Source organism: Callithrix jacchus, chromosome 6, assembly GCF_049354715.1.
Source record: "Callithrix jacchus isolate 240 chromosome 6, calJac240_pri, whole genome shotgun sequence".
Classification (NCBI taxonomy): domain Eukaryota; kingdom Metazoa; phylum Chordata; class Mammalia; order Primates; family Cebidae; genus Callithrix; species Callithrix jacchus.
In genome coordinates this window covers 74416774-74488862 of record NC_133507.1, presented here as the reverse complement: position 1 = coordinate 74488862, position 72089 = coordinate 74416774, and the positions used below count along the sequence as shown (strand labels likewise).

The window sequence follows — 72089 nt, the reverse complement described above, 5'->3', positions numbered from 1 at the left end:
CCATTAAACCTCTTTTTCTTTATAAATTACCCAGTGTTGAGTATTTCTTCACAGCAGCATGAAAATGGAATAATATGCATAGTAAAATTAGAACACAAACATCTTCATGCAAACAAATAAGGACTATTCAGAATTCAACTTAAAAAATTTATCAAGTAATCTCATATTAATTGTAGAGTATGAGAATAAACATAATAACAATGAAAAAATCACTCATGCCAAGTAACCACAGTTATTTAAAAAATCTGTTTACTTTGGGATTTTTCTTTACACATTTATTTCAAACTGTGTACATTATTTTATAATGTGTTTCTTTTTCATGTTACAAATATTATTCATAAGCATAATTTTAACTGATTATAATCAGTTAAATTTATACACAATATTCCATTATAAGGATTTCCAGAACTTAAATGTATTTGTTTACTAGGCTATCATGAGTTGCTTTTATAGTAAAAGTTTGGACAATACTTAATTGTCTTCTATTTAGGTATAGAACAAGTTTTGATTTATTTTAACAATGAAATATTATACAGCCAGTATAAATGATAATGTGAGTGAATGTTTCTTTTCAAGAAAATGGATTTACCAATTACAGTGTATTTGTACTATTCTTACATGTAATTCACATAATTTCAAATAAAACATTATATGAAAACAAAATTGTAGTTTTGTTTACCCAGCTTCTAAATCTAAGCCATAAACGTAATCTAATGTTAAATTAAGAAAAATAATTTCATAGTAAAATAAATGCAGTTAAATATGTTTATATGTGGAATAGTAAATAGAAAACAATTTCGCATCTGCTAGGATTCTAAATGTAGGTAGAAAAAAATTGATTGAGAAACTTAAGCAGAAGCAAGCAGCAAAAGATTGGGTTGAAAAATGTTTAAGTAGACAGCATTGACACTGCTTCTTCACACACGTTAATTTTATGACTCTCTTTTCCTTCTACTTCTGAGATTGGAACCCGATATACAACTGAAATAACTGTTACTGATGTGTCTGGAGACTGAATGACTGCTACTACCACCAAAGTAGACTCCTGTGAGCTCTTTCTTCATATCACTAGTGTACCATTTGATTCTGAACTGGGAACAGTCTGGTAGTAATGATACTTCTACCAGACTGTTCAGCTATACCCAGAATGCATTGAACTTCCACTAGAAAAAAAAAAAAAAACAGTTTTACTGAAAATAAATTCATACTCAAAATTTAAACCACATGAAATGACAATCCACCATCAATACATAAAAACTGGGAAATTAGTACATACCAAAACTCTAGGTAGAAGAATATAAAAGAGCATATAATTTGTTTCATTTTAATTGATATAAAATAGAAAGCACAGTAAAAAGAAAGATACTGTGAAAAAAGAAGATACCTAAAAAATTAAGTCCATATGTGAAAAAGTCTTATAATAAAAATTAAAAAGTCAATGGGCATAAACATCTACACTGACTGGCCAAACATAGAATTAACAAATTGGAAAGTAACATGAAGAAAATCTTCAGCTAAACATCCAAAAAAAAGAAGAAAAGAAAAAGATATGAGGAAACATGAATGTAAAAAGACAGGGAATAAACAATCCAGCATAGACCTAAGAGCATTTCTGATAAAATAAAGAAGATTAAAAAGTGGAGTGAGATAGTAGCCAAAGATAATAAATTGGCGTTGATAAAGCTGCGAGTCTTCAGAGTTGGAAATATGAGACTTATGATAAATTTAGACTTTCAAAGTCTTTGCAGTAACACTGCAGAACATTGAGTGTAAAGAAAGAGGTCTTTAAAAATACCAGGAAAAAGTCCAAAGTACCTCTGTGGAGTAACAATCATAGTAGCAAGTGTCTTTATACAACAATAGATAACTTAAGATTATTTTGAAATTTAAGTAGTGAGTTTTTTATTTCTAGTTTAGCTTGGTCCTTTCTTTAAAGAACCAAGATGGATGTCATCTTTTAACCCTTGGATTGTTTTCCTGTTTTCCTTGGATTGGGTTTCCAACTTCTCTTGTATTTTGGTGAGTTTCCATGCATCCAGATTCTTAATTTTATGTTTGACATTTTAGTTGTTTAAATATGGGTAGAATTAATTGCAGGGGAACTAGCATGATTAGTTAGAGGTAAGAAGGCACTATGGGTTTTTGAGTTGTCAGAGTTCTTCTGTTGATCCTTTATCATCTGGGAGAAAAAGAATCTTTTCATCTTTTCCATCCTTTATCCTTTGATTTTTTGAACAGGGCTTTTTGTCTCTATCATTTTTATTGTCTATGGGGGTTTGACTGTGGCACAAGTCGGGTATAGTTGAATGAATGAAGACATTCATTCTTCATTCCTTGGTGCCTTCAGGGGTCAAGGATCAGCCTCACACTCCTATCTGTATGCTCTAAGCACAGGGAACTGAGTTCAAGTCCACAGCTTTGTCCTCTGGCTCCTCTAAGTCAAGCCCTAGTTGTGCTGGAAGGGGCTGAGGTGTTCCCAGATCACTGGCAATTGCACTCTGTAGGGGAAGGTAGTAGGGGCATGTGTGCAAGCGTTCTGGTGGGGAGAATGAATACCCCACGGGGGGAGACCCTCCAGTGGAGGGTATCACAAGCAGGAGTTGCTTCAATGGGGGCACTAAGGGCAAGAGTTGATATAGCAGGGGCAGCAGGGCCTTGGCAGATAGGAGCACTCCAGCAGTGTTGCTGCAGGCAAATGCTCTGGGGTAGAGGCACTGTGGGCATGGGACACTTTTGCATGGGAGCACATGGACTAAGCTAAGGGAAGAATCTGAGTTTCAAGAGTGCTTTAGAGACTCCTTTGAAGCAACATAGGAAAACAAAAATAAACATAACAGAATTTTAAATAATGAACAAAATCTCTGAGAAATATGGGATTATGTAGAGACCAAACTTTATTGGCATTTTAGAAAGAGAAGGAGACAGAGAAAGCAAGTTGGAAAACATACTTAAGAATATATGCCAGGGGAGGACTCAAGATGGTGCTGTGAGAACAACCCAGGATTGGAGCTCTCGTTGAATCCACAAAGAGGTGAGTCGGAGCAGCATTTCCAGACTGATCTTTGTTGCCCACAGAACGGGGAAACTCCCAAGTATAAAAAAGACACAGGACGCCAGGCAGTACGTCTGCTTGGCGAAGCCGGCAGCCGGGGCGGCGGCGGCCGGCCCTACCCAGCAATCCCCACAGGGCACGCTTGTCCGGGTGCCCTGTTGAACCGGCAACCTGAGACTTGAGAGGGCTGGACTTGAGACTGAACGAGACTTGGACAGTAGGCCAGCCCAGGGGATTGCAGGGACAGAGCGTTCGGGGTACCCAGTGGGACGAACAAAACCGCGATTTCAAACTATCCCGAGCAGATGGTCCGAGACGCTCTGTGGGGGAGGGGCGTCCACCACTACCAAGGCAACCTGCCCCAACTGAGATACACGCCCACTGCTGACTCAGCCAGCCATTACCGAGGCAACCTGTCCCTACTGAGATACACGCCCACTGCTGACGCAGCCTGCCGTTGCTGAGGCAACACGCTACAATGAAGAGACTCCACCGCAGGGCATGGGGAAGACCACAGCAGAGCCTGCAGGAACAGGGCAAATCACACAACAGCAGGGCGGAGCCTCGGCAGGCAAACAGTGGCTAGTCTGCCTCCTAGCTGGGCAGGACACCTCAACGGACATCGAAAAATAAAGCCCAAACGCCCCAACACAGAGCATTTGAGAAAAAAAGGGTTTTTTTAATGAGCTCTGTTGCAGCAGAATCAAACATAGCAGCCTAACCGCCCTGAATGAACAACAGAGCTCACAGCTCAGCAACTGAACTCCCAAAAAGTACAGACTGTCTCCTCAAGCAGCTCCCTGACCCCTCTATATCCGAAAGACTGACATTTGGCAGGCATCATCCTGGGACAAAGATAGCAGAAAAAGAAACGGGTAGCATCCCTCACTGTGCCACAGCTGCTAGAGGTACACCCCAGACAAGCAGGGCCTGGAGTGGACCTCAGCAGTCGTACAGCAAAGGGGCTAGGCTGGTAGAAGGAAAACCAAGTAACAGAAATACTTCATCATCAACAATCTGGGTATCCACTCAGAGACCCAATCGAAAAGTCAGCAACTACGCAGACGACAAGTGGATAAACCCACAAAGATGGGAAGAAACCAGCGAAAAAAGGAGGAAAACACCCGAAACCAGAACACCTCGCCTCCTAGAAAGGACCAAAACTCCTCACCAGCAAGGGAACAAAGCTGGACGGAGAATGACTGTGACGAAATGACGGAATTAGACTTCAGAAGGTGGATAATGAGAAACTTTTGTGAGCTAAAAGAACATGTATTAAATCAATGCAAAGAAACTAAGGAACTTAAAAAAAGATATGAGGAAATGATAACAAGAATGGATAACTTAGAGAGGAATATGAATGAATTAAAGGAGCTGAAGACCACAATACGAGAACTTCGCGAAGCATGCACAAGTTTCAATAGCCGAATTGACCAAGCAGAAGAAAGAATATCTGAAGTCGAAGACCAACTCAATGAAATAAAACGAGAAACCAAGATTAGAGAAAAAAGCGCAAAAAGGAATGAACAAAGTCTCCAAGAAATGTGGGACTATGTGAAAAGACCTAACCTACGTTTGATAGGTGTACCAGAAGGGGACGAAGAGAATGAATCCAAGCTGGAAAATACTCTTCAGGACATTATTCAGGAAAATTTCCCCCACCTAGCAAGACAGGCCAACACTCAAATGCAGGAAATACAGAGAACACCACAAAGATATTCTGCAAGAAGAGCAACCCCAAGACACATAATCGTCAGATTCAACAGGGTTGAAATAAAGGAGAGAATACTAAGGGCAGCCAGAGAGAAAGGTCGAGTTACCCACAAAGGGAAGCCCATCAGACTCACAGCAGATCTCTCGGCAGAAACACTACAAGCCAGAAGAGAGTGGGGGCCAATATTCAACATCCTTAAAGAAAAGAACTTTCAACCCAGAATTTCATATCCAGCCAAACTGAGCTTCAGAAGTGAAGAAAAAATAAAATCCTTTGTGAACAAGCAAGTACTCAGAGATTTTGTGTCCACCAGGCCTGCTTTACAAGAGCTCCTAAAAGAGGCACTAAACATAGAAAGGAACAACCAGTACCAGCCATTCCAAAATCACACTAAATGCTAAAGAGCATCAACATAATGAAGAATCTACAACAACTAACAGGAAAAACAGCCACTTAGCATCAAAATGGCAGTATCAACTTAACACATAACAATATCAACCCTAAATGTAAATGGACTAAATGCACCAATCAAAAGACACAGACTGGCAAATTGGATAAAAATCCAAAACCCAGCAGTGTGCTGTATCCAGGAAACCCATCTCACATGCAAGGATACACAAAGGCTCAAAATAAAGGGATGGAGGAAGATTTACCAAGCAAATGAAGAGCAAAAAAAAGCAGGAGTTGCAATACTTGTCTCTGATAAAATAGACTTTAAAGCAACAAAGATCAAAAGAGACAAAGAAGGCCATTATATAATGGTAAAAGGATCGATAAAACAAGAAGAGCTAACGATCCTAAACATATATGGACCCAATACAGGAGCACCAAGATACATAAGGCAAGTTCTTAATGACTTACAAAGAGACTTAGACTCCCACACAACAATTGTGGGAGACTTTAACACTCCACTGTCAATATTAGACAGATCAACCAGACAGAAAATCAACAAGGATATCCAGGGCTTGAACTCAGACCTGGAGCAAGCAAACCTGATAGACATTTACAGAACTCTCCACCCCAAATCCACAGAATATACATTCTTCTCAGCACCACATCACACCTACTCTAAAATTGACCACATAATTGGAAGTAAAGCACTGCTCAGCAAATGCAAAACAACTGAAATCATAACAAACAGCCTCTCAGACCATAGTGCAATCAAGTTAGAACCCAGAATTCAGAAACCGACCCAGAACCGCACAGCTTCATGGAAACTGAACAACTGGCTCTTGAATGTTGACTGGGTAAACAATGAAATGAAGTCAGAAATAATGAAGTTCTTCGAAACCAATGAGAACAAAGACACAACATGCCAGAACCTCTGGGACACATTTAAAGCAGTCTCTAGAGGAAAGTATATAGCAATAAGTGCCCATATGAGGAGAATGGAGAGATCCAAAATTGACACCCTATTGTCAAAATTGAAAGAGCTAGAGGAGCAAGATCAACAAAACTCAAAACCCAGCAGAAGACAAGAAATAATTAAGATCAGAGCTGAGCTGAAGGAGATTGAGACACGAAAAACCCTTCAAAAAATCAATAAATCCAAGAGCTGGTTTTTTGAAAATATCAACAAAATAGACAGACCACTAGCCAGATTGATTAAAAAGAAAAGAGAGAACAACCAAATAGATGTAATAAAAAATGATAAAGGGGAAATCACCACAGATTCCACAGAAATTCAAACCATCATCAGAGAATATTACAAACAACTCTATGCACATAAACTAGTAAACCTGGAAGAAATGGATAAATTCCTGGACTCCTGTGTCCTCCCAAGCCTAAACCAGGAGGAAGCTGAAACTATGAATAGACCAATAACAAGGTCAGAAGTCGAGGCAGCAATTAAGAGCCTACCACACAAAAAAAGCCCAGGTCCAGACGGGTTCACAGCCGAATTCTACCAGACACACAAAGAGGAGCTGGTACCATTCCTTCTAAAACTATTTCAAACAATCCAAAAAGAGGGAATACTTCCCAAATCATTTTATAAGACCAACATCATTCTGATACCAAAACCCGGCAGAGACCCAACAAGAAAAGAAAACTTCAGGCCAAGATCCATGATGAACATAGATGCAAAAATCTTCCATAAAATATTGGCAAGCAGAATGCAACGGCAAATCAAAAAACTTATTCACCATGATCAAGTAGGATTCATCCCGGGGATGCAAGGCTGGTTCAACATATGTAAGTCTATGAATGTAATTCACTACATAAACAGAACCAAAACCAAAAACCACATGATTATCTCAATTGATGCAGAGAAGGCATTTGACAAAATTCAACAGCCCTTTATGCTAAATACCCTCAATAAACTCGGTATCGATGGAACGTATCTCAAAGTAATAAAAGCTATTTATGACAAACCAACAGCCAATATCATACTGAATGGGCAAAAACTGGAAGCATTCCCTTTGAAATCTGGCACTAGACAAGGATGCCCTCTTTCACCACTCCTATTCAATATAGTTCTGGAAGTTCTAGCCAGAGCAATCAGGCAAGAAAAAGAAATAAAGGGTATTCAAATAGGAAAGGTGGAAGCCAAATTGTCTCTATTTGCAGACGACATGATAGTATACCTAGAAGACCCCATCACCTCAGCCCAAAAACTCCTGAAACTGATAAGCAACTTCAGCAAAGTCTCAGGATATAAAATCAATGTGCAAAAATCACAAGCATTCGTCTACACCAATAACAGACTTAAAGAAAGCCAAATCAAGAACGAACTGCCATTCACAATTGCTACAAAAAGAATAAAATACCTTGGAAAACAACTCACAAGGAACGTAAGGGACCTCTTCAAGGAGAACTACAAACCACTGCTCAACGAAATCAGAGAGGACACAAACAGATGGAGAAACATTCCATGTTCATGGTTAGGAAGAATTAATATCGTGAAAATGGCTATACTGCCCAAAGTAATTTTTAGAATCAACGCTATCCCCATCAAGCTACCATTGACTTTCTTCACAGAACTGGAAAAAACCACCATGAACTTCATATGGAACCAAAAGAGAGCCCACATAGCCAAGTCAATTCTAAGCAAAAAGAACACAGCAGGGGGCATCACACTACCAGATTTCAAACTATACTACAAGGCTACAGTAATCAAAACAGCATGGTACTGGTACCAAAACAGAGATATAGACCAATGGAACAAAACAGAGGCACCGGAGGCAACACAACATATCTACAACTATACAATCTTTGATAAACCTGACAAAAACAAGCAAGGGGGAAAGGATTCCCTGTTTAACAAATGGTGTTGGGAAAACTGGCTAGCCACATGCAGAAAGCAGAAACTGGACCCCTTCCTGACACCTTACACTAAAATTAACTCCAGATGGATTAAAGACTTTAACATAAGACCTGGCACCATAAAAACCCCAGAAGGAAATCTAGGCAAAACTATCAAGGACATAGGAGTAGGCAAGGACTTCATGAACAAAACACTAAAAGCATTGGCAACAAAAGCCAAAATAGACAAATGGGACCTAATGAAACTCCACAGCTTCTTCATGGCAAAAGAAACAGTCAGTAGAGTGTATCGGCAACCAACAGAATGGGAAAAAATTTTTGCAAGTTTACCCATCTGACAAAGGGCTGATATCCAGAATTTACAAAGAACACAAACGGATTTACAGGAAAAAAACAAACAAGCCCATTCAAAAGTGGGCAAAGGATATGAACAGACACTTTATGAAAGAAGACATATATGAGGCCAACAATCATATGAAAAAATGCTCATCGTCACTGGTCATCAGAGAGATGCAAATCAAAACCACATTGAGATACCATCTCATGCCAGTTAGAATGGCGATCATTAAAAAATCTGGAGACAACAGATGCTGGAGAGGATGTGGAGAAAAAGGAACACTTTTACACTGTTGGTGGGAGTGTAAATTAGTTCAACCATTGTGGAAGACAGTGTGGCGATTCCTCAAGGCCTTAGAAATAGAAATTCCATTTGATCCAGCAATCCTATTACTGGGTATATATCCAAAAGACTATAAATAGTTCTACTATAAGGACACATGTACACGAATGTTCATTGCAGCACTGTTTACAATAGCAAAGACCTGGAATCAACCCAAATGCCCATTGATAATAGACTGGATTGGAAAAATGTGGCACATATACACCATGGAATATTATGCAGCAATCAGAAATGATGAGTTTCTGTCGTTTGTAGGGACATGGATGAATCTGGGGAACGTCATCCTCAGCAAACTGACACAAGAACAGAAAATGAAACACCGCATATTCTCACTCATAGGCGGGTGATGAAAAATGAGAGCACATGGACAGAGAAAGGGAAGTACTAAACACTGGGGTCTATTGGGGGGAAAAGGGGAGGGCCAGTGGGAGGGGGAGGTGTGGAGGGATAGCCTGGGGAGAAATGCCAAACGTGGGTGAAGGGGAGAAGGAAAGAAAAGCACACTGCCATGTGTGTTCCTACGCAACTGTCTTGCATGCTCTGCTCATGTACCCCAAAACCTAAAATCCAATAAAAAATTAAAAAAAAAAAAAGAATATATGCCACAAAATTTACCCAATTTCTAAAAGTCAACATGCAAATTCAAGAAATTCAGAGATTCCCTGTGAGATACTATGTATTAAATAAAATGTCCATCCCCAAGACACAGATTCATCAGATTTCCCAAGGTCAACATGAAAGAAAAAAATCTTAGAGGCAGCTAGAGAGAAGCAGCAAGTCATCTATAAAGGGAACGACATCAGGTGAATATTCTAACTTTCAGCACAAACCTTACAGGCCAGAAGAGATATGAAGCCTGTTTTTACCAGCCTTATAGAAAAGTAATTCCAACCAAGAGTTTTATATCCTACCAAACTAAACCTCATAAGAGAAAGAAAAATTAAATTATTTTCAGACAAGCAAATGCTTAGCAAATTTATTTATTTATTTATTTATTTATTTATTTATTTATTTATTTATTTTGAGACGGAGTTTCGCTCTTGTTACCCAGGTTGGAGTGCAATGGCGCGATCTCGGCTCACGGCAACCTCCGCTTCCTGGGTTCAGGCAATTCTCCTGCCTCAGCCTCCCGAGTAGCTGGGATTACAGGCATGCGCCACCATGCCCAGCTAATTTTTTGTAATTTTAGTAGAGACGGGGTTTCACCATGTTGACCAGGATGGTCTCGATCTGTTGACCTCGTGATCCACCCGTCTCGGCCTCCCAAAGTGCTGGGATTACAAGCTTGAGCCACGGCGCCCGGCCAGAAATTTATTACCACTAAACCTGCCTTACAGAAGCACTAAAAGGAGTGCCAACTATGGAAATGAAAAACCAGTAACTGCTACCAGAAAATCCTATTTAGGCCTATATCCCACTGACACTATAAAGCAACTATACAATTAAGTTTACTTAACACCCAGCTAATAGCAAAACAATAGGATCAATGCCTCACATATCAATATTGACTCTGAATGTAAAAGGGCTACATGTGCCATTTAAAAGGCATAGAGTGGCCAGTTAAATAAAGAAGCAAGAACCTACAGTCTGGTGTCTGCAGGAGACCCATCTCACAACCAATAATACTCTTAGGCTCAAAGGACAGGTATAGAGAAAGATCTTTCAGTTAAAGGGAAAACGAAGAAGAGCAAGGGTATATCTTATATCAGATAAAACAGACTTTAAGTCAACAGTGATCAAAAAGGACAAAAAAGAACAATACATAATAGTAAATGACTCAATCCAATAAGACTTAACTATCTCAAATACATATGCACCCAGCATTGGAGCACCCAGACTCACAAAACTACTCTTTAGAGATCTATTAAGAGATTTAGACAACAATACAATAATACTGGGGGACTTCAACATCCTACTGAGAGTACTAGACAGATCACTGAGGCAGAAAACTAACAATGATATTCTGGATATAAATTTGGTACATAATAAATTAGACCTAATAGACAACTACAGAATATTTCACCTATCAATCACGTAATATACCTTCTTCTCATCTGCACACAGCATATGCTCTGAGATCAGACACATGCTTGGTCGTAAAGCAAGTCTTGACAAGTTAAAAACAAAGAAATCACGTCATTTACACTCTGAGAATATAGCACACACACAAAAATACTATATAAATCAATACTAAGAAGATCTATCTAAACCACACAGTTACATGGAAGTTAAACAGTCTGCTCCTAATGACTTTTGAGGAAATCATGAAATTAAGGCAGACATTTTAAAAATTATTTGAAAATAATGATACAGAGACACAACATAGCAGAATCTTTGGGGCAAAGCTAAAGCAATATTAAGAGGAAAGTTTACAGCCCTAAATGCCTACAATAAGAAATTAGGAAGATTGCAAATTAACAACCAACGTTTGCAACTGGAAGAACTAGAAAAACAAGAGTAAACTAACTTCTAACTTCAAACCTAGCAGAAGAAAAGAAATAACCAAGCTCAGACTGGAACTAAACAAAATTGAGATGGGAAAATTTCATACAAAAGATCAGTCAAACAAAAAGTTGGTTCTTCAAAAGGTTAAACAAGGGTAATAAACCACTAGTTAGATTAATAAAGAGAAAAATAGATGATCCAAATAAATCCAATCAGAAAACACAAGGATGACATTACAACCAACCCCACAACAACACAAAAAGCCCTCAGAAACAATTATGAATACCTCTAAGCACATAACCTAGAAATCCTAGAAGATATCGATAAATTCCTGGAAACACACAGCCTTTCAATATTGAACTAAGGAAAAACTAAAATCCTGAAAAACCAATAATGAGTTCCAAAATTGAATTGGTAATACATATTCTACCAACCAAAAAAAAAAAGAAAAAAAACAGGACCAGGTGGATTAACACCAGAATTCTACCAGATGTACAAAGTGCTGATACCATGCCTTCTGAAACTCTTCCAAAATTGAGGAGAGACTCCTTTGTAATTTGTTCTGTGAAGCCAGGATCTTTCTGATACCAAAGCCTGCCAGAGAAACAGCAAAAATTAAACTTCAGTTCAATAACCCTAATAAACATAGACACAAAATTCTTCAATAAAATATTAGGAAACTGAATCCAGCAGCATATCAAAAAGGTAATGCACCATGATCAAGTAGATTTTATATCTGGGATGCAAGGTTGGCTTACCATACTCAAATCAATAAATATAATTTGCCTTATAACCAGAATTAACAACAAAAGCCATATGAACATCTCAAAAGACACAGAAATGATCTTCAATAAAATTCAACACCTCTTCATGTTAAAAGCCCTCAAAAATTAGGAGTGAAGGAACATACCTCAAGATAATAAGAGCCATCTGTGATAAACCCACAGCCAACATCTTACCGAGTGAGCAAAATCTGGAAGCATTTCCTTTGAGAACTGGTACAAAACAAGGATACCTACTCTTACCACTGCTATTCAGCATAGTTCTGGAAGTCCTTGCCAAAATCAGGCAAGAGAAAAAAATAAAGAGCATCCAAATAGGAATAGAGACAGTCTAACTATCTTTATCCAACTTTCATATCATCAGATGATATGACCCTATACCTAGAAAACCTCATCGACTCTGTCAGGTGGCTTCTAGAGGTGATAAATAACTTCAGTAAAGATTCAAGATACAAAATCAATGTACAAAAATTAGCATTTCTATATGGCAACAATGTACAAGCTCAAAGCCAAATAAAAAATACAATATCATTTAGGATGGCCACAAAAAGAACAAAATATCTAGAAACACAGCTTGCCAAGAAGGTTAAAGATCTTTGCAAGAATTAAAAAAACACTGCTGAAAGAAATCAGAGATGACACAGACAAATGGAAAAACATTCCATGCTCAAGGATGGGAAGAATCAATATTGGTAAAACGGCCATACTGCCCAAAGTAATCTGCAGATTTAATGCTATTTCTAACACAATACCAAAGATACTCTTCAGAGAATTAGAAAAAAAACTATTTCAAAATTTCTATGTAAACAAAAAGGAGCCTGAATAGCCAACACAATCCAAAGTGAAAAGAATGAAGTCAGAGGAATCACATTATCCAACTTCCAACTATACTAAATCTTTAGTTTCCAAAATGGCATGGCAGGGGTACAAAAACAGACACATAGATCAGTGGAAAAAGATAGAGAAACAAGAAATAATGCCATCCACCTACAGCCACCTGATCATTGACAAAGTTAACAATAACAAGAAATGGAGAAAGAATTTCCCATTTAATAAATGATGCTGGGACAGCTGGCTAGCCATGTGCAGAAGACTGAAACTGGACTCCTTCTGTTCTCCATAGACAAAAATTAACTCAAGATCAGTTACAGACTTAAATGTAAGGCCAAAACCAATACAAACCCTAGAAGAAAACCTAAGAAATACTATTGTGAACCTTGGCTTTGGAAAGAATTTATGCCTCAGTCCCCAAAAGCAATTGCAACAAAAACGGAAATTAATAAGTAGGTACTAATTAATTTAAGGGCTTCTGCACAGCCAAAGAAACCATTAATAAAGTAAACAAGCAACCTACAAAATGGGAGGAATTAATTGCAAATGATGTATCTAACAAATGTTTAATATCCAGAATCTATAAGGAAATTTAAAAAAATAAATAAGAAAAAACCCTATCAAAAAATGAACATAAAACTTCTCAAAGAAGACATGCATGCAGCCAAAAAATATGAGTAAGTGCCCATCATCACTCATCGTTAGACAAATACATATCAAAGCCACAGTGAGATACCATATCACACTAGTCAGAATGCCTATTGCTAAAAAGTCAAATAACAATTGCTGGTGATGTTGTGGAGAAAAGAGAACATTAATACACTGCTGTTGGGAATGTACATTAATTCAGCCACTGTGGAAAGTGGCCCAGAGATTTCTCAAAGAACTTAAAATAGAGCTACCATTTGAACCAGCTATCTCATTATTGGGTATATAGCCAGAGCAAAATAAATAGTTCTACCAAAAAGACACACACACCTGTATGTGCATCACAGCACTATTCACAATAGTAAATACATGGAATCAACAAAGACACCCATTAATTGTGGACTGGACAAAGAAAATGTGGTACGTATACATCATGGAATACTATGTAGCCACAAAAAGAATGCAGTCATGTTCTTTGCAACAACATTGATGGAGCCGGAGGCCATTATCCTAAGTAAACTAATATAGGAACAGAAAACCAAATAAAACCAAATACTGCATGTCCTCACTTAGAAGTGGGAGCTAAACACTGAATATACATGGGCGCATAGATAGGAACAAGAGACACTGTGGTCTGCCTGAAGGGGGAGTCTGCAAGGGGACATGCATTGGAAGCTACCTATTGTTACTATGATAACCACCTTGGTGACAGGACCATTTATACACCAAGCCTTAGTGACATGCAGTTTAGTCATATAACAAACCTGCACATATACCCACAAACCTAAAATAAAAGTAGAAAAAAAAGAGAAATTGTTGTGCAATAACAATGTGCTAAGAAAAAAAAATGTGTCAGTCTAGAATTCTATACACTGATAAACTGCTGTTCAAAAGTGAGGGAAAAATGAGTATTTCAGAAAAAAATTGCTGAGAGTATTCTTCATCAAACCACATTAAATATACATACAAAGAATATTTTTAGGAAGAAAAAGTGAATTAAGAGGACAAAATGAGAGACAAGAAGCAACAGTAGATGGGAGGAGTTGGCAAATATTGTGAAGAGATGGGTATTTTAATAATTTGTTTCAATGTTGAAAGACATACACTGTATTCTTCAGTTCTTTCCCCATCCCCTCAATCCTCCATCCCTCGGTGAAAGAATACGCTACATGATTGATGAGTTTTGCGAATGCTGACAATCATGTTTGGTTTAGTATCCTTTCCCTGAGATTCTGCCTACCTGTAAAATACTGGCAGACTATAGTTTTTTCATGATTTAGGGAGTAAAAATGTTTAACAGAAAGTTTGTAGTTTTCTAGTACTGTCTCTAACTAGTGAGATAATTCTGTTTGGGAGAAAGCTACAAAGGCTATTTATTTGGCTTTCACAATAAGCTATGTTTTTCATATTCACATCATTAGCACTACATAAAATATGTTTGCCTCCATTTGCCTAATTTCATTTATTTAATTGCTTATTTGCAAAGGGCATATTATGCTGCAAAGATTAGGAATTTGGATAAATTGACCCAGAGACTCCTTTGGGAAGCAAAATACTTGCAGTTGAAACATAGTAAGGAAGATTTATTTGTTAAGATACTTTTGCATGAAATTTTTTTTTTTATTATGTTGGATTACTATGATGGGTCTATACACAGACTTTTTTTTTTAAAGTTAAAGCTGCAGACATAGGCCTTAGTGCGTGAGTGCTTGAATTACAGTCCTTGTAAATAGATGGTAGACCTTGACAACCTTAGCAAATATGGAACTGGCTTCGCAAGTGTCTAGCAATAAGAAACTTACTGTTTCTGATTACATAGGCAATAGTTGAATTATGTAAAATGAATCTTGATATGAATTATTTTTAGACATTAGAATATATTTTACCACTTTTGCTGGCTTTCTTGTTCATATTAGCTGTCAAAGAGGCTGGAGACTTTAAACTAAAAAGACAGTTTTGTTCCATGTTCATCGAAAAAAACCCATCAAATGTTGAGCTTTAAACTGTATTTGTCAGGTTGTTCCAGATGAACTGTTCCAATTTCATATTCTTTTAAATGTTTTCAACCACATTTGGGACTCAGAAAAAATTCTGAAAGAGACTAACCTTAAATTTTTTATAATCTGTCTATGTATACATGAAAGGAGAGAGAGGCTAATAGAAACTGGAATAAATTTAAAGACTTGTAAAATAATGAAGATAGCAAATGACTGTTATAAGTAAAAACATATTTACAAAAACAAAGACAAATACCAAGGATGATAATATGGTTGACAAAAGTTGACTGTGGAGGAAAGAAGTTACAAGCTAATTTCATTGTTATTCACAACATGTACCTAATATATATTGTCAAACAAAAGAGACAGTTTACATTACACACATATATATAAAGGTAATCACCAAAACAAATTTTAAAATAAAATAGTAACCAAGAAGCTAAATAGTGAAAACAAAATCATATACATTGATGTGTGTGTTTACATGTATGTGTGTGCAAATGTGTATGTGTAAACACCCACAAACATATATATATATATATATATATATATATATATATATATATATATGTATCAGAATTAAGACCAAACATATTTATCATAACAATACACGAAAATAAGCTTAGGTCACCTATTAAAGGAGTGTTATTCAAACTTGATTATAATTTTAACTGCATACTGTTCAGCAGAAGCATAGCAGAAAAGTGATAGAGAAATATTAAAATAAAATTGTGGACAATACATTCTAGGCAAATATAAAAAGAAAAAAATATATATATATATACTGTGATTTTGTTCTTCATTAAGCTGGAATGAAGAAAAGAAATGCATGTTATTAAATTAATGCCTGCTATTAAATTGGAATGCATAAGACATAGATATCTCTATATATATAAAAAACATGGAAGCTATTTTGATAAGGTAGAAATTAGAGGGCATATTAAAACAGGCTAGAAATAAAGAGACAGGGCTCTGCCATGTTGGCCAGGCTGGTCTTGAACTCCTTGCCTCAAGTGATCTGCCCACTTCGGCCTCCCAAAGTGTTGGGAATGCAGGCTTGAGCCACCTTCCCTGGCCTAACTGAGACAGTCTTCATCAGATTAATGAAATTTCCTTCTATTCAAAATTTGCTAAGAGATTTTTCTAATGAATGGATGTTGACTTTTCAAATATTTTATTCTATTAAAAAGATTATTTGTGTTCTCCCTTTCGGATATCATATTCATATTACATTAATATTCTATTTACTGATTTTCTTTTTTAAAAATTTATTTATTATACTTTAAGTTCCAGGGTACATGTGCAGATCATACAGGTTTGCTACATAGGTATACATGTGCCATGGTGGAGGTTTGCTGCATCCATCGTCCCGTCATCTACATTAGGTATTTTTCCTAAAGCTGATTTTCAAATATTAGACCGTTTTAGCTTCCTGGCATTAATCCAATTCAGTGATAAAATTTTCTCCATATTATGTAATAATAACAAAATCAAAACTTTAAAGTATATTTTCCATGAAAAGTATTGGCTTATAGAATTCTTTTATATTGAATGCCCATATCATGTTTTCAAATAGAGGTTATGCTGACCTAAAAAGAGATGAAAAGTGTTACTCCCTAACTTGTTTTTTTCGTTTACAATAAAATTTTGAACAAGAAAAAAAAAAAAACTTTTAATTCTGAAATGTTTGGAAAAATTTAATTATTAAGCTATTTGAATATGATTTACTTTCTTTATGCAAAGGTTTTTAATAAGTAATTTAGTTTCCTTAATAGATGCCAGATGTTCCAATATTCTATTTCTTTTTCCTTTATGTGGCAAGTTCCTTTCAAGGAATATGTCCATTTTCTGAAAAAATCCAGTTTATTGGTATTAAATATTTAGAATATATTATAATCTTTTAAAATTGTTATATCTATAATGACATTCCATGTTTTTTTCTGGATATTGGTGACTTGCATTTTTTCTCATTTTTTCTTAGTATTATGTTCACTAATTATATATCATATTTTTCATATTTTAATATATATTTCATAGTTTTCCTCTACATTGATCATATTTATTAATATCTATTTTTAACATTGAATTTTATTTCTTTAGGTTTGATTTACTTCTTTTTGAGTTTAGTTTTTGGTATTTTTTGTAGCTTTTCTGAATTGCATGTTTCAATTGTTTATTCATTTTTAGTATTTTTATGTATTACCTGCTGTGAATTTTTCTTGAACCTGTGCTTTCACTGTTTCATAAATGCTGTAATACTGTTTTCACTATTTTTATTTTTAAGAATCTGCAATTTCATTTGCTATTTTTCCTTACTATGAACTACTTAATGGTATTATTTCAAATTTAAAAATGGGAGGAAATTCGTGTTTTATTTCTTAACGTGGCTTGTTTATTTACATTTTCATTATAGAGGATCTTCTGTGCTATTTCTATTTTTACTAATATGAAATTGTATAGGAAAAATGATTCTTTATTAAATACTATTATGCAAACACATACACCTCTTTATGTAAATGAAATCAATATTATGGATTATGTACAATTATAATCTTCTAATTTTTCTTTCCCTGAATCTCTGTTGGAATGAAGTCATGTCTTGTCACAGACTACTCTGCTAGAATGCAGAAAACTACTGTTGTCATTGGTTTTCTTTTTATTTATCTTAGTTCTTTATGACCTTGCTGTAAAAGCTGTTTCTTTCTTATTAGGTATATAAATATTACTAGTAGATGGTGTATTTTGTTTAGCATTTTTTAAAAATTTATTTATTTATTTATTCATTTATTGCATTTTAGGTTTTGGGGTACATGTGCAGAACATGCAAGATAGTTGCATAGGTACACACGTGGCAGTGTGATTTGCTGCTTCCTCCCCTTCACCCACATCTGGCATTTCTCCCCATGCTATCCCTCCCCAGCTCCCCCCACACTGTCCCTCCCCATCACCCCAATAGACCCCAGTATGTAGTGCTCCCCTCCCTGTGTCCATGTGTTCTCATTGTTCATCACCTGCCTTTGAGTGAGACTGTGCGGTATTTCATTTTCTGTTCTTGTGTCAGTTTGCTGAGAATAATGTTCTCCAGATTCATCCATGTCACTACAAAGGACATGAACTCATCGTTTTTGATTGCTGCATAATATTCCATGGTGTATATATGCCACATTTTCCCAGGTCAGTCTATCATCGATGGGCATTTGGGTTGGTTCCAGGTCTTTACTATTGTAAACAGTGCTGCAATGAACATTCATGTGCATGTGTCCTTATAGTAGAACAATTTATAGTCCTTTGGATATATACCCAGTAATGGGATTGCTGGGTCAAATGGAATTTCTAGTTCTAGGTCCTTGAGGAATCGCCACACTGTCTTCCACAATGGTTGAACTAATTTATGTTTATGTTTAACATTCTGTCTTTTCTCTTGTTCTTGCCTCCCTCCCTCCCTTCCTTCCCTTACTCCTTCTCTCCCTCCCTCCCTCCCTCCCTCCCTGTCTCTCTCTCTCTCTTTCTTTCTTTCTTTCTTTCTTTCTTTCGTTCTTTCTTTCTTTCTTTCTTTCTTTCTTTCTTTCTTTCTTTCTTTCTTTCTCTTTCTCTTTCTTTCTCTCTTTCTTTCTTTCTCTTTTTTCCTTTGTCTTTCTCTTTTCTTTTCTTCTTTTGCCCCCTCCCCTCCTTCCTTTTCTCCCTCCCTTCCTCCTTCCCTTCCTTCTTTCCTGCCTGCTGGCCTGTCTTCCTTTTTCATCTGCACTCTACTTTTCTATGACAACATAGTGATTCTAGTACTGTTTCGTTTGCTTTCTTAGTATATCTTTGTTGATCCTTTTCTTTTTTATCATTCTGAATCTCCTTTGCATTGAATGCACCTTTGATATTCAGCAGAGTTGAGAGCTATTTTTAAGCCAATTTAAGATTAGATTTTTTAAATTGTGAAGACTGACCACTTACATTACTGAGTCATATAGTAGTCTTCATTTAGTCATAGTCCTAGACAGAAAATATAAATGAAAATATTTAATATATAAATTACATAATTAAGAAAATATAAAATAACTTTATCATATGTTTATTTTATAATATATTTTTTATATTTCAGAACACTTCTATTTTTTTCTAGTGGTACCATTTTATAATAACCTTAGAATTTCAACTTAGAAAAATATATTTTCTTTAATTCAATTCTGTCCTTCAAGAAAACCCTGAGGGAATAATAAAAAGTTATTTTTACAAGAATTATAATATATAAAACATTATGCATTTATATTATTATATTTAATCTTAACAAAAAAGAAAAAGCAATATATTATTATATTATTATAGTCCTATATAAATAATTTATATTTATTTTCTACTAAGATTAATACTTAGAGTTACTAATAGCCTCTCCTTCTCCTTCCTTACTTCTCCCCAGCATCAAATTTACTTTAAATTAATATACATGAGTAACTATCATAAAGGTTATTCTACTTTTTACATACCCTTATCTTCTATTTTCAGTCTTTTGCTAGTTGTATTCTATTTATTTTTTCATTACAGTGACATTTGCATAGTATTGTATCATGTTTATTTTATTTAGTGGTATTAAATATATTCTATACTTACCACAAAACTTAAACCAAAACTACTTTTATAATTTTTTGTTTGAAATATTTTGTTTGAAGATTCTCCAGGAAAAAATTGTCAGAGTTTGCTGTTACCTGAATTCCCAAATGTACATAACTTTGGCTTGAACTTATAGGTGACTTGATCTTTTTGCCCAATTGCTTATAAACTATTTCTTTATCTTTAAAATCCAGTAAAAATAGGTCTTGATGTTGACAGTTCTGAGTAAATTCTTTGTAGAACATGTACATAAATCCTTAAGAATTTTTAGAATGACCATTTTGATAGCTGTTGAATTACCTGAATTATTATTTACAGAATTTGCTTTATTCCATAGCTTAAGTTTTCTTTTTCACGGACCTCAATTATACACACTGTGAATTTTTTGCATTTTTCTTTTAATCTATATTTTTCTCAAATATTTATCTCTTTATTAACTATTATTTTACTTATTTATATTTTCTATATTCATTATAATATTTTCCTTGCTCTTGTTTTCATTGTAGTTTAGTCTAAATTTCTGATTTTTTCCCAAATTTTGTCCTAGCAGTCATCTTTTGGGTCACCTAATGTCTATATTCTTCATGTAATTTGTGGCCATATTTTTTTCGACTCGTTTTTCATTGTCACTACATTATTCAGTTTATTGTCTTCTTTTCTGCAATGATTTTTAAGGGATTGTCTATAATCATTTCATGTTGCTCATGTTTATATGTGATGAGATTTACCAAATTTTTTAAGACAAACTTTCTGAATGATGAAAGAAGATAGCAGATTTTCTAGTTTCACTGATCAAGAACGGCATCTTTTTGTTTTTGTTTTTTTTTAATTGTACTTTAGGTTCTGGAGTAAATGTGCAGATCATGCAAGATTGTTGCATAGGTACATTCATGGCAACGTGGTTTGCCACTTCCATTCCCCCATCACCTATACCTGACATTTCTCCCCATATTATCCCTCCCCATTCTCCCTCCCACTATCCCTCCCTTAGCCCCCACCAACAGACCCCAGTGTGTGATGCTCCGCTTCTCTGTGTTCACAAGTTCTCATTGTTCAACACCCGCCTATGAGTGAGAACATGCGGTGTTTGATTTTCTGTTTTTGTGTCAGTTCGCTAAGAACGATACATCCTCTTTTATTAATACGAATCATTTTTTAAAATTCCTTTCTTGTAACCACTTTTATTCTTCTGATATCTGATTCTTATGCAATCGTCTATCCAAGCCTCATGTCTGAATCATTTATTTACACTCAGTCTTTCTATTATGCCTTTTTTTTTTTTTAGACGGAGTTTCGCTCTTGTTACCCAGGCTGGAGTGCAACGGCACTATCTTGGCTCACCACAACCTCCGCCTCCTAGGTTCAGGCAATTCTCCTGCCTCAGCCTCCTGAGTATCTGGGATTACGGGCCTGCACCACCGTGCCCAGCTAATTTTTTTGTATTTTTAGTAGAGACGGGGTTTCACCATGTTGACCAGGATGGTCTCGATCTCTTGACCTCGTGATCCACCCGCCTCGGCCTCCCAAAGTGCTGGGATTACAGGCATGAGCCATTGCGCCCGGCCTATGCTTTTTTTAATTGCAGAATGTTTTCGTTCATAGTCTTAGTTCTTTGTCCTTTTGAATAAAACTTTTTGGAATACTTCTAATGTCCTTTATGTAGTGTAACCAACTATCCCAATATGTCTGGAACTATTTTAGTACTGAAAGTCTTGCATTCAGGCAAACCCCTAAACTCAGGGCTAATCTGGAAGGTTGGTCCCTCTACTTCTCTGTCTATTGTGTGATACTAGGGTATTACCCTAGCCAACTCTATATCTGTTTCACTGTGATAGCCTCACAGCTACTTAGTGGGTCTGTTCAGTCTTTTCTGCACTCCCAGGCAAATTAGAGTTTGTAGAGCTTCTTCTCACTTACTGTACTTTTTCTCATATCTCTTTGCTGAGGATTCTATTCTGACTGTGGTATTCTTCTTTTGGCTATAGCTATTTATGGATTATAACTGTGTTAGAGGATTCGCAAACTCCTCAATTCCCACTTATCTTACACAACTAACTATTCTGCAGTTCTTATTTGTTGTGATTGTGTTATATCCACTCATATTTTATACTTTCTAGATATACCTTATCATTTTGTTACATTTTTCTCGTTCTTACTGTTTTCTTCTATTTTATTTGCAGATTTTTGAATATTTTACAATATCATTAAAATAATTTTTTCTTACTCAAATTCCTAAGAGTTACAAATACGTGCTTCTAATGAGTATCTTTTTTGATAACTCTCCTACTTTTGTACAGCATAGACATTGCACCATTATTGTGACAATCAGCAATAAAATGAGTGGAAACAACTCTAGCATTGAAAGTTTACACCAATTGGTTATTTTATTTTATTTTGTTTTTGTACTTTATCTTTAAAGTAGTTATTTACCATTGGGATTGTGGGCGAAAAATAAAAGGCTAACTTACTAGATATATTTCCAGTGGATTCTGGAATATTTCCATAAACCTTCTTTGGATTCATTACAGATTCTCTGCTCCTGAATAATACGATGGTCTTGAGATGCACAAAACTGATCTTTGTATTCTACATTTTTGGCAAGCTGACTTATTTTTGCAGTACAAAATTATTCAAAATAAAGGATTTATCTGAAATTGTAGATCTATGAAATACAGTGTTAATAAAGTAGAACATTTAGAGTAAGAGTAACATATTAAGAAAGTATAAACCCAGGGATAATTTTCTTTGCTATTATAAATGCTTCTAATAAGAAGACATTCTTGAGCAATTAAGCCTTTGGAACAGATGATCCCCTTTCCCATTCCTGTTTTTCTCCAATTCTAGTATTGAACAATTAATTGTTCCCTCTGAATATATCAAAAGCTTCTGATTTTGCAACAGAGTTTTCCTTTTATAGCATATTAAACAATGCTTTAGATATATTGTTAGTGGTAAAAATAAATTTACAAGATTTTAGATAACCAAATAAAGAATATAGAAAATACACAAACCTAGAAAACTGATCTTTTATTTAATAAAAAGAATAAAAATTATTTATTTGCATAAAGATAATGTTCAAATCTAGAAAAATATTGAATATCTTCTTTCTTGATAGAGAGTAAAAAAGGATTAGATGGCATCAGGTCTAGAATATCATGTTGTTCAAGGTGAGAAAGATCAACAGTTGGATATTTCCCTGGAAAATGTAAATGTAACAGCTAGATTAAGAAAGACAATTGACTTCTTTATTTTCTGAGCAAAGAAAATAAAGTCAATAAAAAAAAGAGAATAGTCCATTTAAGACAGTAGGGTACAACAGGAATATTTTTAGAGGCAGACAAGCCATTTACACAGAAGTTGGAAGTTTAGGAATGCATTGTTTAATTCAGTGAGCTTTATGTGAAAACAAAGCATTAGTATGAAAGTAGTAAGCATATATTAAGCTCATGTTGAATAAACAAGACATTGAGTGTAAAATTCAAATTGCTAATAATTACTTGTTCTTTGGATACTTTCTGGTACCAAATTTTTCTTGGCCATGAATTACCTTCAATGTGATATTTTCAGTGACCACCAATATATCATTTTAATTTAGTTTTAGTAGCTACTCTTACGAGTATATGTGCCAAGGACACTGTCATAGTGAGAGTAGACAGCAACAGGTTCATGATAAAGAGTGAAAGAAGCCATTCACTTTTTAAAAAATTAGTTTAATTGGGGATTAAGTAGATTTTCAAATTTTAAAATGGTGTTTCTTTTTAGAAACTACAATTTTAACCGTTAAAGCAGCTGCTATTATTTCAGTCTCTATGACTATTTAAAAAGAACAGAACAGAACAGAACAGAAAAGAAAAAGGTGACATCCTATTCTTAATAAAAACTCACGTTTAATTTTAGTCCATTTAGATGCACGTTTTAAGACAACGTGAAATGAAATAATTACACAACCAATGTAAAACTCTCTGAAATATTACATAAACAAAAGTGGAAAAATATTTTATTTTATCATGTCCTATATAAGGATCTCATACCTTCCCATAACATAAGCTTTGGTTTTCCTCAAAGATGGTCAATGATTAGAATACAAAGCTATTTACTATTTGAATTGGGATTTAAAAATAAACTTCAGCTAATGTCACCAACATTGTTGTTATATTTGGACAAAATAATCAACACAGAAAGTCATCACGGTGGCTCTAATATCTTTCTCAGGCAGTACACACAATTTTGTACGTTCAGACCATCATTCTCACCATAAATAACACAGGATGATAATTCAGGCAGAAGAAAATAGAAGATGAAGTTAAAATAAATACTCCTCATCTACTATTCTTCCACTGTGGTACCATTTAACTTCTGCACAGACAGTAATGCCTATCATTGACATTTCAGAAGGGAACTGAAAACATTGTAAACCATTTTCTGAGGTAAGAAATTATGGTATTCAAACAATGCTTCAGTCTGAGAGGGAAAGGCTGACGACTTCAGCAAAAAATAAAGCTCATCATAAAACATGCTGTTACCTTCCTGTTACAGGACACATGGGAAAGTTTGCTAACAAGAAATTCAGCTTCTTTTTTCTGAGATCTTTAGATTTCTTTAGGCTGTTATTGTGGCCACAAAATGGAATGTAATTCAACAGGAAGGCAAATCAAGTGATAGTGTAATGGCCAAACTAAACATGCAGTAACTTTTAGAAAAATTTCCAGTTATATCTTTCGAGTCATATGTAACACTAACATTTTAAAATTCGATTTTAATTAAATACATTGTAATTTAAATAATAGAACTATAACAATCTTATGCTTAGTAGTTACATCATTAGGAAAATTAACAATGTGGCTAATTCTTGCTCTAGGTAATTGAGGAATATTTTGAGAGTACTGGGGATGATTCAAGAATACAAATAGTAACATAGGAATTTTACCCAGCTATTGATAATGCTAGTGAACACGTTAAAAACTCTTCAGGAATTGGATTTATATTCAAAGTGTGAGTGGCTGTGAATGTTTTCAGCTATTTTTGAAGATGGCAAATCTACACTCTGAGGGCTGTCAAATTTTCTATCCAATAGAGCTGTTAAAAAGTACATTTTCATAGTTCAATTTGCTACCCATGGCCAAAATCATGTGACACTTAAAGAGTGCTATGATAAATTTATTGATTTCTTCACATCACCCGGCACAAAGATGTTTCTTTATGTTTATGAAAGCAACATGAGGGACCTGGCGACTAATAGGATTGCAAAAGTATTCATCAGACTTTTCTTTAGCAATACATTTCTACAGAAAAAAGTATTTCTGAGTCTTTTACACATTACAAAATTATACAATTTTGTATAATTATCCCGTTTTTGACAGGGAATGCCTGAGGTATTTAGATATGGAAAACTATAGAATTTATCATGGATGGGAAATGATAGGGCAGTCTTACCATAGTCAATTTTTTAAAAACATTAAAATTCTCAGCTTATTTATTTGAATAGAAATTGTATTTAGTTTTTAAAAATTATTCTGCCAGAATTTTTTAATTCAAAATAACACCTGGGTTCTGTTTATAAATAATCTCTAATTATTCATAGACAGAAGAGTAATCTCTGATAAACTTTAGGAAATACTGTGCATCGGTTTTAGAATGAGTAACTCACGTTATTTGCAATTTATCAAGAGAAAGGTAATATTTAATATTTATTTATAATAAGATAAAAAAAAATTTTAAACTAGTCAAAATCCCCTTTTGCTGACAGGCTGCTGAGCTCTAACTGGCAGAGTGAGTACAGAAAGATTCAATGTGAAAAGTGGAAGATAATGTGCTCACACACTAATGGGCATTGAACTAGACATAGGCTCATTTTTCACATCATGTCATCTGTAAGGTTTGAATAAAAAGTAATGGCCAGAATGAGCCTGGCTCTATCTGAGACATTATCATTTGCCTCCTCAGTTTTATTTGTGTTGACTTGTACAGTCTAAAAAGATGACAGTCTCTGGGCCTCTGGATCACTCAGAGTGATAATACATAGCACATTACACTGTTGGTGACAGGTTCTGTTCTCCTGGATGGCATATGAAAGGAACGCATCCCTTTCCGTCATTTCAAATGCTATAAACTGACAGAATAAAGAATCTTGCGGAGGGGACATCACAAACCTTGTCTGTTATGATTTTATAAGATAAACTGGAGTTTCTAGAGTATCTTGTTCAGGAAATTAGTGTCAGTCAAACTTTAGTGTTTTTTTTTTTTTTTAAGAGATAAATAGCAGACTCTAGAAAAGTAGCCTAGCCTGATTTTATACAGCAAAACTGCCAATACCAAATTTCCAAGCATGAGAAAAACTATGGTTGTCCTCTCTTCAAAAAGACACTCCCAGGTTACTTAAAGTGTAATAACTATCCATGGCTTCAACAGGAAATCAGTGCCCAAATAGTGACAAGATCTTTAAATAAATCACTAGCCAAATTGTATGAAAGAATACAACACTACTTTTAAATAATTTGGAAGGCTCAGCTTTTGCTAAATTGCTAAGTTAATGTCCTACTGAACTATAAACATGTCAAGACTATAATGTTTTTTTCTTGGTACATTTATTCAAGGTTTTATATTCTTCTTCATTATTTCAGTAACTATTACTGAATTGATTTACAGTAGTTTGAATTTAACTGAAGATACCACAAAGATATCACTAAGGTAGATAATAATATGCAGAATTTTATTAATTTATCCTAAACTGAGTAGCATATGGATTCCCTACTCCTGCGTTTTTTAAAACATTATAGTGTCATAAAAACTTACAGGCACTTGAATCATAATCTGCCAATTGTCATAGCTTTTTTCCATGTAATTTCAAGTTCTTCTGTTATAATAAATGTTCCTCGCATGACTTAAGTTTAAGTGATTATTTAAGTTAGACTTGTTCATTGTACTTTTCTGTCCATTTCCATGTTGGAAACTTTTTTACTGTCACAATGAATAGAAATGAATGTCAAAGAATGTTTAAGACATACATTTATAAAAGTTCCTTTATTCAGATTTTTTATTATGAACCCATTAAAATTGATTTTGCTCTACAAATTGACCACATTGTTGTATTTTTAACTATAAGATACGGCTGATAATTCAGTTTGGCTTTACAGTAAGCCATAGGAAATATTTTAAAAATCAAAGATTGTTAAGTATAACAACACAAAATGCAGATTAAATAAGGAATGGAAATGAGGATAAAGAAGTGATGAGAATTTATTTCAAATTTGTTTTTCCAATTCTGTGGATGTCTTATCAATCAGTATTTATGCTTCATGCTGTTTTAAAATGTAAGTCTAGGTTCCTCTTTTAAAACAAAAAAAAGATAAGAAACCTTCAGTTACCAAAAATAAAAACCATTTCTTTCAATATTTTCACATAAAACATGCAAAAAGTATAGTTCATTATTCCAAAGGTGGACTTTTAAAATTTTCAGGGGCTTGGACATTAATTTAAAATTCACTGAATTGCAGGTGTGCTGAATTAAAGACACCCAGGAATTTACAGGTTCAGATGCTTCCTCACTTTCCACTAGGACATTTTTATTCACATAATCTCATATTGAGATCCAGACACCTGCCATGTACCTGCTGTATCTAACTCTAACTATATAGTTAAGTTGCTTTCTGGGGGACATGAAAAAATTTAAATGGAGGGATTAAAAAGGGCTTAATAGCATTAAGTTGTAGTGGGATTAGCTCAGATTTTTTCAAGAGTTGCTTAATTTTTGCACAATCAAGCATTTGCTATGAGATCTAGTATAAATTTGCAAATTATTCTCCAACCTTGTTCTCTTCCTCAAAGTAACTTTAAAACTTGAGCATTGATCATATTCATCTCCTTATGTTGTATCACGTAGCTTGATGCCTGTTTTATAAACTATTCCCTCCCTTATGTTCTTACCTGATTTGCCTTAGTATTTTATTTCGAAGGTGAACAAGTTCCTGATTTGTTCTTTCTCTCTCTCCCACTGTCCTTCTCCCTCTCCCTCTCCCTTTCTCATTTCCTTAGAGCAATGCTTCATGAATAGTGAACATACACTGAGAATTAATGACTTGAGTATGGTTAAATACTACTTCCTTAAGTGGAGCTAGACTAGTCCTTTTGGGATGAGTTTCATTGGATTTTGGCTCCTGTGGATGCATCTCAGCTTTGGAGTTATGCAGTCAACAAATAGTATTTAGAATCAAAAGTGTTACTTTCATGTAATCAATGCCATTAATCTGGTAAACAGCAATAGTTTAAAATTTCATAATAATCCGCAATACCACCCTTAATTTCTTGAAAAAGTACATGTCTGATAAACCTTACCGATCAGTGGAAAATAGAAATGACTGGGATTGTAAAGAACTAAATATCACCACTATTAACATATAGAATGTAGGACCACTTTGAGGGAATTGTTTTCTATTATATATAGAAAAATAGAAAAAATTGAAGCTCTTGAAAATCATTTATCTAGCCTCTACGACAAAAGATATATATAATAGAATTATGAAAAAATTTTTCAAAGTAAATATCTGTTCCTACAGAAAAAAGGAGGGGGTGGAGAATGAACTGTAGCCCCTAATAGAAGTCTGTAAATCCACAGCATTCAAAATCAGGCAGTATCATGGCTAATCACATGGTAGCATAAGAACCAGGAAAACACAGCCACTTGCTAAGGAGTGTAAAAGTCATTTTCGCTCTTGGAAACGGAAATTGCTGCCCAATCCCATTAGGTTTCCATCTCATGTTCTTAGACTTACTCCTGCCTTTCTTTGTTGAGGTCTTATCCCTTAGTGTCGACGTTGAACTCGCCTCCCAGAACAAGTAAGCCTCTTCCTTGTAGTCTGCCATGGAGTCGTCAGCTTAAGGGTGTATCTGCTCCATTTCTGATAAATGCCAGTTTTATCAGGCCCATTTCTTTTGTGTGCCTCTGAGTTAGATAGCAGGGTTAGGACATATAAAATCTTGTATTCTCCATGTCCCTTTTATTTTGGAAATCTTTTGAGAGCTTAACATTTCCCTGTTTCTTGTTGTTCAGACCGAACCATTCCCTTCTGAATCCGTTTACTAGTGGCCTCTTGCCTCCTACAGCAAATCCAGGCTTCCTCTTGTCATCTTCAAGGAACCCATCTCTATCTGGCCTTTCTGTCCTTGTACACACAGCCCTAGCTGTCGCTTTTATCTCTGGTCAATTTTAACCATGTAAACAGAGTAGATTCATTACAACATTTAGGCAGGAAGTCAACTGATATACTGGGACTAAAAAGAATGGAGTCCAAAATTTTCTATTCTAAAGGGCTAATAAATATTTACCAAGACTTTATTAATTTATTACAATATTAAAAACTCTCAACTTACCAGATATGCTTGCATGCAACCATTAATGCAAATATAATATATATACACACACCACTCATTATTATGTATGTGTGTATATATGTGAGCCTGTAATGTGTGCATACACGCACACACATATATATTGGTTGACTGTGTGTGTGTGTGTGTGTATATATATATACATATATATATTTACTTTGGTTGACTGTGTGTGTGTGTGTATATATATATATATATACACACACACCACTCATTAATATTATATGTGTGTATAGATATGTATGTATATAGTGTGTGTATACACACACACATATATATATACACACATATATTGGTTATGTGTGTGTGTGTGTTTGTGTGTGTGTATATACACACACACACAGTCAACCAATTGGCTTTAGCTTCTAGAGAATATTATATTTAAAGTTATGTATGAATTTAAAAGGACTGCTAAGGTAATATGTTCTAAATCCCTTTCTTTTCTTTCCATTCCTTAATAAATGATTTAACCTCTTTTACAGACTCTTCAAGCACTTTTCTCTTAAAAACTCATTCTGTTTTTGAGTAGGTAAGAAAAAAATGTTTTCCCTTAACTTGAATTAAAACCTGGCCCCCAGTAATCTTCAATTTTTGGATCTTCTTTCCTCTTCAATTATATAAATCATGGCAAAATACATTTTCATATACTGTCTTTCAAATATTTTAAGATACATATTGTATCTTGCTAGAGTACTCTACATTAAGTAATCTCAGTTACTTTAAAGTAAACATTATTTATTATATAATATATAATAAGCCTTTATATAAAAATATTAAATATTATATAATAAAATGTATATTATATAGTATTTTACTATATATTATTTTGTATTATTATATAGTATAATAGGTAATACTATATTATTATTATTATATTATATAATACATTTTCATGTTCCTGTTTTGTGTCCTCTACTCCTGCTTATCAAAATTCATCTCAAAATGTCGTTCTCACAACTGAGTGGGATGATTGCTCTGGCCACATGAAGCTAAAGTAATACTCCAATGTGACTTTTACATGGGTTAATCCTAGGTGTGTTTTCTTTATTCTATCCTTATAAACTTGGATTTTTCAGCCCTAAGAACATGATAACTTTACATTAACTGCTATAACATTTTAACCTTACAAGCTTATGATTCTACTTTTTACCTGTAGAGATTTTTTTCAGATATTGGTAATAGGTGAACATTTTCTATATTCCTTTTAACTTCATGCCATTCACAAATGTGATTTAAATGCTTTTCTGAGTGCTCATCAAAGTGCTTAATAAAAGAGTCTAGCAAAATTGAAAATTTTATTATTTTGCAAACCTAGAAATTCAATCAAGATAAAAGCTTCAATTAATCGGAAGAACTATGAAATATCAAAACTCTTGCTTTTAACTTTGATGATAATGAAACTTTGCTATAATATATATTTAGATCTTTTGAAACAGTACTCTTGTGCATTCAAGCAATTATTTAATTTTTTGTATCTTTTTTTATATTTACCATGATTGTAAAAGATGACAATGTTTTAAACATTATCTGACTTCTCTATCCAAATAAGTTATGTCCAAAAGTTTCCAAAGGATTCTGTTGAAATGGGTAATAATTCTAAATCTTCTTCTAAATAGCCTTTATGGTACAGAGAATACCAGTCCAATAAGCCAGAGTGACAACAAAAGTAGCCTCTTAAAAGGAATTAGTTCAATTATTGGTTCAATATTAAGATTTTTCCAAACAAAAACATCAGAAATTACAGTAGAAATGTGTGCTGTTTCAAGTGTTTCCTTCTCACCACTAATTGCTCTTTCAGAAAATATCTATCGATACCTCATTGAATTGTATCACATTTTCCCCTCAATACAAATATCAAAACCTCAGGTGAGAAGATGTAGCTCCAGGTAAACAAACAGACATTCCATTAAATATTCACCTGTGCCTCTGGTTAAGTCATTTCATCTCTGTCAAGATGCTTAACAATAAAGTAAACTAATAGTATGTTATCTCTTTCAAGGGATTTTTTTGAGTTAATGAGCATGCAGTGAGCAATTTAAGGATCAAACATACTGGGCAAAAGACTAAATTTTTATTATAGTGGATACTCGCAGCCTTATGTAATCTGCCAGTCTAAACCATGTGCTGCTTTGGCACATGCTTTACTGAAAATAGCAGACCAGTTTGTGAGCTGGCACAATTTCAACATAGCAGATGGACATGCAACGAAATAACTAGCAAAGAGACCTTGTTTCAACATCAAATATGTTTCCGTAGGGCCAGATTCTTGGGCAAATTTGTTTTAGTGATCTGGTTGCAACTAAGGTAAGATGGTATATTTCCTTTGCATTTAGTCTTCACTGTTTCTATATGTTTTGGGGAGTTATTTCAGATACTGAAGTATTCATTTTTGAAATCACAATAGCTTGGACTCTTTTAGTTTGAAATTTTGAAACACCAGCAAAAAATGAGGGTTAAAGAATTGTTGGATTGTTGCTTTATGAGAAACTACAATTATCCAGCTGGTCACTCAAGAAAATGGTAGATTTATTGAACACTCTATCATGATACTCTTCAGTCAATGTTCTTTAATCTTGTGTCTAAAAAGAATGATGTTAACTGAGCTCTTTAATATATTAGACTATTCCAGATATTATTGACTAGCTCCTTTGAATGGTAAGACATTCACATGGCAAGTTAACAGTAAAAACTCTAAAAAGTAATGGAAACATTAAATACTTTTCAGCTATTGTCAAATATTATAACAATTAAGACAAGAGAAATGTATGCTAATAAATTTATGCTAATAAATGTATGCTTCAGGGATAAATGAATACCTTAATATTAATCGTATAGTACATACATTAAAGAAATAAATTATTTAAATGATTTGAATATATTTTGTTCTGTAATGTTTAAATATATGATTTGTTATTGGTATAACTGTCATTTCAATTCCTGGATACATCACAACTCATCAGCACTGAGAAGCTTTTCGAGAATTAAATTAAGAACAACAACTAAAGTAATACATGCATATGATAAAAAAGCAATCTGATGATAAAAAGTACAAGTTTTCTTCCTACTGGAAAGCCACTAGTGCCTGTGAATATGTAACCACTTAGTAGTTTTATGTATATTCTTTCAAAACATCTGATATGTATGTTATGTATATTCTTTCAAAACATCTGATATGTATGTTTTAAAATTTATATTCTTATTTAATAGTTTTATATATTTTGAATAATATGTCTTAAATGTCTGCATATGATACATTTATATCTTTGCTTTTAATAACTTTATATTAATGATTATATAAAAGAACCATAATTTATCTAAGCCGTCCCTCATTAGTGGCCATTTTAGTATCTGTTAAGGGTCACATGACTAGTCTTTTTCTGAAACGTCCTGGATACTGTCATGTATTTTTCCCCTAGATGAATCCCAGTGTTATTTTTTCAAGGGTCCCCCCACCAAGTAAAAAGTAAAAAGGCTCATGGAGTTTTCGTTAGTATTGAATAGAATTTACAAATTTGATTTACAGAGAATTATAAAAATACAGTTTTTTATCAAAGAATATAATTTCTTATTTTACTATTAATACAAGATTCTTGGTATCTCCCAGTTGTATGTTTGTCATGCAATATATCATAGATTTGCAAGTTTGTTTTTTATAAATTCAATATATTTTTAGTTAGGTATACTCTTGATTATTATTATCATTGCCGCTAACACAATTAACAATAGAACTTTTTCTTTCTCTATATCTTAACCTGCCACTGTTTATATACAGAAAGATGCTGTTTATGTTAATTGGGTAGCCATCCACTTTACTACATTCTTTTATTTTTTGTATATTGTGGCATATTCTCTCGAGTTTTCTTGCATATAAAGTCGTAATATCTGCAAAAAATGTTAAATTTTTATTCTCCTTTCAATTTTGTATACCATGCATTTTCTTCTTTTCTCTAATTGCACTGGCTAGAATTTCCAGAATATTGTTCAATAATACTGGCAAAGTAAGGATCTGTTTCATTTCTATCACTTTAATGAAATATGTTTAAATTGTTAGGCTTTATGTTGGCATCAGTTTGTGATAGCTCAATCCATGTTATATTATTCTATGAAGATACAGATGTTAATTTTCTTCTATGAAGATATCTATATTCATATATTTATTTATTTTTGTTTTTATTTATTTATTTACTTTTGTTCATTTGTTTTTATTTATTTTTGTTCATTTATTTTAAGAGGTAGATTTTACAGTTTCTTTTTGATTATATATTTCTCCTCACCTTTTCCATGAATTTTACACTCCATTGACTTTAAGCTGGGCCATGTGACTTGATTGGACCAATGATACATGGGTACAAACATTTTTAATGGGTTTATGTTGTTTTACTAACCCTGATCCTTTGACCATAGGAGCTGCAAGCTCCAGATAGGTTAATTCTTCAGCCTGGGTGCAGTTAGAAAACCCAGTCAGCTTAATCCAGCTCAGCATTGCCTAGTAGAACTCACAGAGTCCAGCCACACAGCAACTCACACACCTCACAGAATGTGAGTGAGGAACAGAGTAACTAAATATTTGCTCTTATCAGTAACTAATTTCAATCTTGATAAGTATCTTTGCTTGTATTTTAGTTACTATATAATTTTAATATGTTTTCTGAAAAGATATAATCTTTACGTTTCTAAAATGAAATTCATCTGCACACAGATTGTATGTTTTGCATAAGCTTAAATAATTTGCTTTAAAATTAAAAAAAAAATGGAATTATTTTTTAGACCTGGTCAACAGAAAGTACTTTTTTGCAATTTGATATCATTTTAATAAGTAATATTTGTGTATTGCTCTTCTGGTTTGCTGGTTTGACTTTTGTGTCTTAATCCAGTTTTTCTATCAGTGCTATGATAAAGTCAAAAAAAACATTAAAAAGTTTTGTTCTTAAAGTTATGTCTTGGATACATTTAAATAGCATTTGAATTTGTTTATTCACTTATAAGCCAGATCTGGTTTATTTCTCATAGGGAGTGGTTTGATAATGTTTGCTTATTATCTTAGTATATTGGTCTATTAGAAATTTGAGTATATTTTGCTAAAGACTCATTTATTTCACCTAAGTTTTCAAGTTTATTTCTAAGTGTTTTACAAATTACTATTTTATAATTTTTTTCATTTGTTCTTATTTTTCATTATTTCTTCATCCTCATTTTATATATTCTTTATTTGCTTAGACTACTTAAATTGATCCCTGCTTTTATTCTTACGTATGTATTGTCTAATGTCTGCAGTGGCCGAAAAAATTTAAAATAGAAATTATATTATTTATCCTTCTGCTTAATCATGGCTAGATGATTTTCATTGAAACTGCCATTACCATACTATCTTACAACATACTTGTGACTCCTGTACATAGTACACAGTTGTCTATAGTCCCAATTGGTCTAGAAATTTAGAGAATGTTTTAGTTGTTTGTTTTTGTCTTTTGATATGTAGGTGATTCTTTTTGTTAATACTTATATCTGGTAATTTTTTAAAATTACAGATTAGCATTAGTTATGAATTAGGTGGTTGCAAGTAAAATACCACCCAGTTGTTTTGCTTAAAGAACTTCAGTGAAAATTTAAGCATTATAGAGAAAAATTGCAAACAAGCCAAGAACGATTTTCAGGTATTAGTGTTCATAGAAATGTATTACTTTGTCAAAGATTAGATGGTATGTGGTCCTATTTCTGGGATCTTTATTCTGTTCCATTGATCTATGTGTCTGTTCTTGAACTAGTACAATGGTGTTTTGTTTACTGTAGCCTGGTAGTAGAGTTTGAAGTTGGTAGTGTAATACCTCCAGCTTTGTGCTTTTTGCTTAGGATTTTCTTGGTTATTCGGCTTTATTTTAAAATAGTTTAAATTTTAAAATAGTTTTTCTAATTCTGTGAAGAATGTCAATGGCAGTTAAATGGGAATAGCATTAAATCTATAAATTGCTTTGGGCAGTATGGCCATTTTCACAATATTGTTTATTCCTATCCATGAGCATGGAATGTTTTTCCACTTATTTGTGTCCCCTCTGATTTCTTGAGGAGTGATTTGTAGTTCTCCTTGAAAAGGTCCGTCACTTCCCTTGTTAGTGGCATTCTGAGATATTTTATTCTGAAAGGATTCCCTACTTAATCAATGGAGCTGAAAGAACTGGCTAACCATATGCAGAAAATTGAAACTTGACCTTGTTTTTTACACCACACACAAAAATTAACTCAAGATGCACTGAAGACTTAAATGTAAATCCCAAAACTATAAGGATTCTTGAAGAAAACCTAGGCAATACCATTAAGGACATTATCCCGGGCAAAGATTTCATGACAAAGATGCCAGAAGCAATTGCAACAAAAGTAAAACTCGACAAATGGGATCTAATTAAACTAAAGAGCTTCTACACAGCAAAAGAAGCTATCATCAAAGCATACAGACAACCTACAGAGTGGGAGAAAATATTTTCAGACTGTACATCTGAAGTCTAAAATCTACAAGGAACTTAAACAAATTTATAAGTAAAAAATAAGCAACTTTCTTTAAAAGTGGGTAAAGGACATGAAGAGACACTTCTCAAAAGAAGACACACATGCAGCCAACAAACATGAGAAAAATCTCATCATCACTGATCATTAGAGAAATGCAAATAAAAAACACAATAAGATGGAAATCTCACACCAATCAGAATGGTTATTATTAAAAAGTCAAAAAACGGCACATGCTGGTGCTGTCATAGAGAAAAATAAATGCTTTTATACTGTTGGTAGGTATGTAAATTAGTTCAACCATTGTGGAAGACAGTGTAGCAATTTCTCAAAGACCTAGAGGCAGAAATACAATTTGACCCAACAATCCCATTACTAGGTATATATCCAAAGGAACATAAATCAGTCTATTATAAAGAGGCATACATACATATGTTCATTTTAGCACTATTCATAATAGCAAAGGCATGAAATCAACCTAAATATCCTTCAATGCTAGACTGGATAAAGAAAATGAGGTACATATACATCATGGAATACTACTCAGTCATAAAAATAAATGATATCATGTCCATTGCAGGGGTATGGATGATCTGGAAGCCATTATTGTCCTCAGCAAACTGATGAAGAAACAGAAAACCACTATCATATATTCTCTCTTATAAGTGGGAGCTGAATGATGGGAACATCTGGACACACGGGTAGGGAGAAAATACATATTGAGGCCTGTCAAAGGGCCAGGGGTAGAGAAAGGGAAAGCATCAGAAAGAATAGGTAATGGATTTTAGGCTTAAAACCGAGGTAATGGGATGATATGTGCAACAAGCCACCATGGGATATATTTATCTATGTAATAAACTGGCACATCCTGCACATGTACCCCTGAACTTAATATACAAGTTGAAAATAAAAAGGAAAAAAAGAAATATACAATTTTCTAGAAATAGTTTTGACTGAATAATAGAAAAAACTGATTGATAAAGATTTAGAATATGTAAATAAAATATATCTAATATTCTTTTAAATTCACAGTTCAGAAATGAAGACATGAGTTAAAATTAAAGAAAGAAGCTTGTTCCCTGATCCTATAGTTGCAGGAGCAGGGATAAGGTTAGGGCATAGAATGGACCACACAGGTGAACCGTTACCACTTGAACCTCCACAAGAAAGCAATGAGCTTCAAAAAGCTATAAGTAAAAGGATGAACAAGAAACATAATCATCCACCAATATGACATACAGAAAAGAATATGGTCTTTTCCTACCTGTTCTATTGTTGAGATATAATATCTCGTAGAAACCTTGGCTCATACTTCAATAAGTTTCAGGTTCAAATTTACTTTATCCACAGAATCTGAGAATCCTACAATTGATAACTAAAGATAACATTTTACTCATACTAATGACAAATTTGCTGTGCAAGACAAAAGTAAATACAAAAGCACTGTAGAACAGTGCTACTTCAAGTGTGATCTTTGGAGTGGAGCTGGTTCAGGAACTGTTTTCTCCTTATCACTTACAAGACAAGTACAGACATTGAAGGTATCAGAAATGGTTATGGAAATTTGATAGAGTAATAATATAAATCTGACACAATATATTTTAAAAACCTAGTACTTTTCTAAGTTTATTTCCTACTTTATTAGTACATTTCATTTTACGTAGAAAAGTATAAATGCATAATGGATTTTAAAGAAAAAAAATGGCCCTTTACTAATGATTGTTAGAGAAGCGGGCATGTCTCCTGCAAAATGGCAGATAATTCATCAGATAAATTCTAGGAATCTATACAAATAAAAATAGAAGGATAAAATCTCAGAAAATATAATTAATGAGCTTAAAATGATCAGGCTTATGAAAAGCAGATTTGAAAACACTAAAATAGAAAATGATTCTACAAGATAAAGCCTATGTTGATTGAACAAGAACTAAATGACACTTCAAAAATAAATAATAAAAAGACCCAGCAGATCACATTAGTTGAACAGAGAGAAAATAAAAATTACAATTAAAAATTATTTTGAATATGGCCTAAAGAGTAAAAGATAAATATAAAACATGAAGAAGTTAACTAAAAGGCTAGCAAGAATGAATAGCCTCACATAACTTGCATTATTCCAAAACACAGAAAGAATAGGGAAAATAATAATATTCAGAGAGATAATGATGAAAAATTTTTTAACATTATTCACCCATGAATTCTCAGAAGTGAACTGCACTTTAAGTCCTAAACAAAATATTTAAAATATTATAAGAAAGTTTGCTAAAAGAGGAAGACAATCTCAATTACAACCAAAGATAATAAATGAGAGTACATGTAACAGAAGATTTAGATTTATAGATAACTTTTTAAGAGCAGCATAAGAAGCCAAAAATTGTGAGAAAATATTTTAAGGTGCTGAGAAAAAATATTTATCATGTTTCAATTCTATTGATAATTTATTAATAAAGAGAAATATAAAGATCATCTAAATCAGAACAGAGAAAATTAAATTGCCTCTGTTTGCAGACATCATCTCATATATAGAAAATTCTAAAGATTCCACAAAATGTATATCAACTATAGATAAATTTTGTAAATTTTTTTTTTTTTTTTTTGAGACGGAGTTTCACTCTCGTTACCCAGGCTGGAGTGCAATGGCGCAATCTCGGCTCACCGCCACGTCTGCCTCCTGGGTTCAGACAATTCTCCTGCCTCAGCCTCCCGAGTAGCTGGGATTACAGGCGTGCGCCACAACGCCCAGCTAATTTTTTTTTTTTGTATTTTTAGTAGAGACGGGGTTTCACCATGTTGACCAGGATGGTCTCAATCTCTTGCCCTAGTGATCCACCCGCCTCGGCCTCCCAAAGAAATTTTGTAAATTTATAGGAGACGAAATCAACATACAAAAATAAGAGATATTTCTGTACACAAAACAAACTATCTGATAAAAGAAATTAAGAAAACAATTCCATATAAAATAGCATCAAAAATCACTTAGAAATAATTTTAACAAAAGAGTGAAAGATTTGTACACTGATGGGAGGAAATACAAGTAAACGAAAAGCTAATTTGTGTTTATGGATCAGAAGAATTAATGTTATTAAAAGGTCCATACTTTGGGTATATATCCAGTAATGGGATTGCTGGGTCAATGGAGTTTCTATTTCTAGGTCCTTCAGGAAGAGCCACAATTTCTTCCACAATGGTTGAACTAATTTACACTCCCACCAACAGTGTAAAAGTGTTCCTATTTCTCCATTTCTCCAACATTTGTTGTCTCCAGATTTTTTGATGATTGCCATCCTAACTGGTATGAGATGGTATCTCATTGTGGTTTTGATTTGCATTTCTCTAATGACCAGTGATGATGAGCATTTTTTCATATTTTTTTTGCCTCATCGATGTCTTCTTTTGAAAAGTGTCTATTTATATCCTTCCACCACTTTTGAAGGTTTTTTTTACTTGTACTTTAGGTTCTGGGGTACATGTGTAGATCATGCAGGATTGTTGCATAGGTACATACATGGCAAGGTGGTTTGCTACCTTCATCTCCCCATTACCTATATCTGGTATTTCTCTCCTCATTATCCCTCCCTGCCCTCCCCACCACGACTGTCCGTCCCCTAGCCACCCCCGCTACTGACTGCAGTGTGTGATACTCCCCTCCCTGTGTCCACCTGTTTTAATTGTTCAGTACCCCCCTATGAGTGATAACATACAGTGTTTGTTTTTCTGTTATTGTGTCAGTTTGCTGAGAATGATGGTTTCCAGATTCATCCATGTCCCTATGAAGGACACAAACTCATCGTTTTTTATGGCTGCATAGTATTCCATGGGGCATATGTGCCACATTTCTTTATCCAGTCTATCGATGATGTACATTTGGGTCAATTCCAGGTCTTTGCTATTGTAAACAGTGCCACAATGAACATACGTGTGCATGTGTCTGTATAATAGAACAATTTATAATTCTTTGGGTACATATCCAGTAATGGAATTGCTTCCTTGAGGAAGTGCCACACTGTCTTCAACAATGGTTGAACTAGTTTACTCTCCCATCAACAATGTAAAAGTGTTCCTATTTCTCCACATCCTCTCCAGCATCTATTGTCTCCAGATTTTTTAATGATTGTCATTCTAACTGGTGTGAGTTGCTATCTCAATGTGGTTCTGATTTGCATTTCTCTAATGACCTGTGATGATGAGAATTTTTTCATATGTTTGTTGACCTCATATATATCTTCTTTTGAAAAGTGTCTGTTCATAAATTTCACCCACTTTTGAATGGGTTTGTTTATTGTTTTCTTGTAAATCTGTTTTAGTTCTTTGCAGATTCTGGATATTAGCCCTTCCTTAGATGGGTAAATTGCAAAAACTTTTTCCCATTCTGTTGGTTGATGGTTTGCTCTAATGATTGTTTCTTTTGCTGTGCAGAAGCACTTAAGTTTAATTAGATCCCATTTGTCTATTTCGGCTTTTGTTGCTGTTGGTGTTTTAGTCATGAAGTCCTTGCTTGTGCCTATGTCTTGAACGGTGTTTCCTAGGTTTTCTTCTAGGGTTTTTATGGTGTTAGTTCTTACGTTTAAATTGTTAATCCATCTGGAGTTTATTTTTGTATTAGGTGTAAGGAAGGGGACCAGTTTCAGCTTCCTGCATATGGCTAGCCATTTTTCCCAACACTGGCTTATTAAACAGGGAATCCTTTCCCCATTGTTTGTTTTCTTTTTTTTTTTTTTTTAATTTTTTATTGCATTTTAGGTTTGGGGGTACATGTGCAGAACATGCAAGACAGTTGCATAGGTACACACATGGCAGTGTGTTTTGCTTCCTTTCTCCCCTTCACCCACATTTGGTATTTCTCCCCAGGCTAGCCCTCCCCACCTCCCCCTCCCACTGGCTCTCCCCTTTTCCCACCAATAGACCCCAGTGTTTAATACTCCTCTCCCTGTGTCCATGTGTTCATCATTCTCAGCAAACTGACACAAGAACAGAAAATGAAACCTTGTTTGTTTTCTTCCAGTTGTCAAAGATCAGATGATTGTAGATGTGTGGCACTGCTTCTGAGGCCTCTTATAAAGACATCTGTACAGGTATGTTCGTTGCAGTCCTGTTTACAATAGCAAAGACCTGAAATCAACCCAAATGCCCATCAGTGATAGACTGGACAAAGAAAATGTGGCACATATACACCATGGAATACCATGCAGCCATAAAAACAACGAGTTTGTGTCCTTTGTAGAGACATGGATGAATCTAGAATTCATCGTTCTCAGCAAACTGACACAAGAAGAGAAAACCCAAACACTGCATATTTTCACTCATAGGCAGGTGATGAACAATGAGAACACTTTGGCACAGAGAAGGGAACAACACTCACTGGGCTAGGTGGGGAGGTGGAGGGGACGGGAGGGACCACAAGGGGAGGGGAGGGGAGGGGAGGGGAGGGACAGTGGGGGGCAGGGTGGATGGGGAGGGATAACACTGAGAGAAATTCCTGATGTAGGTGAGGGGGGTATGGGGGGTTGCAGGGTTGACATACTTATTTTATTTTAAAAAATATGTCCAGAGGTAGGATTGCTGGATAATATGGCAGCTCTATTTTTTAATCTTTGAATGCATAAGGGAAATGTGATATATACACAATGAAATACTATTCAGCTTTAAAAAATAAAAAATTCTGTCATTTGTGACAATATGAGTTAATTTGGAGGATACTATGCCAAGTGAAATAAAGCCAAGCACAGAAAGACAAATACTTCACAATTTCATTATATGTGTAATCTGAAAATGTTTAACTCAGAAGTGGAGTAAAATGGTGGTTACTGATTGAGGTGGTGGGTGACAGGGGAGATGGTCAAGGATAATTATACAGGAGGAATAAGTTCAAGAGATATATTGTGAAATGTGATGATTATAGTTAATAACAATGCATTATATAACTGAAAATTGTTGACAGTAGATTTTTGCATGTTCTCATCACAAAAAAGATAAGTATGTGAGATAATAAATATGTTAATAAACTTGTTTACACATTTCATAATATATACCTTTATGGCACATCATGCTTTTACCCTACATATATACAAATTTTTGCAAGTAATAAAATCAAATATTTGTTTTTAAAGAATGAAAATGAGATAGGAACTTACATGCCAGTCCCAAAAGAATGGCAATATGATATAAATCAGAAAGAAAGAAATTACAGGAAGGAAAAATAAATGAAACATATAAAGCAAAGACAAGTGTATTATATTTAATATAATATTATATATATATATAAAAGCAGTGGGTAAAACTAATTTCTGACACTATGAAATAATTGTTGTAACAACAATAAATATTATACTGATCAAAAATAACAAATATAAAATGTAAAAGTTTTTGAATTTTAGAAGTGTGGATTTTTTTGTGAGAATGGCAGAAACCATTACTAACATTAGACTTTATTAAGTATGTAAGTTAAGAGTTTAATGCTTAACTTTCTTGGTACTAGAGTTAAGATGTGGAATAGAGAAAAATTGAAAATTTGAAAATTATTTAAAAAATGGTGGAAAAAGAAAACAAATAAAAGTAAATACCCAAATAATTTGATATAAATAATAAAAATCAGTAAATATAACAAATGCGATTTCACTAAACTTGGTATTTAAAAGGTAGTTTTAATAACAATCCTAGTTAACATAAGTAAAACTGTTGTAGTTCTAATAGTTTAAAAATAAACATACTTAAACATTAATAATAAAATAAATACAACAATTTCCAATTTTTATTTCATTTAACATAGTTCTAAATTTATACAGAGAATTAATTAATATAATTATCAGGAGAAATTGACAAATACACTTTTAAAATTTTAATATACCTATTTTAGTCATTATTAAATCAAGTAGAAAAAATTCAGTAAAAATACAGATTGTTTTTATCAATATGATGAACAAATATTATGTTCTTTCAAACATATTTAATGCCTATAGTCATTATGTAGAGAATTTGATTTTTCTAGCATGCAGTGATAGACTTATGAAACCTGATAACATACTAAGCCACGACATAAATATTTTCACAAAAACAGGTGTGTGGGAATAATTGTTGAATAGAATAGAGTTTCTAAGCTGGAAATAACTATGGTAGAGATAAGTAACAAAAGAGCCTAAATTTTATAACCTACTATAAGTAAACAGTGGATTACTTGAGAAATTGTAATGAAACCTAGGAAACATTTAGAATTGTACAATAATGAAAATGATACATGTCAAATGTGCGAAATGTAGCCAGTTTTAAAAAATAGCTAAAATCCTATATATTTCTATAAAAATATATAAAATCTAGATAGTTTCTAAAAACTGTAACTTACCCACCCTACTCATGATAAAATAGTATCTCTGTATCTGCAAAATTTATGCATCTCCATACATGTTCTGTAAATATATTGTATCTTGCATTTAAGCAACATAAAGCCCAATATTATAAAAAATTTTTTAGAGAAAAAACATCAATGCTCACCAAATCATTTTATAAGGATAGTATAAGTTTTTATAGCAGACAATGCAAGAAGTATATGAAGAAAGCACATTAAAACTGATTTTTACATGTAAACATAGTAAAATAATCTTAAAAAATACCAAATCATAATGTCTAAAGTTTAATATTAAAAAATCTATTTTAATCAACACATTAAAGTAGAAATAAAAATAATTAGATAATTTCAATAAAGAATAAACTATTAAATAACAGTTACATTTTATAACACTAGAAATAAAAAATTGTTTTTCCTCATAAATGTTATCATAAACTTACACAAACATTGTTTGTCAAAGCAAATGTAATAGTTTTCTTTAAATCCATATACAAGGCAATGATGTCTTTTGTCATACTCCTATTCAGTATTACATTAGATATTCAAAACTATAAAATAAGCTTAAAAGTTTATAAATTAAAGAAGAAACAGAAAGGAATGTTTATAAACAAAAAATTGTCTACCTAAAAATCCAGACACATCTATAGAAATATTAGTAGGTATTGTAAGTTATTTCAATTTGAGAGTATATTTTTATACTAGTAAAAGATTATTAGAAACTTTAACTATAATTTAATAAATAGGTCATCTTAGAAAAGTAACAGAACCTATAAGATTCTAACATCAGTGAATATTATAAAATTTGGACACAGAAGGTAAAGTTGTAAGTAAATATAGAGATATACCATGTTTATGAATGGGAAAATTCAATACCATATGGTGAAAATTCTCCTACAGTTAATTGCAATTTCAAATAAAATCACAAAAGGTTATTTTACAAAAGTTCTCAAGCTGATCGTATATTCAAGAATAAGCATAGTGAATCTGAAAAAGAGGCACAAGATTGGGAGACTATCCTACAATTTAGAAGACTAAGTATAATGCTAATAAAATTTTGGTATTTCACCATTGATAAGAGGATGAACAAACCAGTGATTCAGATCCATACATATACAGAAATTTGATATATGGAAATAAAGACATTTGAAATCAGTGGGACAGATGAATTATTCAATAAATTTGACAGAACAATTGTTTGATTCTACCAGCCAAATGGAATAAAGAATATTTTCACCTTAAAATATTCTCCAAAGTAAATTTTAGGTGAACTAGTCATCTAAGACTGAAAATTTTAAAAAGCAAAAATAGAGAAAGAAGACAGAGAGAAATATACAGGTCACAAGAAGAAATATGTGTATCACATGAAACTTTCAAAGGATTAGTATTATGAAGCTCACATAATAGAATAAGAGAAAAAAACAGTCAAGTAAAATAAGTGACAAAGATTTGACTAGGAAGTCACATAAGTTGAAACCCAAATTGTCAGTTAATACAAATTAAGATATTTAATTTCACTATTAATCAAGAACATATAAATTAAACCACAATTATATGTCATTCCATACTAATCAGTTTACAGAAATTTAAAAAGATTACAAAGGAGGACATAAGAATTCTCTCAAACACTTTGTAAGAAAAGAGAAAAAAATATAGTACTTGTAATGATGGTGCCTTTTCCTTGCCACCAAACATCGTCATGGACCATGCTATCTAGAGACCCTAAACCCGTCAGAGGGCTTGGACTTCACTCAGGTTTGTTCTTTGTCAAATGAATAATAATTCTCATTCTAGTTGCTCATAGATACCTTGTTCATACTCTGAAAAATGTTATTAACCTTTCTCATGCTGAAAAGTAACAGACAATAATTACATTGTGGCTTTACATTTATGATTATGTATAATTTCTGAAGCTAATATCTGTTGTTTACATTCAAGATTCAGTTTGTCAGCCAGGCTTTTAAAAATTGGAAGATGCTTATTGGTAGGGTACATGAAACAAAAAGAAAATAAAATGACATCAATTTATCCAAACCATTTTCCCATTTCCAATTTCTCTAAACCATTTTCCCATTCCCCTTTGAATAGCCCTATTTTAAAAAAAAAGTACCATGTTAAATAAGGTATATTCTTTAAAAAAAAAACCAAAACCTAGAGGTATAATTTGCATACAATAAAATGCAGTAAGTGGTAAATTTTAACAAATATATTCACTTATTTAACCACTGACACAATTAAGATATAGAACATCTTTGTTATCCCAAAAAGTTTCATCAAGCCCCTACATGGTCATCTCCTCCCAGAGATGTTATAACCCCCTTCATTCCAGATACTCTGTAATCTGTTGTTTTCTTTTTCCTCACTAGATATTTGCCTCCTCTACAATTTGATATACATAGAATTATGTAGTATGTACTCTTTGGTGACTGAGTCAATTCGTGTAACACAATGCCTTTGAGATTCATGTGTATTACTTTTTAAGCCAAGTAATATCTTACATGGCAATGTCACAATTTGTATATTCACTCTTCTTTGCACGTACATTTGATTTGCTTCTAGGTTTTGGCTGTTACAAAGAAAAAGCTATAACTATTCCTGTAAAATTCTTTGGGTATACATTAAAATTTTTCTCTTTACATTTACTTTTAAAATAAATAACCAACTCAAAAATATTTAAAGGAAAACAATAAAAAGTCTTTCTGCAGCTTGCCCCAAATAATTACGTTTAGTGGGTTCTTTACTCTTCCAGATGATTGCTATGTACTTAGAAGCCCACAGAGCTCTATGTACTTGTTTTCTTGCCCTTCCTCTTCATCAAAGAAGTATACCATATGCACATTTCTGTAACTTGCTTAATTTTTAAAATTTATTTATCTTTAATCAACATAAAATTATCTTTTTAAATGTACATTATTTGAATTTTAACGCATGTGATTTGAGTAACCGTGACCTCAAAGAAAGAAATTGAATAATTTTCTCCATGAAATTTCCTGTTGCCGTCACTTCAGAACCAAATTCCTTTAAGCATCTCGCCCCTATTACTAATGCATTCTCCATCCCTACAATCTTTTTAGAACGTAAGTGAAGCCATACAGTAAGTAACCTTTTGAGACTTGTTTCTCTCACTATGTCTCTGAGATTCACCCAAGTTGTTGTATATGTCAGTAGTTTACTTCATATTTTTAAAAACTTTCTTTTATGTATGGCTTTATAAAGTTTTTTATGCATTTACAAATATATTAATGAACTCTTCATTTTAAGACAGTAAAATATTTACAGAAAAATATGAATATAGTACACAGTGTTCCCGTAGCACTCACAGTTTCACCTGTTATTAATATCTTGTATTAGTATGGTATATTTGCCACTGTTAAGGAACCAGTATTTAAAGTCCATACATTACCCATGTTTCCTTCATTTTAATCTAACGTTGTTTTTTTATTCCAATGTCACATTCATGATACTAAATTATGTTTACTTGTAATGTCTTCTTAGGTTCCTCTTGGCTGTGCCATTTTCTCAGATTGTCCTTATTTTTGAAGATTTTGACATTTTGGAGGAGTACGGATGAGGCACTTTGTAGAATGTTTCTCGATTAGAATTTGTCTGACGATTTTCTCATGATTTTGTCGAGATTATGAGTTTTGGGGAGGAAGATCACAGAAGCCCACCTTTGTCATTTCTATCACACCACATCCAGGATACATACTATCATGACTTAATACTATCGATGTTAACCTTGATTACCTAGCTAACTCATTCCTTTTTATTACTATCCTGTTTTATGTATGTGACACAGTTTGTTTATCCAATCACTTTCTAAAGACATTTAGGTCATTTACAGTTTGGAAGAATATGTATAGTGCTGCTATAAATATTCATGTACAGATTTTGATGAGAACATAGTTTTCCTTACTTTGGGGTAAATACTTAGTCGTGGGACTATTACAAGTTAAGAGTAGATTTAACTTTACAAGAATTTGCTACACTATTTTTTTTTTTTTTTTTTTTGAGATGGATTTTCGCTCTTGTTACCCAGGCTGGAGTGCAATGGCCTGATCTCGGCTCACCGCAGCCTCCGCCTCCTGGGTTCAGGCAATTCTCCTGCCTCAGCCTCCTGAGTAGCTGGGATTACAGGCACGCACCACCATGCCCAGCTAATTTTTTGTATTTTTAGTAGAGACGGGGTTTCACCGTGTTGACCAGGATGGTCTCGATCTCTTGACCTGGTCATCAACCCTCCTCTGCCTCCCAAAGTGCTGGGATTACAGGCTTGAGCCACCGCGCCTGGATTTTTCTAAGGGAACAGTTTGACATTTCCACCAGCAATGAATCACCATTTCTGTTACTTATTGTTATTTTTTTTGTATTTTCTTTAGCCATTTTGCCATATGTCTAGTGCTACCGCATCATGGTTTCACTTTGCATTTCTCAAATGGCAAATAATATAAAATTTTCACGTGCTTACTTGTCTTCTATGTATTATTTGAGGGAGTAACTATTTGCCATTTATCACTATTTGTCGTTTATCAGTTTTTGAAAGTTCGTTGTTTATTCCCTTTCTGTTGAGTTTTGATACTTGACTGCCTATTCTGGATATGAGATGTTTGTCATATATGTGTTTTTCTAATATTTTCTCCCATTGTTGCTTGTATTTTCCTCCTCTGAACAGAGTATGTCTTTCACAGAGAAAATTATTTCAATCTTAGCAAAGACAATTTCTTGATTTTTTTTCTTTTATAGACAATTATTTTGCAAGCCCAAGATCTCAAAGGTATTCAGGAACTCTAGCAAGTCCTAGGTCTCAAAGGTATTTTCCTATGGCATTTTTAAAAAGTTTTTCAGCTTTATGATTTACAGTTAAGTTGAAATCCATTTTGAGTTAGTTTTTTTACATAAGGCATGAGATTCAGTTCAAGTTTTTTTTTTTTTTGTCTGTAGATATCAAATTGTTCCAGCACTATTTGTTGAAAAGACTTTCTTCCATTGAACCCTTTCACACTTTTGTGAAATACCAGTTGTCTGTATTTCTATGGGGTTATTCTCTAGGTTCTCTGTTCTGTTCCACTGATTTATACATCTATCTCTCCACAAATACCACACAGAATGATTACTACAGCTCTGTAATAAGAAATTTGAAATCAGAGTGAGTAATAACCCTTTCATCTTTATCCTTTTTTAAATTTTTACCTATTCTAGTTTCTTTACCTTGCCATGTAAATGTTAAAGTAACCTTTTGTATATCTACAAAATATTTTTCTGGAATTTTGATAGAAATTGTTTTTAATCTTTTTGTGAATTTATATATAGTTGACATTTCTAGTAGTTTTCCAATTCATGAACACTGTATGTCTCTCCAGTTATTTATATCTTCTCTGATTTCTTTTTTTTTTTTTTTTTTTTTTTTGAGACAGAGTTTCGCTCTTGTTCCCTAGGCTGGAGTGCACTGGTGCAATCTCGGCTCACTGCAACCTCCGCCTCCTGGTTTCAGGCTATTCTCCTGCCTCAGCCTCCCGAGTAGCTGGGATTACAGGCATGCGCCACCATGCCCAGCTAATTTTTTTTTTGTATTTTTAGTAGAGACGGGGTTTCACCATATTGACCAGGATGGTCTCGTTCTCTTGACCTGTGATCCACCCGCCTCGGCCTCCCAAAGTGCTGGGATTACAGGCTTGAGCCACAGCACCCGGCCTCTCTGATTTCTTTTATGAGAATTTTGTGGTTTTCAGTATATAGATTCTGTACAAGATTTATGAGAGTTGTAGCTATACATTTCATGATTTTGGAGCTAATGTAAATGTTATTAAAAAATATGTCCAACTAATTATCAGTACTATACAGAAAAACAACTGTGTTTTTGGCTGTTTTTCTTGTATCTTATGGCCTTGTCCAACTCTTTCATTAGTTATACAGTATTTTTATAGATTTCTTGAGATTTTCTGTGCAATCATATCTCCCCATACTAGGTGTGCAGTGATGGTTTCACATACGCAAGTCAATAAATATGATACACCACATAAAAAGAATTAAAAGCACAATCATGTGATCATCTCAATAGATGCAGAAAAAGCATTTGACAAAATCCAGCATCATGATTAAAACCCTCAGCAAAATCGTCATACAAGGAACACACCTTAATGTAATAAAAGCCATCTATAACAAACCTACAGCCAACATAATACTGAGTGGGTAAAAGTTGAAAGCATTTCCTCTGAGAACTGGAACAAGACGAGGATGCCCACTTTCACCACTTTTATTCAGTATAGTACTGGAAATCCTAGCCAGAGCAATCAGACAAGGGAAGGAAATAAAGGGAATCCAAATCAGAAAAGAGGAAGTTAAATTGTCCCTGTTTGCTGATGATATGATCATTGACCTGGGAAACCCTAAAGATACTCCAAAAAGCTCCTAGAATTGATAAATGAATTCAGCAAAGCTTCAGGATACAAAAATTAATGTACACAAATCAGTAGCTCTGCTATACACCAAGAGCAACCAAGCTGAGAATCAAATGAAGAACTCAACCCCTTTTACATTAGCAGTAAATATATATATATATATATATATATATATATATATATATATATATATTCTAGTTTTAGCCAAGTAATTTCCAGATTGTACAATTTTGCATTAGAACCAGTAATATACCAGAGTTTCACATCTTTGCCATAATTTGCTATTGTCAAGCTGTTAAATGTTAACCCCTTAACAAGGAGTAGTATCTCATTGTGCTTTCAATAGCTTATGCCTTCAATTTATACCTTATTTATTAATGAATATTGATGCTAAGAGCCTTTTCATTTGTTTTTTGGTCAGTCAAACATCTTTTTTTTTTTTTGTGACGTGCTCATTAAAACATTTGACCCATCTTCATTTGCTTATTTTTTATTATTGTTGACTTGTAAGCATTTTTTAACATATTCTAGTTAGTTCTTTGACACGACTTTTGTAGGTAGTTTCTACTAACTGCCTTTCTTTTTTCACAACACTGTCTTTTAAAGAACAGCTGTATTTAATGTCAAGAAAGTGAATTTATCATATTTCCATGATGCCTATTGTTTTAGTGTTCTAAGAAATCTTTGCCTGTCCCTTTGCCTGTGAAAATACTCTCAACCCCTGCACATATTCCACTGAAGACAAAAATTTTTGTACATTTGTATTTTGCTTGGCTTTTAACCCTAATCACTCTCTGGTCAGGATTCATGTTGCTATAATCTGGAATAATATTTCAAATTCCTGTTTAAGTAGTTATTTTGTAGTATCAGTATTTATTTATATCTAACATTATGTTTAATTGATATGTGTATTGTCTACTGCCATACCCCCCTGAATGCTCCAGATCTCATCTGATAGATATATGTGCTTTTTAGTGCTTCTTGAAACACTCATTTTATTCTGAATCCCCTTTTCTTTATTTTACTGAAGTACTTTCTCTATTAATGAGTTTAACATGTGAACTTTCTGAGTTCTTGCATGACTAGAGAAACCTGGTCCATGCATGTTGATAAAGATAGGAAAAACACTCTAGATTTAAAGTAACTTTCTATTTTTTTTATAACTTTGAGGCTAGCCTTATTCATAGTTTGTTGAATATCAACAAGTATGAAAAAATGATCTGTTCCGCTCTTAGTGAAATAATTTAAAATAACAATTTTATTAAGTTTTGTAGAAAGTGTTAGGGACTCTTTTTCTTTTCCCTTTTATTCCTTTAACTCGCTAATTTTGGAAGTAGTTTTAGATATATATTGGAAAGTCTTTATATATTCTCCATGTCTCTTCATTTGTATTTCATATTTTACATCTCTTTACTTTTTTATGTTGTACAGGAAGATTTTCTTAGCTCCTTATCAATATCCATTCTACTATTTAGACATTATCTGAAGTCAAATTTGTTATTTGAATAGGCATATTTTATTTCTAAAATTGTGAATTTTTAAAAATAATTGCTTTTTATTTCATGTATGTGTCATTTCACTATTAAATCATTTTTTCAGATGACTCTATTATTTGTGTTTCGTTGGCTGCTACTTTCACTTACTATCAAGCATTCGATATTTGGTGACATTAGATATTTGGTGATATGTGCTTATTCTCTACAACATGACAATTCTATGCTTCATATGGGCTGCACGAACTCTGCAGAAGATTGTGTGTAGGAGACTTCTGTAGTGGTGGAAGACTGCTTGTCTTCTCTTAGCAGATGAGACAGCTGTGTTTTTTCCACATGAGTTGGCTAGAGAGACTTGCTAATACTGTGTGCATTACAGCTCCAAGAAGGTTCAGCCACTGAGGCTGTCAGGTACCACATTTCCCATCTTCCTAGTGAAGTGGCCAAGAGTGCTCCGAGAAAAGCCTCAAATATTCACCATTCCCTTGGCTTTCTACCTTGGTTTTGTTTTTGCTATTTTCTGTCAAACAGTGCATCAGGGTATCAGTCCACAGATAATGCCCATTCTTAGTTTTCAAAATTTATAAACTTCTTTTTTCTTGTTTGTTTTCTTTTCTACAGTATTGGAGTTGTTGTGCCTTGAAGCTAAAACTGACTTGAATGTCTACCTAGGAAAATGTAATCTATTGCTTTTTTACAGGTAAACATTTATCATGTAAAGATTGCTCTCTCCTTGGCAATACCTTCTAGGTAGAAGTAGAATTGAAAGGCTGGGCACAGTGGCTTATGCCTGTAATCCCAGCATTTTGGGAGGCTGAGGTGGGTGCATCATGTCAGGAGTTCAAAACCAGCTGGGCCAAGATGGTGAAACTCCATTTCTACTAAAACCAGAAAAATTAGCAGGGCGTGGTGGCAGGTGCCTGTAATCCCAGCTACTAGGGAGGCTGAGGCAAAGAATTGCTTGAACTGGGGAGGTGGAGGTTGCAGTGAGCAGACATATTGTGCCACTGCACTCCAGCCTGAGTGACAGAGTGAGACTATGTCTCAAAAAAAAAAGAAAAAGAAAAAAAATAGAATTTAAAACATATTGAAGTATTTTTATGTGTATGTTTCCATGACAGACTATGAACACTCAAGGATTGTATGTTAGAAATGGTTAGTAGGCTACCTAATATCAATTCTCACCTTTTTATTTACTAGCGAAGCTGTACTTTATTTTGAGGAGCCACGTTCTAGGTGAAAATATTTTCTCTGCTTCCTTTGCAGCTAAAATTAGGCATTTGACACAATTTTGGCTACTAAGATATAAACAATGCACTGGGTATGGTTTCTGGGAAGGTTCTTTATTGGTGTATGCTATGTATCACACAGCTGGCATGTGTATCATTCTGCTTTGTTCTATTCCTTCTTCCTTCCTGGAATGTGGACATGTCTACAGATATAGCATCTTTGCTACATTCATATCTGGTACAAGACAGCTTATTATTCCTATAGTTATGAAAGAAAATCACTATCCTGTGTTATAATTGTGTCAATCAAAGTCATATGCCTATACTGGAACCAAGATAAGATGTCTATGTATCATTATAAGATGACTTATATAAACCTACGTTTTTGGAACAATAATTCTCTAGGGAAATAACTTTATCCTAATTGGCTTAGCCTAAGCAACACATGCTCCTGGACCTGAAACCATTATCTGCCAAACTACATGGCAGTTACATGATGAGGAAGCAGTAAATGAATATTATTAATAAGTTATCCACAATATGGACTCTATATTTCATATTGTCAGTTATTTGACATACATGTAGCCCTTCTTTTACTTACCCATTAAAAAATAAAATAAATTTACTCTTTAGGAAGATAATCTAAAGCTTCCCTTTATCTAACATAGGTCACATAATCTCTTAAGAATACTCTGAAGCATCACTTTTCCCATAATGTTTCCACGGGATTTCTCTTCCCCACACCAGGTTATCTGTCTTCCTCTGTGCTTTTAACTCACCTTTAGCAACCGTTTTTATTTCACTTGTCTCACTGATGGCAACTCATATTATTTGTCTTATTGTTGCTACACCATGTCCTATTTATCTTTATATATTTAGTTATTAATTCACTGTTTGGAAATTCAATAGTTTTTGAATCATGAATGACTCTATCAAGTATATATTAGTTCATGTGTTCTAGAAGCCTATGCATTATTGGAATATCAGGAAAGGGAACAGGAACAAGATACAGCAATTTAAAGTTTTTAAAAATTTTCCATGTATCTAACAATGATTAAAGCATCATTGTAAATAATGCTAATTGCTCTAAGCTTAGATTGGCCATAAAATGACAAAGACATTTAAAATACAACTCTCTTCTATAAAACAATAATTGGCTACTTTTAGGTTAAAACAAAATCCAAGCATTAAAATAACTCATTGCTTAACTCTTCATGTGCACCTCTCTTTCTTTTTTACACACGACACGCACATACACATTGAAATGTCAGCCTTTATGTCCTTAGAATGATCAGGTAAGTTGTGATGACGCTAAAGAAAACATAATTATAAGCTATAATAGGTACATAGGATGCCTAATTGTATTTATTTTGAGTGCTTAAAATCTATCCTTTCTCTTCTTAAAGAGTAGTTTCTACAATTATTTTATTAAAAAAGAATAATAGTAATTATGCCATGGCAATATAATATTCATAGAATTTTCAAATAAAAACGGACAAACAGAAATATGCAATTTCTATTTTTCTGGAAAGAAAAGTATTTTCTAATTAGAAGTCATTAATTTAAATAAATATGTAAACCATAAATTTATAAATGTAACATAAACTAACTTCTATTTAGGAGAAAAAAAGCAAACATAGATACAGACATAGCACATACACAGCTGATTTTTAAACAGCAACAATAGCCATAAATATATATTTTTAAGTTCTGTTTATACATCTCTTGTATGACTCTAAATAATGTCCAGGTTAAATGAAAATGTTCCCAATTGAAGTGTACCATTATCCATTCTATCCTTTATCAGCTTCACATGTACAGTTCTAAGGTAAACATGCATCGTACACTTGGAAATCTTGGTTTCAAACCTTGACAGCACATTTCCAAAGGTATAACATCTTAATCAAATTTAAAAATAAAACATCCCAGTGCTGAGCTTGGTTGTAAACCTAAAATTATATAACATACATGTTTTTATGCTTTGTCAATTACATTTGAAATAGGGGACTGTTTGTTTCAGCCCTTCTAAAAATGAGACGAGGATGAGAAAACAACCTATTTCCTTATTAGGTTCAGGAGTCAAAGGACTCAGCCAGGAGCCGCAGGCTTCAAGAGCATAGAAGATTAAGACATATATTGGATTCATGATGGAGGGCAGAAAGTTCATTTTCAAAATAAAACAGAATTTTATTCATATTCCTTTTAAAATTCAGATTGCCATTTGCCAGCTGACCTGTGACACGGCAGCAGTGTATTACATTTTCAATGAGCAGTCTGTCTGGAGCTGCTAGTGGGAGAAACTGCTTCCTGGTTTCTAGGTTTGTATTTGTTTTTAAGTAAGATATTGTTGTCAGAATTTTAGAGGGTGCAAACAGGGGCAAGGTAACATATTTATTTTTAATAAGGAGGAGATGTAGAATAGTATAGTCATCAGCATTATGCATGAAATAATCCTGTAAAAAAATACAACTCAGGTAAAATGCATATATGGGACTGTCAAAGATGAGGATGCCGGCATCTCAATGAGAAATAAGGGCAGGCCAAAAAAATGAATCTTTATTTAAAAAATAAATACATGTGAATACTTTTTTAAACAAGTTTTGGTAGAGTGCAAGTCAAGCCAAGGTTTTCTATAATCAGGGACTAGATTTATCCAGCTCACCATCTGTCAAAATTATATCATAGACGACACATATGCATAGATACAAGACCACTGATTTTCATATATATTAAAACCTGAAACTTCTGCAGGATATGAAAACCTACAAACTGTTAAGCCAAAAGGCTTACATCTAGAACTTTTTTTTCTCACCATTGTTTTACTTCTATTCTCTTCCTGACCTGCATTCAGGAAAATGGACATATAGTCCATGAAAATATATAAAAATTAAAGTTCATTTAGCAAAAATCAAAATAGAGACTTTAGAGAATATAAAAATAAGAGAAGAGATGTACACTTCACTTATTTTGGGGCCTTATCTTATGAATGAATATATATAGTACATATCTCATGATGTAGGAAAGTGAGTTTTCTGTAAAGATCAGGACAATTTCTAATATAAAATAAACAGATGTTATACTTGTGAAAATAGAGAGCAAGCAATAATGATGACACATGTGACTAGTTGAGTTGACTTGAACCAAGACAATGCTGTTTATATTTCACCTCTGAGAATAGCTTTGTGATAAGAGTTAACTTGGGTACTATTTTGTCAGCTTCTCAAATGAGAAACAAAGGGAGACAAGCATGGTAGTTTTGTCCATTTGATTTGGCACCATATCTTTAAAGTGGAATCAAATAAAAAAAAGAGAAAACCCTTAACCTCATATTTACTTTGAATAAATAGTATTTTTATCATATATTATAAGAATAACAAATTTATCAGTTAGAAAATATTGACTTTAATCTATTTGCTGCATTTAAATAAATGATTAGTTTATAAGGACAGTTCCTAAAGCTTTCTTCTGTCACTATAGATGAAATTATGAAATTGTATTCTGCCGACACTTTAAAAAAATTGTGATTGAATTATATAATCTTATCAGTAATAACACAAAATTTTCATATTATAAAATTATTTTAACACTTACTTTTTATTAAATAAAGGTTTAGGTAAGACCCTGATAATTTATTGTTTTAAATGACTGCAAAAGTAAATTGAATGACAATTGATTTCACTTTAAGAACAGCTGTTTTGAATACCAAATATTTCTATGATAATTTATAATTTATGATAGCAAAGGAAGAGAAAACTGAATACCTTCTTAAACTCTTCCCAGATATGTTTGCATGTTTATCACTGCAGTTTAGTTTATATAACATCTCTGAATGATGCATAAAGTATCAAAGGCCATGCAACTTCTTAATGGATAATCTGCAATTTAAATTTCATTTTTGTATTTTTTCACTTTTAAATTAGATAAACATATTTTCTTTTCATGAAATTCTAAAATATAACTGATTTTAAACTTTTAAATTTTGGTATGGTTTTGTAGCCAATGGAGAACAGAAGACATTATTTTATCATAAGCTTTGTTACATTTTAATTCCTCAAATATAGTTTCTATATTATTTGAGACAAAAGAAAAATATGTTGACTCCCCATAAAGAGAAAGACAAAAAAGAAAGAAAGAAGGGAGTGAGGGAAGAAGAGATGTAGAGAGAGAGAGAACAAGGGAGGAAAAGAGAAAAAAAAGAAAAAAATAGAATCCTTAAACAAATAAATTTTAAATGCAATAGAAGTACTTTAGAATAATTTGATCTGCATGTGCCATATGTCAAATCATACACTCCCCTTCTCCCAAACACACATCCTAAACATTACCCAAAGCCTGCAAATCCTGATATTCTGGCTTTGTCTGTGCCAAAATACTAGTCCAGTCTACCTAAACCTAGGGCCATAGAAGAGGTTTTATTACATAGCATGAAAATGTCAAAATTGATGAAATTAGTGTTTTTTGAGTTATAATGTGTTTGGCATATGTCACTGGAAATGTTTTCCAGTAGCTCACACAAGCACCAAACACAATTTTGAGTTTTTTTCTATTAATTTTGCAATAAATTAACTAATTTAATTTTTTTAAAAAGTTCCAAGCCAGAGACTTAACCAATTGAACCTCAAACAAACAACAACAAAAAAGGCACCAAATTTAGCAATACAATAAATTGAGATTGCTTCTTCACAGAGCTAATTCTCCCAGAATCCACTGTTCATCTCATCACTCCTTATAAAATACAGAATCCTTAATTGGTCTGTGCTTCTCTAACATGTTTTTAATGAAAACGCAGCACATAACTCTTAGTTTGTTGGCTGCCAGAGCCCAATTTACAAAAGTGGGAGTGCGAGATAAGAAAAGAGTACATCTGCAGAGCAGGCTGCGCAATGAATCACACAGTGCCAGAGTTGAGTAGAATATAATTGAGTCCAACATCTCTGAGCACTTTCACCATAATTAATGATAATCTGTAACAGAGGAATCTGAGATTCCAGTTCAGAGAACTGTTTAATTAGGCCAAGTAATGAAAGCAGAAGCAGTACAAGAATATGGCCTGTCTCATGATTAATGATTCATGCTACTGAACACAAAAGTGCCGCACCGTTAACTCTAACGGATGCTGCATCTCTCTGGCATTTACAAAATAGTGAAATGCATGCATTTTTGTATTTTAAAGATGTAACTGGCAGTATCCTTTTCTGAGCTATTTACATGATAAATATGGTTCCAAAGGTAACTGTCTTCTTCACAGTTTCTTAGCTCTGGGGTAGTTTAAGATAAATATGGTATCTGCACCTACATCAGTATTAAGGTAAGTGCCATTCCAGCCTAGGATTATTAACACTTTCACTTTCACTTTCCAAGTTAATAAAACATTATTTTCAGTCTTATTCTGGTTTTAAAAAGATGGATCTTTTATGGACAAAGTCACGCATTTTAATATTTATATAATATTCACTTAATAAAACAATAAGCAAAAACTAGGTTAAGAATCATTTGTAAGGTAGAGAAGATATAAAGCATGTCTGATAGTTATTATTTGGGGAGGTCAGCATATAAAATGTCCTCTTAGTGTAGAACAAGTTAACACTGAGATTGCCCTGCAAGTATGGGGGACAAGATGAAACAAACAGTGGTTTGCCTGAGGCCTTAACTTACAAGCCTGCGAATTATATAAGTTTTCTGCCAGTATTTGTTCTGCTTTTCAATAAAATAAAAAATAGTGCTTCTCAGAGGGGTTGCAGAACTGTACCTTACATATGCAAGGTCTATAAGAAAACAATCATAACAAAATGTGCATACTCTACATATTACAAAATTAGAACTACTTAGATGCCTGCTGCAGAAACTTCGATGATTTGGCACCCATTGACATTCATAGTGATTCAGGAGGCAACTTTACCTGTTACATATATTAGGAGTAAAGATGTCCAAATGCTTCACTATCCTTACCCTGCCTTCCAATACATATGGACTCTTGGTCAATCACAAAACTGCAACTCGTGTTTGAAATTCAGATTATCTCTTGTTGGCCACATAGAATATATGATGTCATAGAAAATGTAATACCAGGGTGGAGTTTTTAATAAGTTTGAACCTATGTAACCTCAGAACAATAGTCAGAGACAAAAAACTTCAAGTAGGCCAAAGGAGTATTCCCCGCTTTTGTACATCTTTCACTCAACCTAAAGAGAGGCTTGATTTTCCAGAGATATTTTGTAGAAAATTTGTGGTTATAACATAATGAAAATGTAACAGTTTTATAAGAAAGCATTAAAGGACCATAATTTATTTTAAAACTTCAAATATGTAGAGAGATATATTTGCCTAAATCTTAATATACACACTTCAAAAGTCAAATGTTGTTTTGTAGAAATATTCTTTTGCAAGAATAAGGTAAATTTCTTTTCTTATCTCCATAAATGCTTAGGAAGACAGTATTTATACATATAGAATTATTGATTTGTATTTTAACCATTGATTATGCAGCATATACAAGAAATATTTTTCTTTTGAAAAATGAATATATTTAATCACATGGATTCAAAGAAATTCGTACATATTTTTAGCTTGTTTGAATTTTGATATATTTTTACATAATTTTATATATTCAGATTATTTGCAAATCACATTGTTATTGACTACGTGTCAGGTTGTGGAATATAGGAAGGGGAAAAGTGAGCTTTATGATATATGAGGTTTTCAAAGGAAGAAATCACATTAACAACTTTTTTATAAGGTACAAAATTGGCTAACATTTATAAAACAATTTCTGTGTGCCAGGCACATGGTTACACAAGTTCAGACATTCCTAATTTATTCTTTATAATAAAATATCTAATGAAATAGTCACTGTATTAGTCTGTTCTCACACTGTTGTGAAGAACTATCTGAGACTGGGTAATTTACAAAAGAAAAACGTTTCATTGACTCACAGTTCTACAGGGCTGAGGAGGCCTCAGGAAATTTACAATTATGGTGGAAGGGGAAGCAAACACATCTTCACATGGTGGCAGCAAGGAGAAAGGTAGAGTGAAGTGGGGGGAAGTCCTTAAAAAAACCATCAGATCTTGTAAAAAATCAGTCACTATCATGAAAACTGCATGGAAGTAACCTACGCTATGATTCAATTACCTCCTACCAAGTCCCTCCCACAATAGGTGGGGATTATGGTAACTAAATTCAAGATGAGATTTAGATGAGGACAAAGCCAAACAATATTATTCCACCCTGACCCTATGCAAATCTCATGTCCTCACATTTCGAAACACAATTATGTCCTTCAAACAGTCCCCCAAAGTCTTAACTCATTCCAGCATTAACCCAAAAGTCCAAGTCCAATGTTTCACCTGAGACAAAGTAATTCCTTTCCTCCTATGAGCCTGTAAAATCAAAAGCAAGATAGTTAATTCTTAGATAAAATGGGGTATAGACCTTGGGTAAATACAGCTGTTCCAAATGGAAGAAATTAGGCAAAACAAAGGGGCTACAGGCCCTGTGGAAGTATGATGTCCAATAGGGCAGTCATTAAACCTTAAAGCTCTAAAATGATCTCCTTTGACTCTATGTCTCACATCCAGGTCACACTATTGTAAGAGATAGGTTCCCATGGTCTTGGGCAGCTCTGCCCCTGTGGTTTTACAGGGTACAACCTCCCTCCTGGCTGCCTTCACGGGCTAGCACTGAGTGCCCGTGGCTTTTCTAGGTGCATGGTACAAGCTGTCAGTGTATCTACCATACTGGAGTCTGGAGAACGGTGATCCTCTTCTCACAGCTCCATTGGGAAGCACCCCAGTGGGGACTCTGTGTGGGGCCTCAACCCCCACATTTCCCTTCTGCACTGCCCTAGCAGAGGTTCTCCATGAGGACTCTGCCCCTGAACAAACTTCTGCCTGAGATGGGAAGAGGAGAGACTTGATAGTGAGCTATCATTAGGTGCCATAGAGTGATCTAGTGACATTTTTCTTATAATGCAGGCATTAATGGGAAAGCCTAATTTTGTGAACATGTCTATTTGAATCAAAACTATATTTTCAGTTATTGTTATATACATAGCAGTATCTGAAATACTGAATTTTATTGGTTTTTAAATGATAATTGGTAGAAAATTATGTCATTATATTTTGCTAGCCTTCATTAGAAAAATGAGCATTTTAACAAAAGCAAAATATTATCTGTTTGGTCTTTCAAATTACCAATTGAAGGTATTAGATATAACTGAGAAAAATAACAGGTAGGTAGATGAGATGACCATTGGATTAAGTCTAGCAACACATTTTCCTTTTTAAAATCAATTACATGAGATTTTTAAAAAATAAGTGAACTAACATACATCTGCAAGTTTTGAGAATATTGTTTTTAGTTCTACATGTGGAGACAATTACTAGTTAATAATAACATACAAATGGTGATAATTTTAGCATGTCATCAGGTAGTAAATATATCACAAGTTCAGAGATAATAAAATATTAAAATATGCATCTGAGAATAAATGAAATACAACATACTCATTGAAATGAAAAACGCAATGCATTGTTCGAACAACAAAATAGATAGCAATGAGAGGACATGAGTATATTGTGTAATAAATTTGAGGAAATAAAACAGAACTCAGATGAAATAAGAGAAAATATAAAAAAGAGATTGCGTATATAAAAACAGATTAAGATTAATCTAATTTGACAAGTATATTATTAACTGGCCATTGTCTCTGCATGTTTAAGTAAAAAACATTCTCAAAACTTGCAGAATGTATGTTAGTTCAGTTATTTAAACACCAGAATGAGAAATTTTGCTGTATATCTCTGAAGAGCGACAGAAAAATAGTATTAACATTTAGGAAGAAGATCTATTGAAACAAATAATAGAGATTTTCACATATATATATATATATATATATATATATATATATATGACAGAAGCCTATGAGTTTTCAGGTACAGAAAGCTCACTATGTTCTGAGCTGAATAACTTAAATACAAAACAAAAACTTTAGATTCATTGACATAGGATTTCAAATTAAAAAAAAAATTTAAAAACAGCCTGGATTAAAAGACAAATTATCTAAAAGTAAATAATACTTTGAGTGACAGCGAATATCTCTTTGCAGAGGCAAATGCCAATGTTTAGTGTAAATGTATCATTAAAACGATATTATCCTTTGTAAAAATAATAATTATATTCAAATGCAAAATAATATATTCAAATTATTTTTTCTCAGTAAAATGTTTCAAATTAGTTATTTATACCTAAACTTTCAACACACAGTGTCATGCAAAGGATTAATGAAAGACTTTAACAGTTATATAAAATATAACTAGTATGGCACAGGCTGAGTCAGGCAAGCAGAGAACCCCTGCCTCTACTTCCTAGCACTAGGTTAGGTAGCAGTTCCTGAGGAAAGAGGGGAAAGAACACAGAGAGAAACCCTCCCTGAGGTCTCAGAGTTCCAGCTGAGGATGAAGCAGAAACATGGAGAAAATTTCTACAGCATATAATCTTTATGAAAGTGATTATAACAGAATAAAATGAAGCCAGTGGTACACAAAAGTCACTGCAGGCACAATAAAAATCAAAACTAACTCAATTCCTAAATAAGTTGACTCGATCCACCACAAATGAAGAAGGTTTTCGATTTCTTGACATACATACCTTAGTTTCTATACATTATATTTCTACACACAATGTACAGTGACTAATAAAATGTTAAGAAATATGAAAAATGCAAAAACAAAAGCCTCATTTGATACCTGACAACAGAAGCCAACTGTGAAATAGCCTAGAGGCTGAGATTATTAGAGAGAAATTTTAAAGTAAGTATAATCAATATGATGAAGATGATAGCGGAAATAATAGCTAATATACATAAATACATAAATAATTTTAGAAGAGGGATAAAATTTTTAGAAAGTGTGAAATGGAAACAATAGAAATTTTAAAAACTACAATCACAGAGGGGAAGAATTTCTTCAAGAGACTCACCAGTTGTTCAAAACCATCAAGAAAAACATCATTGAATTTGAAGATAGATCAATGGAAATTATCTGAACTGAAACACAAGTGAAATACAAGATAATTTAAACAAACTGGTACAACATTAAACAGATCTCAGACAATATCAAACATTCTAAATATATATAGCTGGAATCTAAGGAGGAGAAAAGAGAAGGCAGAGAAGAAATTATTGGAGAGATAGTGGCTGATGATTTTTCCAAAATAATGAAAAACATCAAACTATATATCCAAAAATCTCAAGAGATGCACAGAAGGTGAATAATTCCAACATAACTAGCTGGACATATTGTATAGAAATTGCTAAAACTTATGATATAAAGTTAATACTCAATTAGATGAAGAAAATAGAGTAATCAAATAAACATGAATAATGATAAGAATTAGAAAAGACATTTCATGCAAGTCAAAAGAATGAAGTGAAACATATGAAATGCTGAAAGAAAAGAAAGTAAAACAGACCTGTCAACCCAAATTCTAAACCCAGCCAAAATATTTTCCAAAAATGGAGAAATAAAAACATATTAAAAAATAAAACCTGTATTACAAGAAACGGTAAAGGAAACTTTTTAGGAAAAAGGACCTTTTTAGGAAAAAGGTCAGACAGAAACATGAATCCACACAAAGAAATAAAAATTATTTGAAAATTAAAACATATAAAACGTTTTTGTTGCTAATTTCTCTAAGAAGAAAAATGATCTATATTAAATATATAAACAATGTATTATAAAAGTAAAATAGATAATAAAATAAGAACAGACAAAAAAGAGAATTTGGGAGTATACTTTTATAGGTTTACAGCTTACACAAAGCAATTTATAATTTGAAGGTAACTTTGATTAGTAAAATATATATATATATGGTAAACCTTAGGATTACAAAAATTTTTAAATACGCATAAATAATAATGTGATAAAATGGAAAAATAAAAAAATAAACAATTTTATTTAAAGAAGATCCAAAAAGAGGATGGAAAAATACTTAAACAGAGAAAAATGACTAAAAAGATGAAGACTGAAATACACAGGAGTAGTAATATTAAATGTAAATAAGCTGAACAAACCGGTTAAAAGAAAGGGAATGTTAGGGAGGAGCCAGACGTAATTACATGCTGCCTTGAAAAAATTCACTTCAAGTATAAAAATTTAGACAGGTAAAAATAAAAGTGTAAAAAAATGTATTATGCAAACATTAATCCATAAAAAGAAGATGGGGTGGATACTTAAATACTTCAAAACAAAGCTGATTGTTTGAGATAAAAAGGGACATTACAAGAAAATAAAACAGTATATTCATCTGGAAGAGACAGTAATACTAAATATAAATGTACTGCCTAAAAAAATAAAAATTTATAAAGCTAAAGTTGATAGAAGTAAAAGTAGAAATTAGCAGAAAACAATCAAAATAATGATTGGAGATATCAACACTTCTCTAGAAATAATCAATAAAAAAAGGTAGACAGAAAACTATTAAAGTTACAAAAGACCAAAACAAGAGTGTAAATATAACTGGCCTAATTAATGATTACAGGGAGACAGCAGAATAGATATTATTTTCAGGTGCATATAAGATGTTTATCAAGGTAGGTATATGCTGGATAATAAACTTAAAAGAAAATAATATAATTTGAAATCATATAGTGTCCTTTCACTAAAATGGAATTGAAATTGAAATTATTAACAGAAAGGTATTAGAGAATCCTGAAATATTTGGAAATTAAATAGCAGATTTGTTAATTAAAAGAGGCCAAAGATGAAGTCATAAGGAAAATTATAAATATTTGGAATTTCATGAAAAATAAAACATTTAAAATGTATCGGAAGCAGCTGCAATAGTGCTTAGAAGGAAGGGTAATTAAATGATACAGATATTATATATTTGTATAAAATTACATGTACATATATTCATATAATGTATATGTTATTATGTAGAACACATCACAATACATTGTATGTTAATTACGTATGAACATTGATGCCAAAATCCTCAATAAAATACTGGCAAGCTGAATCCAGCAGCATATCAAAAAGCTTATCCACCACAATCAAGTCAGCTTCATCCCAGGGATGCAAGACTGGTTCAACATATGCACCACATAAAAAGAACCAATGACGAAAACCATACGATTATCTCAATAGATGCAGAAAAGGCCTTCAACAAAACCCAACAGCCCTTTATGCTAAAAACTCTCAATAAACTAGGTATGGATGGATTATATCTCAAAATATTAAGAGCTATTTATGACAAACCCACAGCCAATATCATACTGAATGGGCAAAAACTGGAGTCATTTCCTTTGAAAACTGGCACAAGACAAGGATGCCCTCTCTCACCACACCTATTCAATATAGTTTTGGAAATTCTGGCTAGGGTCATCAGGCAAGAGAAAGAAATAAAGAGTATTAAAAAGGAAGAGAAGACAACAGATTGTCCATGTTGCAGATGACATGACTGTATGTTTAGAAAACCCCATTGTCTCAGCCCAAAATCTCCTTAAGCCGATAAGCAACTTCAGCAAAGTTTCAGGATACGAAATCAATGTGCAAAAATCGCTGGCATTCCTCTACACCAATAATAGGCAAACAAAGAGCCAAATCATCAGTGAACTACCATTCACAATGGCTACAAAGAGATTAAAATACATAGGAATACAATTAATAAGGGATGTGAAGGGCCTCTTTAGGAGAACTACAAACCACTGTTCAAGGAAATAAGAGAGGACACAAACAGATGGAAGAACATTCCATGCTCATGGTTAGGAAGACTCACTATTATGAAAATGGCCATACTACCCAAAGTAATTTATGGATTTACTGCTGTCCCCATCAAACTACCAATGACTTTCTTCACAGAACTGGAAAAAAGCACCTTAAACTTCATATGGAACTGAAAAAGAGCCTGTATAGCCAAGACAATCTAAGCAAAAAACCAACCAAAGAAACAAACAAAAAAACAAAGCTATCACACTATCTGACTTCAAACCATGTTACAAGGCTACTGTAATCAAAACAGCATGGTACTGGTACCAAAACAGAGATATAGACTAATGGAACATAACAGAGGCCTCAGAAAGAATGCCACACAATTACAATCCTCTGATCTTTGACAAACCTAACTAAAACAAGCAATAAGGAAAGGATTTCTTATTTAATAACTGGTGTTGGGAAAACTGCCTATCCATATGCAGAAAGCTGAAACTGGATACCTTCCTTACACCTTATACAGTGTATTAATTACTTCTAGATTAATTAATTAATTAATTAATTCTAGATAGATTAAAGATTTAAACATGAGGCCTAACACCATAAAAACTCTAGAAGAAAACCTAGGCAATACCATTCAGGACATAGTCATGGGCAAGAGCTTCATGACTGAAACACCAAAAGCATTGGCAACAAAAGCCAAAATAGACAAATGGGACCTAATTAAACTAAAGAGCTTTTGCACAGCAATAGAAACTATCAATACAGTGAACCAGCAACCAACAGAATGGGAAAAAAGTTTTGTAATCTACCCATCTGACAAAGAGCTAATATCCAGACTCCATGGAGAACTTAAACAAATTTAAGAAAACCCCATCAAAAAGTGGGCAAAGGCACTTTTCAAAAAAAGACATTTATGCAGCCAACAAACATATGAAAAAAAGCTCATCATCACTGGTCATTAGAGAAATGCAAATTAAACCACATTGAGATACCAACTCATGCCAGTTAGAATGGCGATCATTAAAAAGTCAGGAAACAACAGATGCTGGAGAGGATGTGAAGAAATAGAAACACTTTTACACTGTTGGTGGGAGTGTAAATTAGTTCAACCACTGTGGAAGACAGTGTGACAATTCCTTAAGGATCTAGAAATAAAAATTCCATTTGACCCAGCAATCCCATTACTGGGTATATACCCAAAGGATTATAAATTATTCTATTATAAAGACACATGCACACATATGTTTATTGTGGCACTGTTCATAATAGCAAAGACTTGGAACCAACCCATATGCCCATCAATGATAGACTGGATAAAGAAAATGTGGCACATATACACCATGGAATACTATGCAGCCATAACATGATGAGTTCATGTCCTTTGCAGTGACATGGATAAAACTGGAAACCATCATTCTCTGTAAACTGACACAAGAACAGAAAACCAAACATTGCATGTTCTAACTTATAAGTGGGTGTTGAACAATGAGAACACACAGACACAGGGAGGGGAACATCATACACCAGGGCTGGGGGGTGGGGGACTAGGGGAGGAATAGAAGGGCATGGGGGGATTGGAGAGGGATAACATTAGAAGAAATACCTAATGTAGATGATGGGTCAATAGATGCGGCAAACCACCACCATGGCATGTGTATACCTATGTAATGAACCTGCACGATCTGCACATGTACCCCAGAATTTAAAGTATAATAAGTAAATTTTAACAAAAAGAAAATCAAAATATAAATTACCAAAAAGATTTTAAATCAATAAAATTTTCACTCCAAGAATGCATAAAAAGATAATGTTAAAGAGAAAGCAAGTAGAAGGAAGGAAGTGATTATTGTGTAAAATATCAATGAAACTGAAAACACAGAATATCAACAAGAAAATCAGCCAAGTAAAAAGGTGGTTATTTGAAAAGATCAATACAATATATAAACTTTTAGCCATCCTGACTTAAGAAAGAGAGAGAAAAAGGGAGTCTGAAAAAAGAGAGACAGGAAAAAAGAGAAATTCTTGTCAAAATATCAAGAACATAAGCAGAATATCCTTGCAGATATTACAGACAAAGAATAATAAGGAAATTAATATGAACAACTTAAATACCATAAAGACAACAATTTCAATGAAATGGTTATAACCTTGAAAGTCTCAAACAATCAAAGACTGGTGTAGAAGAAATGCATATACTAAATTGTTATAAAAGGACGTGTTCAGTTGAGTTTGTAAGGAAAATTCTTCCAACAAAGGAAACTTCAAGCCAATATGGCTTCACTGGTGTTTTCTACCAAATATTTCAGAAATAAAAAAACACCAATTCAATACAATCTCTTGCAGAAAATAAAAGAGAAGTGAAGATTTTCTTTTTTTTTTTTTAATTTTTTATTGGATTATAGGTTTTGGGGTACATGAGCAGAGCATGCAAGACAGTTGCGTAGGTACACACATGGCAGTGTGCTTTGCTTTTCTTCTCCCCTTCACCCACATTTGGCATTTCCCCCTAGGCTATCCCTCCCCACCTCCCCCTCCCACTGGCCCTCCCCTTTTTCCCCCAATAGATCCCACTGTTTAGTACTCCCCTTTCTGTGTCCATGTGTTCTCATTTTTCATCACCCGCCTATGAGTGAGAATATGCGGTGTTTCATTTTCTGTTCTTGTGTCAGTTTGCTGAGGATGATGTTCTCCAGATTCATCCATGTCCCTACAAACGACACAAACTCATCATTTCTGATTGCTGCATAATATTCCATGGTGTATATGTGCCACATTTTTCCAATCCAGTCTATTATCAATGGGCATTTGGGTTGATTCCAGGTCTTTGCTATTGTAAACAGTGCTGCAATGAACATTTGTGTATATGTGTCCTTATAGTAGAACGATTTATAGTCTTTTGGATATATACCCAGTAATGGGATTGCTGGGTCAAATGGAATTTCTATTTCTAAGGCCTTGAGGAATCGCCACACTGTCTTCCACAATGGTTGAACTAATTTACACTCCCACCAACAGTGTAAAAGTGTTCCTTTTTCTCCACATCCTCTCCAGCATCTGTTGCCTCCAGATTTTTTAATGATCGCCATCTACTCATGTTACGAGGGCAGCATTGCTTTGATACCAAAACTAGGAAAAGGATAAGAAAACAAAATTGCAAACTAATATTTCTTAAGAGCACACATGTAAAAATGCACAATAAACCATTTGCAAATGATATCCAGTAACAAGTGACAAAGTGGATATTACCACTGACTCCACAGAAAACAACCATCAGAGAGTATTATGTATGCCTATATGCATATAAATTATAAAATTGAGAAGAAATGTATAAATTCCTGGACACATACACCTTCCCAGCAGTAAACAAGAAATAAATCCCTTAACAGATCAATAATGAGTTTCAAAATTGAATCAGCAATAAATAGTCCACCAACCCAAAAAAGCTCAGAACTGAACAGATTCATAGCTGAATTCTACCAGGTAAACAACGAAGAGCTGGTACCAAAACAATTGAAAAGGATAGACTCCTCCATAACTCATTCTATGAGGCCAACATCATTCTAATACCAAAATGTGGCAGAGATACAACAAAAAAAGAACACTTCAGGCCAATATCCAAAAATCCCCCAACGAAGTACTGGCAAACCAAATGCTGCAGCACATCAAAAAGCTTATCCACAATGATCAAGTAGGCTTTATCACTGGGATTCAAGGTTGGTTCAACATACACAAATCAATAAATGTGATTTACTAAATAAACAGAAGTAAAGGCAAAAACTACATTATTATCTCAATAGATGCAGAAAAGGCTTTTGATGAAATTTAATATCCCTTCATGTTAAAAATGTTCAATAAACCTAAGTATTGAAAGAATATACCTCAAAATAATGAGACATCTATGAAAACCCACAGCCAACATAACACTGAATGGGGTAAAGTTGGAAGTGTTCCCCTTGAAATCTGGCACAAGACAAGGATGCCCTGTTTCCCCACTCCTATTCAAAATAGCATTGGAAGTTCTGGCCAGAACAATTAGGAAAGAGAAAGAAATAAAGGGTATCCAAATAGGAAAAGAGTAAATCAAACTATTTCTGTTGGCAGACAACATGATCCTTTATCTAGAAAACCCAACAATCTTAGTTTAAAAGTTTCTTAAGCTAATAAAAAACTTCAACAAAATTCTAGGAAACAAAATCAATGTGCATAAATTACTAGCATTCCTGTACACAAACAACAGGCAAACTGAGAGCCAAATCAGCAATGCAGTCCCATTCACAATTTCCACAAAGAGAATAACATACTTAGGAACGCAGCTAACCAGGCAGGTGAATAAACTCTACAAGGAAAACCACAAACATTGTTCAGAGAAATCAGAGATGATTCAAAAACATTTCACGCTCATGGATAGGAAGAATCAATATTGTAAAAATGGATACACTGTCTATAGATTCAATTTTATTCCTATTAAATTACCAATAAATTCTTTTTTAGAAAACTCGTTTAAAATTCATATGGAACCAAAAAGGGACCTAAATGGCCAAGGCAATTCTAAGCAGAAATAACAAAGCTGGAGAAAGCATGCTACCAAACTTCAAATTATACGACAAGGCTGCAGTAACCAATACAGCATGATACTGGTACAAAAACAAGAACATAGACCAATGAAACACAATAGAGAGCCCAGACATATGGTCGCATACCTGCAACTATCTGATTTTTGATAAAGTTGATTTAACGAAAAGCAATGGGAAAAAGGACTCATTCCCTGTTTAATAAATAGTGCTGTGATAACTAGCTAGCCATATGCAGAAAATTGAAACTAGGCTCCTTCCTTACATCATATATAAAAGTTAACTCAGGATGAAATAAAGACTTAGCTGTAAAATCCCAAAGTGAAAAAACTAGAAGACAACCTAGGCAATACAATTCTGGGCGTAGGAATGGGCAAAGATTTCATGATGAAGATGCCAAGAGCAATTGCAATGAAAACAAAAATTGGCAATGGAATCTAATTAAAATAAAGTGCTTCTGCACAGCAAAAGAAACTATCAACAAAGTAAACTGATGACCTACAGAATGGGAGAAAATATTTGCAAACTATGTGTTTAACAAAGGTCTAATATCTAGCATCAGTAAGGAAGTCAAACAAATTTACAAGAGATGAACAAAGAGCCTCAATAAAAAAAATGGGTAAAGGATGTGAACACTTTTTGAAAGGAGACATACGTGAGGACAACAAGCACATGAAAACAAGCTCAACATCACTAATCATTAGAGATATGCAAACAATACCACAATGAGATATTCACTCATACCAGAGTGGCTGTTATTTAAATGTCAATAAATAACATATGCTAGTGAGGTTGCAGAAAAAAAGGGACATACATAACTGTTGTAGGGAGTGTAAATTAGTTCAGCCATTGTGGAAAACAGTGTGGCAATTCCTCAAAGACCTAAAAACAGAAATACCATTTGACCCAGCAATCCCATGACTATTAATAGATATACATACACCCAATATAAATTATCTGGTTTTAAAGACCCATGCCCACATATATTCAAGTATATTCATACATGAATAGTCACTATTCACAATGGCAGAAGACATGAAATCAACCTAAATGATAAACTGAATAAAGAAAATGTGTTACATATGCACCATGAAATACTATGCAGCCTTAGAAAAGAATGCGATCATCTTTTTGCAGCAACATAGGTGGAGCCATAGGTTATTATTCTTAGCAAACTAATACAGGAACAGAAACTAAATATTGCAGGTTTTCACTTATAAGTGGGAGCTAAATGATGAGATTACATGGATACATAGAAAGGAACAACAGATACTGGTATCTACTGAGGGGTGAAGGGAAGGACGAGGGAGACCATCAGGAAAAATAATTAATGGTTTCTAGGCTTAATACCTGGGTGATGAAATAATACATGCAACAATCTCTGTGACATAAGTTTACCTATATAACAAACATGCACATGTATTCCTGAACTTAAAAGTTCAAAACAAACAAACACCAAAACAGGAAACACTAAGGTATAAATGTAATAAGTATATACATTTGTATGCTAAAAACTATGAAACACTGATTAAAGAAATTAGAGATTAAATAAATGAAGACATGTTGTGTTTATTAATTAGAAGTCTCAATATTAAGCTGTTAAGTGTTCTCAGATTGATAGCAATATGTGATCCACTATTGGACTGTAAGCTTTTTGAGGCTGGGAATATTGCTCAACTTGACGGCCTCATATATATTAGGACTTCAGTAAACCTTTTGAATTGATTTAAAAATAAAGGAACAGGATTATTGCTAAAAGTATATTTACAGTATTAGATCATTAATGAAATGAAACAACTCAATGATTACACAACGCTGTTTTATAGAAATTTTATTTTTTAATATAATGAGATTATAAATGTGAGAGAAGACATGACACATAGACTTAATAAGTTTTTCTTACGTTTTATGATTAAAATGTAATTAATCAATGAAACGCAGCATAATGAATAAGGTATGGAGCACAAATTGTAAGTGAATATGGAGTTCAGTAAGTATTTCTAAGATTTTCGTTTTTTTTTTTCAGCAATATATAACATAATCAGTATCTAAGAGTAATAGCACTTTTCAAGTCAAGCTGACACAAAGTTTATTCATGTCCATTTCAAAATATAATATTTTCTATTATGCTTATATTTTTAAAGGGAAGACAGATGACAAATAAATGAACAAATAATATAATAATTAATATGTATTTATAAGTGCTATAAAGAGAAGAAATCCAAGCAAGAAGAGAGCGAAATGATGTAGGAGGATTTAGGATAAGGTAGGGTATTCTGAGAAAACTTCTTTGAGGACATGATGCTTGTGAATAGATTGGATTCACTAGAGGACATTCATAAAGAAAGAAACAGAAATTAGGTGAGAGAAAGAGCCAGGGAACCAAACCTTTAAGTTTTTGCAGTCCATGGTATGACGGGAAGCCAATTTTCAGGTTTGGGGTATCAGTATGGTGTTCT

The 72089-nt window shown here is 33.4% G+C and overlaps 1 long non-coding RNA gene across 1 annotated transcript; it reads left to right on the top strand.

Moving 5' to 3' along the window:
* The first annotated feature begins 31670 nt into the window (after positions 1–31670).
* On the top strand, positions 31671–62969 carry LOC118154789 (uncharacterized). Its single transcript, XR_004745054.3, has 3 exons — positions 31671–31696; positions 40893–40962; positions 46722–62969. It is a non-coding gene; the product is annotated as an uncharacterized LOC118154789 (long non-coding RNA).
* Positions 62970–72089: the final 9120 nt, after the last annotated feature.